Genomic DNA, 72089 nt, shown 5'->3' with positions numbered 1-72089 from the left:
TGTTAACAGGAGAAATAGTCCCTCTGTGATATACTTTCTTCAGGATTGTGGACAAGACAAATTACTGCACCATAAAAGTATCCCAGAGTACACATTTTCTGAATGTTTCTGAAAATATGCTATACTATATTAATTCTAAATAACAAGTCTTTTTATTATTGTGGGAAACTGAAATGGAAGATTATCAAGAGGCAAATCTTATTAAAAATGTCTCTAGTTTCTTATGGGTTTAGAAATGTGTTGCTGTCAAACCTAGTTGATAGGAAAATAAAATTTGTCTCATCAATCTAGGGAAATAACTACTCATTTTAGTAGCCCATCACACAGTCCAGAGAACTTGCATCTGCACACACAAAAGTTGTGTCTAATTTGTTGTTATCTCCTTATGCTGCCGTAATTCACTAGTTGGCTTTTAGTGTTGTGATACAATTAACTTTTCAAGTTTTTTTTTAAACAGAGACCACCAGCAATTAAGTTTATTGAGAAGAGTTCAGTCTTTGCAAATTTAAATTTAAAAAGAATGAGTTTCATAGAACTCTGGAACAAAATGTAGAAGAGAAATGTAGTTATCCTCAGTAGATTGGCTACTTGCATAATTTTCTACATAATGAACCATGGTGGCACAGTGATTAGAATGCAGTATCAAGTCAAGTAGAATTAAGTTATATATTAAGCTTAAAGGTCTAGTTTGAGTTTTTCTCTTTCTTCCTCTCTAATGATTTATTCTTGAGATCAGAAGAAAGCAAGGGCTTAGTATATTGACTTGTGCGCCATGGATTTTTATCCAATGTAAAATTTCTCAGTATTAAAAGGGATGGAGAAAAAGAAAGCAGCAGCTCTCTTATCACTCTGCCTTCTCTCGTTTTCTTGGCCAAATTGTTCATGATATGTGTTTCAATTTCAGTCCTTCTGTTAGAAAAGCAAAGTTAGTAACAAGGACAAAAATGACAGAGATTTGGAACAAATAAAATGATATGAAAGTAAACGGACAGGCACTAAAATTATATTTTCAATTGTTTTGGCTTGAGAAATGGGAAGTTAAGCAAGTCAGTCTCAGTTCATTGTGAATATATAGCAACAGCTGTGCAGGTTCCTGGAAGCAGTCCAGAAGTGGTTTGTGACTGCCTTTTTCATTATTATTTTTTTAGATAGTGTTCACTGCTGGAGTTCATTGAAAGCTTCACTTTCTAACCTTTGAGTAGACTTGGGTTTGTTTAGGCAAGGTGAATTAAGGGCTGCTATAGGCTAAATGGTAGGCACTGTTGTTATCCAATCAGTTGCATATCTTCATGGAATAGCTAAGGAATGGGACTATAAACCAGGAGATTGTGAATTCTAGTCCTGTCTGAGACATAAAAGCTGGCTAGGTGACTATGATTCAATCATGCTTTCTAGGCCAAAACCATCTCATAGGACCATTTTTATGGAGAAAATAGGAGACAGTATGTCTGCTGCTTTATTCGATCAAATAATCGTGCAATAAAAATTATAAATTAATAAATGTTATCTAGGATCTGGTGTAAAGAATCTGGTGGCTGAATGTTGCCATTTTTACATCTCATTTTTGTCATTTGTCATTAAATAAAACACATAGAGTTTATAGTTGTTGTAAAGCATACCAGTGAAAATGGTCAGGGGAGTTCAGTGGCAGTAATGGGAAGATTTTGGAAAGATGGAAGATGAGAAGGGCATCAAGAAGGCTGGTGAGAAGATGTTGTGAAGATTTGCTATGGATGGACAGATGGAAATAAATGGGGAACATTGGGAACTGGAAAACTATGGGAAGGCTCTGGATTGTTTGTAGCAATATTCCAATATCAACACTCATACCCAGTAAAAAATAAATAGGAAAGAAAAAAAAAGGTGAGCTACATCATGTGGAAACTCTTTGTAAAAGGAGTATTTCAAAATATGACAAAACAGACCAGGTTGATGTTTCAGTCTTATCAAGCAAAAATAAAAGAAAAAGCCCTTCAGTTAATCAGTTTGGGAAAAAGATGTTCAAACAATTAAGGGAGATACCAGCTTAACCACTAAAGAAAAAAGACTTGAGGTTTGTTTATTCACTTTCTAGCATTCTGTATCCTGGCATTAACCCTGGTTAATGAAAAGCCCATGTGATTTTTTTGTTCTTCTGTCAGGCCCTTCTGTTTAGGGACTTGAGTTTTATGGATTAATGCCATCACATCCATTCCTTACTTCTTCACCCATAGATTTCAGTCTTGAGAGATATCCATGCATCTCTGTTCAGATGTTCCTGATATACAACTCTCACACCTTCTGCCAAGTTTACCAGTAGAGAATTGCCATTCTCATTTTCATCTATTTTGTCATATTTAAAGGAATCCATTCATCTAACATATCATTCTTTGCAAGAATTGTGCCGTATGTGAAAAGAAGAATGTAATGTTCTAAAATTCTATTTTATGTATCAAGTATGCACTTATTAGAGAGGTAAATCATGCTATCTAACTTGTAGTTTCAGGCATTTATTCCTCCAACAGGTATATATTTGTTTGGAACTGCTAGAATATTATTCACAACATACTGAAAGCATGCCATAGATTTTGTAACTCATGTGATGGCTCTTTTTCACTGAAGAAGAGCTACAAAATGATAGCTATCATGCCTTTTTTTGTTCCCTATATATTTATATATATGGGTTCATTATCTATCTGGATCTCTCTCTTTTTTTCACTCTCTCGCTCTCTTGTATATAGATACATACACAAACAGCAAGCTGATTAATGCTACAGCAAATCTCATTAATAGCGCAGCAAATTATACTGATGATCCTTGTATTGTTCTAGAACTCAACTTGCTCCTGAACTCCCCAACTAAACTGGAAGGTTTTCAAGTTGGCTAGTAATACATTACTATAACATATACATTGAGTATAATTGAATATAGTATAATTTAAAAATGTCTCAGATCCTGTGAATTTTATTTCTGTAAGAGGTTTAAAATCTATTAGGAAACAAAATGTATAGGTTGGTTGGTGTGATTGATTTCCTATTTTTCTATAAGGCATATATTGTCATCCAAGTGTTTTCTCTCTTTTTTTTCTTACAGGTACATTTTGAACTAAGATTACAAAAGGTTCTCCAGTGAAGTTCCATAACTAAACCTAGAGATCTTACTTTAATATAACAACTATGTCACATAAAGAAACCATAGTTTTGATTGCGGTACTTGGATAGCAATAAGACACAAACCGAGTTCATCATGCAAAGCCATAATGTTATGCTTGATTTGAAATTAGAGCTTCAGATCAAACCCAGCCATTGTACTTTATAAACCATAGTTTATGATTTAGCAGTTTGTGCGAACCAAATAATTCATCAGTCCATCACACTCCTTATGCTGCCTTATTTGCTATTTGGCTTTTAGTGTTGTGATGCAATTAACTTTTCAAGTTTTTTTTAAAAACAATAATTAAGTTTATTGAAGCTAAAGATGATTAAAAATTTCAGTCTTTGCAAATTTCAATATAAAACTAATAGAATTCTGGAATGAAACGTAGAAGAGAAATGTAGTTATCTTCCCTTTAGGAAGAGTAGATTGGCTACTTGCATAAATTTTCACATAATGAGCCATGATAGTGTAGTGGTCAGAATGCAGTATTGCAGGGTAATTATGCCGACTGCCAGCAGTTTGATCCTCATTGGCTCTGGGTTGATTCAGCCTTCCGTCCTTCTAAGGTTGTTAAAAATGAGGACCCAGATTGTTGGGGGAAATATACTGACTCTGTAAACTGCTTAGAGCAGACTGTAAGAGCACTATGAAATGGTATATAAGTCTAAGTGCTATTGCTAGTCTGCCTTTCTGCATGATCTTGGAGTATTGGGAAGGATCTGAAATCCTATATGATCCTCACACAAACTGAACAAGGGGGCTATTGTGGGAACATGGGGGCTATTTCCAGAGCAAATAGATTCCTGTGGTTACTTGCCTATAGCCCACTTTAACAGCCCACTATTGTTCTGCCCAAAGCAGTCACATACACTGAGCCCCTTACCTTAATCCAACATTGTGTATATGAGTCTGCACAATATAACAAGGAAGATATCCAATTAGAAGTACTTAATAATTAATTGAACATCATTCCTCATTCAACATCTTTGTTCCAACTAACATTAGGTTTATTTTGTCCCCATTTTCCATCGGTATGCAAATTCTGAAGAGAGGAGAACCTTTTCCCACATGCACAACTCACACATATGCAAACAGCATAAATGTTTAAATGAATTTCTCTACATATTCTTCCCTGCCTCAATCTTTTAAATAGTTTTTCAAATTAAAAAAAAACCCTCTCTTTCGCTCCTACTTTTACCAAATGAATGCTTTTTGAGCACACTTTGTCTCAATATGAATTTTTAATAACATTTGTTGAAGTGTGAAGCCCATCATAAAAATTTAGAAAAGTCGTGATTTGAGCTCAATATTATATTCAGGTTCATTAATATGCTTCAGATATGCCAGTAGGGTCAGTTCACATTAAAAAAATAAACCAAATGAATTTCTCCTCTATTGTTAGATACTTTTGTGTCAGAATCTTTCCAGTTTTTAGTGTGCTTTTCACTGAATATTCAAAAATACAGTTTTCATGGGGAGGAGGGGGAATACTTGAATCCTAGAATGAAACATGAAAAATTTTCCAGGGATCTGTGAAAACTTTCAACTAACTAATAGAGGGAATCATAGGGAAATTCTTCAAGCATGGAATACAATTCCTCTACTAAGGGTATATGAGATGGGAAACTATAGAACTCAATCAATCAGTCAATCAAATAAATAAAAAATATAGATCACTATATATCTGGCCCATCTCAGAGCAACACATCATTTCAGCAAATGTTTCACTTTATATAATATTCACACTGACAAACACAAACACAATTTTGCACTTTTTTTAAAAAAAATTTATTGGTTTTTAAAAACAAGCATAAACAAACAAAACATAAAAACATCAAGCTATCTTCCATAGGTGTACATACAGTGTGCCGGTTGGTTTACAAATTGTTTTGTGCTTCCATTTCGTAGTCTTCAATTACAATTACATTACATATAATCTCATATTATCAATCAAAAATTAAATACCTTTGTATCATTATTAATCAATCATTTGACTATACTTTTATTCATTCATGTTTTACAAGATAACCATAATTAACTTAGTTTATTTTATAACAGTTCATATTATCATCCCAAATCTATCCTAAAATCATTTTGTAGATATAATAAGAAAGAAGTACATCTTTATATATTTATTATTTTCTAAAAGTCTACATATTTCATTACTGTACTTTATTGTCTAACCATTGATAGAAAAGATCCCAAATTTTATAAAATTGTTTATCCTCTTGTTCTCTAATTTCAAATGTCAATCTACTCATTTCAGCACATTCCAATATTTTCTTAATGATTTCCTCCTGTGATGGTATTTTCTCATTTTTCCAATTTTTAGCAAATACAATCCTAGCCGCTGTTAATACATTTACAATCAGGTATTTCAAATCTTTACTATATATTTCAGGTAAAATTCCCAATAAAAATATCTCTGGTTTCAAGTCTATATGTTTTTTTTTTTGTCATTTTTTCCAATCACATGTGCATTTTAGTCCAGTATTTTTTAGCATCCGCACAAGTCCACCACATATGGTAATATGAGCCAGGTGTCTGATGACATTTCCAACATTTTTCAGATTTATTCTTGAACGTTCTTGCTATTCTTGTCGGGGGGAAATGCCACCTGTAAAACATCTTATACAAAGATGTTTTCCCATTTTGCCAAATCTAGCGCTATCTGCTGTTTAAGTTTAATATAATTATTCTCTTTTAATGTACTACATCTTGCTGTCAAATATATCCCCAAGTACTTGATCTTATTCGTGACCTGAATTTTCAATAGATCTGCCAGTTCTTCCTTTTGTCTTAATAGCATATTCTTTGTCAAAATCATTGTCTTATCTTTATTTATTTTCAAACCAGCCACCTTTCCATATGTCTCTATCTTTTCTATCAATTTTGATACTGTTTCTAAAGGGTCTTCTAAAATGAAAACCAGATCATCCACAAATGCTTGCAGCTTAAATTCTTCCTTTTTGATTTTCATTCCTTTTATATTCTTTTCATCTCTAATATTTCTGTTTAACACTTCCAAAGTTAACACAAACAACAAAGGTGATAGTGGGCACCCTTGTCTTGTTCCTTTTCTTATATTAATAGAGTCTGTCAGTTCTCCCTCTATCATTACCTTTGCTATTTGCTTATAGTATATAGCTTCTATTGCTTGAATAAATTTTCTAGCAAAACCCATCTGTTCCAACAGTAATAACATGAATCGCCAATTCACATTATCAAATGCCTTCTGTGCATCTAGAAATATCAGAGCCATTTGTTTTTCAGGATGTGCCTCATAGTATTCCAAGGTGTCCAAGATTACTCTTATGTTGTCTTTAATTTGTCTCTTTGGCAAAAATCCATTTTGATCAGAATGGATAAAATTATTTAAATATTTTTTTAAGTCTTTCTGCCAATATTGAAGCAAAGATTTTGTAATCTGCATTTAGTAGAGAAATGGGTCTATAGTTCTTAATTTGTAATGGGTCGGCCTCTTCTTTTGGAATAAGTGTAATATAGGCTTCTGACCATGATTTAGGTATCTTCTTCTTTAACATAACTTCATTCATAACTTCTAGCAATGGAAGATTCAACGATTCTTGTAATGTTTTATAAAATTCTGCCGGAAGTCCATCTGGGCCTGGTGCCTTTCCATTATTTTGCTTCTTGAGTGCTTCAGTTAACTCCATCATCGTTATATTGCTTTCTAACATTTTTTCAGTCTCAGGTAAATTAGCATTCTGTAAGTACTGCCTAACTCTTTCTTCATCAATATTCTCTTGCATATATAATTTCCCATAGAAATCTCGAATGATTTCCTTCTTCTCTTTGCTACCATGGCAAACTTGGCCTTGGTCATCTATTAATTGCAATATTTTCCTTGATTCTTTCTCCTTTCTCAATTTGTATGCTAACCATCTACCTGGTTTGTTTGCGTCTTCAAAGTAGTTCTGTTTAGCACCTCTAATGTTCTGTGCTAATTCTTCTTTTTCTATTTGACCCATTTTGTGTTTAATTATATCCATTTTTAGCTTGATGTCCTTTTTCTGTGGCATTTTTTGTAGCTCTTTTTCAAGTCTTTTATGCTCATCCTCTAGGGCCTTAGAGGCTAGCCTTTTCATAGTATTCCTTTTCCTTGTATAGTCTATTATCAAGCCTCTAGCATATGCCTTCATTGTATCCCATACATTCTGAATTGAAGTATCTTCTTTTTTGTTTTCTCTAAAGAAAAAAGCCAATTCTTTCTCCATCCACTGTGTGAAGTCTTTTTCCTTTAAAATAGTACTATTTAACGTCCATCTAGGTCTTCTTTTTTGTCCTTTCCATTTAATTGTCATTGGATTGTGATCTGTCCAAGTACTTGTTTCAATATTTATTTCTTGAATGTTAGATATTAATTCTGTTGACATCCATATCATATCTATTCTGGACCATGATAAGTGTCTATTTGAATAGAAGGTGTATTGTTTAGTTTTAGCATTTCTTTCTCTCCATGTATCTTTTAAGTTTATTTCATCTACCATTTTAAAAAAAGATTTAGGGAGAGTCTGTTTTGGTTTATTGTTTTCTGTGCTGGATAGTCCAATTTATTGTCTACAATTCCATTAAAATCTCCCATCATAACTATATTAGCATAGTCCAGTTTAATTATTTTCATATGTAATTTTTTGTAGAATTCTTCTTGTTTGTCATTCGGAGCATAAATTGCAATCAGGAGTGTTTTCATATTATTGTCCATTATTTCCACCATTAGTATTCTTCCATCATCATCGGTATAGATCAATTTTAATATATAAAACCACTCCTCTTTTCTTACACTGGGTCAAGGAAGCAAATATTTTCCCTAATTTTGGCTGTACCAACAATTGTTCATATTGTTTTTTTAATATGTACTTCTTGTAGACAAATTATATCAAATTTTAATTTCTCTAATTTATGAAAGGTTTTCCTTCTTTTAACGGCTGAGTTAAGTCCATTTATATTAATTGTAATCAATTTTTTCTCTTCCATGGTTATATTTTATAGTTAGGTTTAGCAGCTCTCGTATATCTTAGTTCACGTTGTTCTTTGGCTTCCAAATTTCCACCTACTGCACCTTCGTCTTTTTCAGTCGCCATTTGGCAGTCCTCTTGGAATTCAATTAGTGAGATCTCTTTATCTGCCTCTTCCTCTTTCCTTCCAAAAAATTATGTATAAAATAATTCCACTTTCTCAGTTGAGTCAATTCTATGTCTCTGTTCTTGCCTTGTGAACATTAAACCTTCTGGAATCAGCCATCTATAATTCACCTCTTTTTTAAGTAGCATTTTAGTTAGGAATCGGTATTCTCTTCTCATCTCTCTCACTCTTCTGGGTATTTGTTTCAAGACCACAATCTCCTTGTCTTTGTAATTCAATGTTTTCTCTTTTGCCACTTGCAATATTTGTGTTTTAATGGCTTTCTTTGTAAATCTAATGTGAACTTCTCTTGGTAAGTTATTTCTCATCACATATCTTGTGAAAACTCGATAAACCTCATCTATTCCATCCATCATCTTCTCTTGAGTTATTTCCAAAGCTTCAGCCAGTATTTCTATCATTATCTCAGCTAGGTTTTGACCTTTTTCTTCCTCTACGTTTTGGAATCTAAGATAGAATTCTGATCTATCCATCTCCCATCGCAACATACCACTTTTGTCTTGTTCAAACACCATTAATCTATTATCAATATCTCCAATCTTCTTGTCTCTTTGTTTATCTTCTTCTTCAATTTTTTGGAATCTCTCATCATACTTCAACATCATTTGTTGGATGTTCTCCACTTTTTCATCGGTTTTCCCTGTTCTTTGGTCAATGTTCCCTGTTCTTTGTTCAATGTTCTCTGTTCTTTGTTCGATGTTCTCTATTCTCTTTTCAATATTCTCTGATCTTGCTTGAATATTTTGAATTCCTTGCATAATCATCTGCAGAGTCACTTTTTCTTTTTCTTTTTCTTGCTTTAACATTGTCTGTATTGAACATTGTACTCCAGATGGTGGAGAGGAAGAAGTAGAAGTTGAAGAACCAGGAGCTGTAAATTTCCTACTCATTTTAAGCAATTCAAAATCTTCAGGTTCTTCTAAACCTTAATCCAATTGTGAAGTAACCAATTATAGTTCAAAATAAAAATAGTAGAAAAAAGAAGCCCAATAATAATAATTAAAAAGGGGGTGAAAAGGGAGGACAAAATTTTCTTCAGGTTCTTGTATACCTTAATCCAATCAATAGTTAGATAAAGGAAAAGACTTAAGAAAAAAAGGAAAAAAAGGAAAAGGAAAAATTCTTCAGGTTCTTCAACACCTTAATCCAATTGAAAGGTCTCAAATAGAAAAAAGTGCATAAGAATAAACCAGAAAGGTAGATGAAAAAACAAAAATACCAGGAAAGGAAAAAAAAAGACTTTTAAGGCTTTCCCTTTAAAATAAAAAGCAAACGTAGAGATTGGACTTCCAAAAAAAAAAAAGAAAGAAAGAAAGAAAGAAAGAAAGAAAGAAAGAAAGAAAGAAAGAAAGAAAGAAAGAAAGAAAGAAAGAAAGAAAGAAAGAAAGAAAGAAAAAGAGAAACAAAGACAAGCTCCAACAAAGCCAAAAACCCAAATAGTTATTACAAAAAAAGATTTAAAAAAATACAATAAAGCTGGTGAGGAGGGATAGCACAACTTAGGAAAAGTAAAAAGGGCACGCTGCACTTTGTTTAATTATCCAAGGCTCTTATTATAACTCTCTTCTCCAAAAACTTATCACCTTTTACCCCCTACATTTCTACAGCAAACTCCAGCTGTTGATAGAAACCCAGAAGAGCACCTGCAATAATACTCTCCCATGCTCTTCCCTCTATCTTATCAAATAGCAATGTCCTTGAAAAAGAGTCTCAGTTCTTTCTTTCTCAGCTTTGTCTGGTCACAGGGAAATAGAATATTTTCAAGCCTCTAGTTGGCAGTGTTACAAAGTTTCTTTGCTCTCACTTTCCCCCTCCTTTTCTGAGCAGGATATAATAAGAATTAATAAAAAAAGAAAAAGATATTTAAAAAAATGAAATAACTAAAGGGAGCCTCTAGCCTAAAATATTACAAAATCAAAAAGGAGAAGAAAAAATAGATATAAACAAAAAAACCAGTCCAGTTTCAAAATACAAGATCACATATAGAAAATCCAGCAATGAGAAAAACAAAACAAAACATTACTTTGACATTCCTGTTTAAAATCGCTGCTTAATCACTTCTGTCAAAACTTTTACAGATTATTTCTTTTCCTTAGGGTGTCCTTTCAGATCTTAGAATAAAAAAAAAAAGTTCGCACACTCTCTCTTTCTGCTCTCTTCCATTTCGGAGCTGTCCCAACTTCAGCAGCTTTAATGGCTGCCTTTTTGCTGCTGGCAAGAAGAGCTTCTCCTGGATCTACCAGGGACTTTGCGGTATCCCTGGGATCGACAGGATGCGCTCTTCACTTTCACCATCTCTTCAGGACAGTTTAGATCTGATTGGACCATCCAGGAGCAAAGATATCGGCAGCGATCTCAGACCTCCAAGATCGCATGCCGTATCGTCATGACGCCAGCTCCGCCCTCCCACAATTTTGCACTTTTGATCATACATATATTATATATTCATTTGGTGCAAAATGATGGGAGGTTGTCTAGGGAACTTTGCTTGATCCCTACCTTCTTTTCCTTTAACAAAGCAGCCAAGATGCCTGCCTTTTACTAGTGAGGAATTGTCAATTCCCTTGGTCGGCCTTCAAAACTGTATTTGTTGCACTCTGCCTTTTGTTGATTGCTAGCCACCTCAAATTGAGTTGAAAGATGAGTGATACATAAATAATATATTTATGCAGCTTCATTATCTACTTAACAGGTTCTACTTCATTGTACACAACTCCAGGGAATATATGTTCTTTGCATACTACCTTGCCTAAAGTGTCTTTTATTCGATGATTACAACATAGTTTATTTGCAAGGTTTGAGATATTGTCTTGATTTGAATATTTATTGATTGTAATGTTTCACATTGATTTTTGAAAAGAAATGATGCATACATAATAAACATGGGTCCAAGTTATCTGAAGGACTGGTTTATCCCAATGGAATTAGCCTGCCTCAACCACACTAACAGAAAGGACATGTTGCAGACCCCATCAATCAAGGAATTTGGGCTGGCAGGATCCAGGAAAAGTGTCTTCTCTGCCATGTTGTCCACCATCTGGAATATCCTGCCCCTTGGGGTGAGATCCACACCTACCCTTCTGATCTTCCAAAAGGTCTTGAAGAAGAAGCTTCTTGAATGGGAAATGAAATGTCTTCAAGGAAAAGCAAAGTCCAGTTGCCTTTTGAAAAAGCACCTTTGGGCCAACCATGACTTGAATGACTGAGAATCTCCATAGATGTCTTGAAGTCCTGACTCTGCCAGCTGGCCTGGGGGGAAGGTCTTGGTTAATGGATGAGACTCCACCTCCTCCCCATGTGCACTTAGCTCAATTCCTTTCCATCATGGTTTATTTAATTTTATCTGAAAATTTAACTGTATAGTTCTTATTTATTGTTTTAATGTTTTATATGGTATTTTAATAGTTTGACTGTAAGCCATCTGGAGTCACCTTGATGAGATGGGTGACATTCTGGCCAGCTTGCATAGAAGAGAGAAGTTAAAACATCCACATAAAAATAAAATAACCTTTGAAATAGGACAAGAGGCAATGGATGGAAACTTATCAAGGATAGAAGCAACCCAGAAAGAAGAAAAAATTTCCTGACAGTTAGAACAATTAATCAGTGGAACAACTTGCTTCCAGAAGTTGTGGATACTTCAACAAGAAGAGATTTTAAGAAGGGATTGTACAACCATTTGTCTGAAATGGTGTAGAGTTACCTGTCTAAGCAGGGGGTTGGATTAGAAGACCTCCAAGGTCCCTTCCAAATCTGTTATTCTATTCTATTCTAACATAGAAGTCTAATAATAAATAAATAATAAAAATTACATATTATTTACATATATAACATACATTATTTTGTGTTTAGATATACAACATATATTATTACATATGCATAATATTATTTATAGGCATAAATAAACTTTCACAACTGTACATGGTTTGAAATAGAGCTTTGCCAAGAAAATGCTATTGTTTAAGAACTTTTTCACTTAATTGGAGAAGCCCAGTTCATCCTTTGCTGCTGCTGTCTGTTCCATTGTGTGCTCTGGCTATGGCAAAAAGACAGTTTTGTCTCAAAGTATGGCATTTTTCTTTCCTGTCACTGTCCCTGTCCTTCCTGACTGAAGTCCTTTTTGCACCTTTCACTCACCCTGCCTTTGACAGAATGCCTGCAAGTACATTCAAACTTCAAGTCCTGCCATTTGAAATAATAGAGAACAAGTCTGTGCAATCCTTTTGAATGACAGCCCTTCAGATATTTGATCACCATTTTCATCTCTCCTCTCAATCTCTTCTTTTCCAACCTTTCAACCATTCTTCAGAGTTTTTCCCCACCTCAGACTCATTTCTAAAACAATTTGCCCCTCTCTGGATATGTTCTATTGTAGTTTATCTTTTCTTATTATCAGTCAGGTCTGGTTGTTGCTTCATGGTTGTTGTTGTTGTTATCCAGAGGAGAGGTGGGTTCCCATCTTCTGGCCCTCAGAAAGAATGTTAAGATATGGCTCTGCAGTTGACATGGAGGTTGGAGAGTGTTAGAAAAAACAGAGGAAGTTGTGAGGATGTTCTCTCCACCTTTTTAACTTTCAATTTCGTTTCCAACTTCGTTCTTATTTATGCTTTTATATTAGGACTTCTTTTATTGTAAGCCTCTAAGAATCACTGAGGTGAGATGGGTGGGATAGGAGAAATATAATGAATAAATAAAATAACTGAATAGTGATGAAAGTTAAATATGATTTAACTTTAATTTAATAAAAAAGCCTCAAATGCAAGAGTGTATTATTTATTCTTGTGATTTAAGTTGCGCTTCTCTTTGGTAATGTTGTCAAAGAAAATACACTAAACAAGGCGTGGATTTAGGAATTCCTTCCCCCCCAGCCCCCTTTCATTTTCATTTTTCCCCCTTCGTACGTGATTTGGGGAAAGCATTCATCAAAATATAGGAAGCACTTACCAAATTATCTATTTATTGATTAGATTTTTATCATTTTTGTTTCCTATACAATTCAAGGCAGTGATTATACCAATATTCCTTCTTCCTCCTCTTTTCCCCAGAACAACAACCCTGTGAGGTGAACTGGGCTGAGTGACAGTGACAGGCCCAAAGCCACCCAGCTGCCATTCATGGCTAAAGGGGAACTAGGACTCACAATCTTCTCTCTGCAGAAAACTGGATCTCAAATAAACTTCAGGTATGGAGGCATCCATATCACCAGACGACTCTGCATCAGAATGCCATTGTTACATCTTGGAGGATTCCTCCCTCCCTGCCTTATCACAGTACTGAAAAAGAAGTGAAGAGGGAACACTTTGAATTGACAGTTTCAAAACATAACCTCTCTCACCCTGCCAAAGAATTGTCTTCACAGTGCTTTTTCAAAGAATAGTCACCAAGAACTAGTTTTCATCTCTTTGCAATCTCTCTCTAGATGAGATCTACCGCTTCACATTTAGTGTATTTTTACTTTGCAAATGTGAGAAGGACTCACTTGAGTTACAACATTACTCTTATCCTCTTTTTTGCTGAAGTTTTGCAAAAGTTGGCCCAGATATTTCTGTTATGTTGAATATCAGTAATCAGAGGATTTTGAATGGTGGAATAGTTTTACAAACATTTTAATTTCACTCCTATACAGTAGAATTTTATTTTTACATCATGGTTCCCTACGATGATGGAAATTCACCAAATTCTGATTAAATTAATTTTATTTTTATTTCTTCTAACGCTGCTACACGTTTCAAAAGTTTTTCTGCATGTTACACTACAAGACTACAATCCAAGGGATACATGAATCAAAAGCCCCATGAAGTGAAGTTTTTAGAGACCTATGAAAGATATCAGCTACATATTGGTTTTGTCATCTACATATTGGTCACCTGCACATCACCTAGGTAGTCTAGTGAAAACAAGGGATGACATGATAGCCGTGTTCTGATATTTGAGAGGCTGCCATAAAGAAGAGGGTGTCAACCTATTTTCCAAAGCACTAGCAAGCAAATCAAGAAACAATGGATGGAAACTAATCAAGGAGAGAAGCAATCTAGAACTAAAGGAGAAATTTCCTAACAGTGAGAATAAGTAACCAATGGAACAGCTTGCCTTCAGAAGGTGTAGGTGCTCCATCACTGGAGGCTTTTAAGAAGAGACTGGACAGCCACTTGTCTGGAATGGTATAAGGTCTCCTGCTTGGATGAAGACCTCCACGGTCCCTTCCCACTCTGTTATTTTGTTCTAGTACATATATATAAATATTAAATTGTTAAGTATTCAATTTAACATGTGCAGGTGAAGCTAGGCAGAATCACATCTGATACCTGTACAATTAGCACATACACACACCCCAAGGCTGTGTGCTTTCTCCACTTCTCTTCTCCCTATATACCAATGACTGCATCTCAAACGATCCATCTGTTAAAATACTGAAGTTTGCAAATGATACAACAGTGATTGGTCTCATTCGAGACAATGATGAATCCGCATACAGATATGAGGTTGCACAACTTGCCTCGTGGTGTAACTGGAACAATCTGGAACTGAACACACTCAAAACCATAGAAATGGTGGTAGACTTTAGAAGAAACAGTCCCATACCTCTTACAATACTAGATAACACAGTATCAGCAGTAGAGACCTTCAAATTTCTAGGTTCTATCATATCACAAGACCTAAAATGGACACCTAACATCAAAAAGGTCATCAAAAAAGCACAACAAAGAATGTTCTTTCTGTGCCAACTCAGAAAGCTCAAACTGCCCAAGGACCTGCTGATACAGTTCTACAGAGGGATTACTGAGTCTATTATCTGCACCTCTATAACTGTCTGGTTTGGTTCTACAACCCAACAAGACAGACACAGACTTCAGAGAGTAATTAGGACTGCAGAAAAAACAATTACTATCAATCTGCCTTCAACCTGTATACTGCACGAGTCAAAAAGAGGGCTGTGAAAATATTTACAGACCCCTCACATCCCGGACATAAACTGTTTCAACTCCTTCCCTCAGAAAAAACGCTATAGAGCAGTGCACACCAGAACAACTAGACACAAGGACAGTTTTTTCCCGATGCCATCACTCTGCTAAACAAATAATTCCCTCAATATTGTCCAACTATTTACAAAGTCTGCACTACTATTACTATTAATCTTCTCATCACTCCTTTTATCACCCATCCCCTCCCACTTGTGACTGTATGACTTGTATCCTTACAATTTATATTGACTGTTTCCTAGTATGATTTGATTGCTTATTGTAGCCTATGACTATTATTAAGTGTTGTACCTTATAATTCATGACTCTTGTTGAATGTATCTTTTCTTTTATGTACACTGAGAGCATTTGCACCAAGACAAATTCCTTATGTGTCCAATCACACTTGGCCAATAAAGAATTCAATTCCATTCCATTCTATTCTATTCTATTCTATTCTATTCTATTCTATTCTATTCTATTCTATTCCATGCATAAATTATCATTGGATATGTGTCTGAAGAGTGATTACTTTAATTAAGTTAAAGTCACATTTAATATTAATTGAATGTAATTGTATGTGCAATTAGAATTTTTTGCTACTTTTCGCATCCATTCCATTTTGGGTACCATTCAAAAGCTAAATGTGTAGAGAATTTCTAAACCAGGTATAATTTTGGAAAATGTGGTTCTTCACCACAAATTGGAATTACTCAAAAACCAACACATTCAATGATGCTGTACTGTAACACAAAGTATTGCGTTTTAAGGCATATGTAAGGAATTTTGGAGTAACTCAAACCCCTCTTAAATAATGAGGATGGGAGGTTTTTCCCCCCCAATATATTTTATCAGTGGGAGGGCAGATGAACTTCGTGTTAGATATTCAAGAGGGGACAAGAGTATTCCACTATTTTTAAAGGGGGGGTGGGAAATCCTCTTGTCTCCCTATTCTTAACTCCCTCTCTTCCTAGAAGACATTAGAGCAATATAGCATGGTACTCCCAAGCTATTCTGGTTTAGGTTTAGCACTTTTCAAATGAAATAATGTTTATAAATGTTTTTGGTGAGATACTATTCCAAGCTGACATCTCAGAAAGCTTATATGATCCTTCCATGAATGGCAAAAAAATAATAATAAGATTTTTGGTTAACTCCAAATTTGAAAATAGAATGATAAATAAAAAATAATGGGATCTCTGAATAAGATATGGGAAAATGTCCTTTTGATTTTTTTTAAACTCAAACACTGAATATGAAGTTGAAAGAAATAATTAGAATTGGATAAAGATTCTGAAAATGAAATTTACCAAATTTGTAGGCATAAGCCCCTCCTCTAGAAGGAATGAAATAGCCATATTTTTAGAAGGCTTGTTGTAACAGCTTCAAGCTCTATTTCTGGTTGTTTATAAAATGTATGTACATATAGGAGACAAGTATGTTGAGTCTGAGAGCAGAGTCAAATGCATCATCAGTTTGAAATCTCTACATCCCCATAAAAGACTTAAGTCCAGCCCCTTGAAGTCCATTGACCATTATCTGATGCTAATTCACCTTGACCATTAGTAGTTCAGATTCATGTATACTTGTATAAACTTGTTGTACATTTAAACTCATTCCTGGTTCCTGATTTCTTGCACCTGACAATTGCATACACAATTGATGGGTTAGTAGCATCAGTAGAAAGATAAGTATCTTATGGGAATGCTTTAAATTGAATTCCTGCACTGAGAAGGGAAGCCAAGAAAGTTGCCTCTATAATTCTATTATTTTATGAAATTATGTTACAAATAAGGGAATAAAGAAATGGTTTATTGATGGAACGTAAACTAGGCAACCTCCTGTTTTTTCTTTATGTAAAATGTACTTGGAGGGAAAAAATCTGTGGCTTATTAAACTTGATGAATCCTGTTAGCTTAATAAATTGTATATGCCTCATGTTAATTTTGAAAATAGCACTAAAGTAGATTTTTTGATACCCAGCTGTTATTTTTTCTACTCTATTATCAGAATCAATCTCTTGTCTTCCTTTTCCTTCAAAATTGTATTTAGGTTATCTTACCCAAGTAGAGAATACTTAGAGAAGAAATTGACTATCCTGTGCTTGGAGTAAATTATGTAATAACATTTATAAGAGTAACTGAGTATAAGGAAAGACAATGTAATAAAATAAAGTAATCCATAATATGAATTTAAATAAGTGTATAAAATGCTTATAGTTAAAAAGTTGTTAAAATATTTATTTTATTTTTTAATATGAATATATATTATCTAAACTCCACAAATACTAGTTAGTTTCAATTTCAGCATAAATCCTTTTCTGTTTCTATAAAAGATTTTTTTATTTTTATAAAAAAATACTTTGTCTTTCATAAGAGTTTTCCCTTTATACAATAATGTTAATTTCTTAAAGAATGTAAAAAGTGCAGAACAATAACAATTCCCAATCCATTCTTCCTTCTATTGTTGATTCTTAACTTACACTGCTTCTTATTTTCTTTGGTGAAAATCTTAGATGGCATCCATTTTACACTCTTTGTGTAGATATTGTTGGATATCGATATTGATACATGTTTCTCAGCAACTGATAGGGCTCATGAATAGACTGTTTATGAAGACTACAAATGTTAGAGAAAAGGGAACCAAGCCTCTGAAGATTGGATTTATTGCTTAGCACAATTTCTGAAGGAAAAATAAGGGGAGAAGCTTTGAAACATGAAATAGGGATTGAATTGGGCCTTCAAAATTTGATTGTCCATAGATTTAGTTAGAAACCTTTAGATTATTTGTAATGGAATGTGCCTCACAAAGCTAATGAAGTTGATAAGACAAACAGACAGATAAAAATCACATTAGAGTAGAATCAAAGCTGCTTTTTCAAGAGGTAACTGCACTTATCTCATCATACTTGAGATAACTGCATTAAATGCACACACATGCACACACACACACACACACACACACACACACACACACACAAAACCTTCTTTTATCTGCTTGAAGCTATAATAGATTTTATGTAGATATTTTCAGCCAGTTTTTTAAAAACTGTAAGTAATTCCTCTGGCTCTTTGGCTTGAGTCCTCAGTCTCCCCCTGGCAACCCAATGACTTGAATGACAAAAAAAAAAGGATGTTGACCTTCACTGTTCATCACTGTTGACTGAGATTGTGCCTTTCAAAACAGAGTGTTCTTCTCCAAAAGATTATCCAGAAAAGAACATGGACTTCAGCAGAAAAAAGAAAGAAATTGCCTCACAATTATTCTACAAGAACAGCTTGATTTAACATTATTTAATGTTACTAGAGATATTTCCTCACCTCATTTAATGATTATTAAAATTCTTCTCTCAGATTTTTACTGGTGCGTTCTATGCAGAGAACATGCTTGTTGTGTAGACTAGATTATGTTGTAGACAACATAATCAAAATTCCTTGCCATCTCCATGTATCCATGTTGTGAGTGGGTGACCGCTGCCACCTTCTGTATCCTTTGACTTCCAAGTCTAGTCTATGCCCTGGGATTTCTGGCTGTCCCTATCTAGCAACTGATCATCTCACTCTTCTAGCTTTTTAGAATCAATCAAGGCTAGATAGATATTACCATTTGATCTCTATTTTACATTATTAACATATATGGAGAAAACATCAGCCATTGGGGTCAAAGCTGTCATATGTTCAGAACTAAACAAAGTATTGAATCAGAGGCATCCACCAGGAGATTAAAAAATAACTGGGCTCCTAAAATCTCAGTGATCACATGATCACTTTCTACAGTGCCCCCACAATGCACTCCAAAGAAAACCCTTGAATAAATCTTTTAGTCAAGGAATAGCAGAATCTGCTATTTCTTCTATGTATTATTTTAAACATGCAACCATTTTATTGTTTAAAGTATAGTGACAACCTCACATAAGTTTAAGAGTCTTAAACTTTCAGTTTGGAGGGGGAAATTGTTCCTCTTCTGTTTGGACACAGAAAATTAAAATTAACACAATCAATTGTATGTGACAAAGTTAACACATCTGCTTTGATCCTAATTCCACAGATTTCAGTCTTTTAAGATACAGTGGATTGCATTTTTCAGATATGGGAGATGCTTGGAATTGCCACATTTTCATCCTAATTAATAAAAACCAAAGCTAGGACAACGATTTCTTGATAAAGTTAAGAATTTAAAACTTTTTGAAATTATGCTGAAAAAGTAATTAACTATTGTAAAAAATAAATTAAATATAGGAAAACAAGCTTCTTTTATATCTGGCAGTAGACAATATTGTTCAGGATGATTACCAAATGGTTTGAAAAACTGAAAGAGTTGATGATGAGAGTGTAGCTTGATCTTAAAAATATCAGGGGCAAGACAGAATTAAGTAAAAATATTTGTGAGTGAACCATTTCATTGATAAATTGATTGATGCACACATAATCCTGGCATAGAAGGAATGCATAGAAATAAACAAGGCAAGGAGAAAAGAATAGAACCTGAATATTATTAAACTGATTTGCGGTGATTTTTCAGACTTAATACTCTGTGGTACATTATTTCACATAATGCAGTCCCATAATTGAAAATCATGAACCTTGCATTAGCTGGATAATTGGAATGCCTGAGACATATACATTGTACTTATTCTGTTCTTTGCTTGGGACATGTGATACAACTTTCCTTTTAATTTTTGTATTGATGGAATAAAGAATATCATCACAATTTTATACCCATTGAACAAGTGTTGTGTTTATTGGATAATATACAGTATGTTTGAAATTTTTGGTCTTTTTTAAAATGACCTTCTAAACCTCTCTGTTTTCTGCTTTTCTGCTTTATACATCAGTTCTAAGGTTTTGTTTCAGTAAATTACTAAACCTATTTTTAAAACTACCTTGACACCTTTACATACTCCAACAGCTATGTTTTTGCCAATGAAAACATAAATTTGCAGTTAAATAATTGGGTATTATGAAAATATATGTTCTCTTTGGCTTTAAAACCCAATTAGGGTCCTCAGACTAGGTATAAATTATTACCCTTTAATATTTAATGCAAAGTAATAAAAATCCAAAGACATTTTTAATTGGTTTTTTCAGATGACTTGGTTAAAAGTCTATATTGTAATAGATTTGGAAAGGATTAAAGCTATCAAATCATACTGATAAATAGGTCCATAATTCTCAGCCAAGATGTGAGCCATCTAATTCTGTCACTTACTGCGTCATCACCATGGTGGCAAAGACAGGAAAGTTCAGTCACTATTAAACACAAATTTAGTCCAAAGGAAACATTTTCATACTTAACTTCTGGAGTTGACTGCTGTGGTCATGATTATTACCAATTTGCTGCTTTGGCTGGTTTCTCCACTGCAGTTATTCTTGGCTGAAGAATCTGAATCTGTTTGACTAACCTCTAGCCTGGATTACAATGGTCAATTTATCAGATGTTCTCTTTAAACATAACATAGGAACATACTTTATGGATGCTGTAGCATGCTTCACTTTGGTAAGATCCTATCTATATGGGAGGAACAATAAAGAAATCAGCTTGGAAGAATTTCTATGTGTCTTTCTTGGTTTTTGGAACCTGACATCAATCTTGCCAAACTAAAAGCATGCTACCACCCCATAAACAGTTCCCATACTCTGGGAACTGTTAGCGAGGAGTTGTCTTCTCCCTCTTTCTCTCACACAAATTATCTGAATTGAGTTGTCTCTTGTTTCTCTGGAACGCCCTCCCTCCCTCTTGGGAACCTGGACAACATTCCATCACGCTGCAATTCAAGTGAAACCAACCGGTAGAACATAACATAGGATAACATTTTCAGTAATTTTTGAGCTAGAAGATTCTACCTATACATGTACAGAGAGCTGAAATGCTACTTTTAACTAGAAAAGTTAAAATAACACCACTTTACCTACTAGGGAAGTGGCTATCTTTCATTTAGTATAATAGGAATGTGTTGATTTAAAAGAGCAAACCTATGTTTTGTTTAAAAAAAGAATTTTTGATATACACTTTATATCATTCTTGGCTTTACAATGTTTGGTAAGTCATATTTTATAGCAAACAAGAAATTTAAGTTATTATTAATATCTTCAGATGAGGAGAATAGAAGTGACCATTTGTATGAAATATCCCTTTCCTACATTAAATTAGCTGCTTGGATAAATAACAAAACACAGACACACATGAACAAATAATAAACTTTATTGATGTCAACATGTTTTTAAACAAGCTAACATTCATGTTCCTGAGCACAGCTTTTATCTCTGCAGCAGATGACAATATTTTCTTATCTCACTAGCTGTGGAATGCATTTAGCAAGAAAATTATTTTGTTTGCTCAAAGCTAAATAAGTAATACTTAGCAAGGGTAAGACTGGAATTCAAGTACCTTAGATCATCTCAGGTCACAGGACAAAGGGCAACATAATTTTTTAAGAAGTGTGGTATTTATGAGATATATTAAAAAGTTGTTATCAAGAGTCCATCTGCTGCTCTCTTAATCGTCTTGGAAAATATTTTATGCATGTTTATTCTGCATCCCAAAATTGGGGCCTGAAGAGCATTTGAATTTTCTGAAAATTTCCTTCCCCTGTGATAAAGATGCATTTTATGGTGCTTTAAAGTTCCTTTTCAACACCTTTTGATTAACCTTTTAGTGAAATGGCCAAGGGTATGACTGTTTTCAATTACACATCTGTCCATCATTCTACAGGTTGCCTTCTACCTGATTTAAAAGAAACCCACTGGATTTAACTGAGAAATGGAAAATCTTTCAGACTTGGTCAAAAAGGTGCCAGGCTTTGAACTGCCCTGTCAACCATGGACAATCCTGAACAGGATTTGCACCTCACTTGGCATCCATCAGGACTCTCTGTATAAATCAGTGGTGGGATTCAAAAATTTGTTACTACCGGTTCTGTGGGCATGCTTGGTGGGCATGGTGTGGCTTGGTGGGTGTGACAGGGGAAGGATACTGCAAAATCTCCATTCCCACCCCACTCCAGGGGAAGGTTACTGCAAAATCCCCATTCCTTCCCCACCCCACTAACCTCGATTTCATTGAGAGCTACATCAGGATTGTGTTTGACCTTGGGTTAGGGTTGGGCTCCATTTTCACTGGCAGAAGCCTTGCAGATTGGTCCTTCGCTGTTTCCAGGGCAGCCCCATGGGCCAGGTCTAAGCACCCTTCAGGCTGGATCTGGCCCGTGGGTCTTGAGTTTGACACCCCTGCTCTAAAATAATGATATCCCCAAAGTAGTTGGAATGTTCTCAGGAACAACTCAATCTTTCGCATCCTCCTAAGTGCAGTTAGGTATGATGCTAACTAAATGTTCACTAGGCCTCTGTCTCCAGGTAACTCTTGTTCTGACAGAGAAGCAGTGGTGGTATTTTTTATTTATTTATTTAATTTATATTGCCACCTATTCGCCCATGGCAACTTGAGGCGGCTTACACAATGTAAAACCATATTTAAAACAAAAAATAAAAATAAAAAACAATAAAAACTAACAAAAAGAATAAATAAATTAGTAAAGTACAATAGAACAAAATTTGGGAAAACAAAAAACAAAACAAAAAAACCCTCCCACCCCCCCACCCCGACGAAAGCAGATCACACTAGCCATTTGATGGGCTCTATCCTTCTCTGGATTCCCCAGGCCCACTGGCAAAACCAGGTCTTCAGCGCTTTTTGGAAGAGTGCTAGAGTGGGGGACATTCTAATCTCTGGGGGAATTATATTCCAGAGAGAGGGAGCCACCACGAAGAAGGCCCTTCTTCTGGGTCCTACCAGGTGTATCTCCCTCAGAGGTGGGACCTGCAATATTCCCTGTCTCCTCACTCTAATGGGTCAGGTAGATATGACTGGCAAGAGATGTTCCCTCAGATAACCCAGACCCAAGCCATGAAGGGCTTTAAAGGTGACAACCAACACCTTGAATTGCAACCAATGCAGCTCCTGCAGGAGAAGTGACACATGTGCACACCGGGATCTGCACAAAACCATGCGGGCCGCTGCATTTTGCACCAACTGGAGCTTCCAGATGCTCTTCAAGGGCAGCCCCTTGTAGAGTGCATTGCAATAGTCAAGATGGGAAGTGACCAAGGCATGAGTGACTGTGAGTAGGGAATGTTGATCCAGGAAAGGGTAAAACTGGTGCAGAACCCACAGTTGCGCAAAGGCCCTCCTGGCCATGACTACCACCTGCTCTTCGAACAGGAGTCGTGAGTCCAGGAAAACCCCTAGATTACTCACAGGGTCTGCTTGGGATAGTGCCACCCCATCCAAGACTAAAGGTAGTAATTCTTCCTGAGCCAATGAACCCCAAGCCCAGAGCCACTCAGTCTTGCAAGGGTTTAGTTTCAATCCATTGCTCCTCATCCAGCCCCTAACAGCCTCCAGGCACTGTGAGAAGGAAGACACAGCAACAATTAACTCACTGTGGGCTGAGACATACAGCTGAATATCATCAGCATATTGGTGTCCTCAGTCCATGGTGATGGATAATGTCACCCAGTGGCCTCATATAAATGTTGAACAGGAGTGGAGAGAGTACCAAGCCCTGCAGAATCCCATAAAGCAGTGGCCGAGGGCTGGATCTCTTCCCTCCTATCAACACTGACTGAGAGTGGCCGCAGAGGAAGGAAGTGAACCAAGACAGCACAAGGCCTCCCACTCCCGTCCCCTGAAGCCGCCCTAGGAGAATCTTATGGTCAATGGTATCAAAAGCCGCAGAGAGGTCAAGTAGAGCAAGGATGGATGCACTATCCCCATCTGCTCCTGCCAGAGGTCATCCAAAAGTGTGACCAATGCTGTTTCTGTCCCAAATCCAGCCCTGAATCCTGACTGGTAAGGGTCAAGATAATCCACTTCATCCAGAAACCTCTGGAGCTGTTGAGTGACCACCTTCTCAACAACCTTCTCCAAAAAGGGAAGATTGGAGACAGGTCAGAAATTGTCCAACCGGGTGGAGTCCAGCAATGGTTTCTTAAGAAGAGGGTGGACCACAGCCTCCTTAAAGTACTGGGGCACCATCTCCTCCTGTAGAGAAACATTAATCACTACCAGAGTCCACCTGCCTGTCACCCCCTGGGAAGCTTTCACAAGCCAGGAGGAATATGGATCTAAAATACAGGTGCTTGCATGCATACTCCCTAGGATCCTGTTCACTTCCTCAGGAGCAACAGGGTCAAACCGTTCCCAGTTGATTTACCGGTTCGGCCTGGTTCGGCTGAACCGGGAGCTCCGAGGATCATCTGATGAGAGAACCAGTTGCTCCGACAATCAGCTGCTGGGCCCACCCACCCAACCTGGCTCTATTCTGACCTTCATATCCTGGTTTTGAAGCTCAGCTGCTTTGCGCAGCACAGCGGATTGCCGCATGTCAGCTGTTTAACACACAGGTAGAGTGCAGGATTACAAGAGAAGGTCAATAGCAAACCCTCTGTGCATGCAAGCCATACCCACATACCCAGTGGCAAAATATTTGAATCCTACCACTGCAGAGAAGCACTGAAATGTGTTTCTTAAACTCATGAAGACCATGTAAAGAATGAGGCTGCCAGATTGGGACTGGAAATATCTGGAGGACCACTAGGTGGCAGAAATTCATTTTAGCTACCATCTTGTTTTGGTCTGGATTTTGGCAACTTGAATCTAATAGCATTAGGATATAATTAAGTTAGTTCCCGACTTGCACCTGCTGGATCTTCCCTACCATTTCATTCATAAATAAATAAGACACTGATTTTCCTGCCAACAAGCTTTCCCTTTTATCTTAGAAGACTTGAACCACTTGTACACACCTATTTTTTTTTAATTCTTCCACACATTAAAAACAAAACAAAAACAACAGCCCAGAATGTAGGAATCCAGCTCACAAGGTGGGGTTATTTAGACTTTGCATATCCATGTAGTGATAGAAAACTGAGGTCCTAGCACTGATTTTGGGACTTCTGGGCCAGTAGACTCTGACTAGTTTTCCATTTGCTCCTGAGAAGATACTCCAGGTATCTTTAGTTTAAGGTAAGTCATGAAAATTTCTTCATTGCTGTCCCAATAATCTACTTCTAAGATCTAGCTGGCCTTCACTTAGTCATCTTCCATAAAGCTATTAAAATATGGCTGTTCTGACAAGCTTTGGGAGAGTAGTATCTTTGCTTGCCCACATCATGCGGGTAGGATGCTATCCAAAAAGTAGACACTGGAGATTTTTTTTCTTCTCTAGAGTGATTGCTTCTGTGTGGAGCAGGCAGCCCTATACGTAAGGATGAAAATTCTACATTTCTCTTGAAAACCTTTCAAATTGGAAATTCTATAGTCAGAATAGCTTTTCTTATGGATGAATCCGGTAAAATAATTAGAAAACCAATTTAAGTATAATTTAATCATACATTGCAATGTCCTACCTGTCAATGAATACTTCAGCTTCAACCATAACAACAATAGAGCAAACAATAGATACAAACTCAAGGTTAATTGCACCAAACTTGATTGCAGGAAATACGACTTCAGCAACAGAGTGGTCAATGTCTGGAATACTCTACCTGACTCTGTGGTTTCTTCCCCAAACCCCAAAAACTTTAACCTTAGACTGTCTACTATTGACCTCACCCCTTTCCTAAGAGGGGGTGTGCATAAGCTCACCAACGTGCCTACCGTCCCTGTCCTATTGTTTCTTTTATATATTTTTTTATTTTTCTTATATATATCCATGTATTCACAACTATGTTTTTACTTATACATATTATCTTGTAAGCAATTGACAAATAAAAATAAATAAATAAATAAAATAAATAATATACATTTATTTCACAGTAATTATAATGAACACAATTAAATTCATTCCCATGTATAATAGGCAAACAATTAAGCTATACATTAGTCTCTCATTTGAAAAAAAATTAAAATATTAGTTGGAAAGGATTAATCATCTTATTTTTCTATTCTCACAATTCTAACACAATAAAGTCCTGATTTTTTTTTTGAGGGATGAGGGAGAGAAAGAGAGACAGAGAGAGAAGAAATATTTGCAGGCTTTGTTTGTTTTGGAAACAAATGAATCCTATTTCTATTTTCAATGTAGTTATAAAAAAATAATGGAACTGAAGACAAATTGTATATTGCTATTACATTTGAGCTTATCCATGTTCACTCATCCGGTCTATGAATCTACATAAGAAATGGGAAAAAAGTACAGGAGGAACATAGGAATGAAGCACATAGAGCAGAAAACTGCTAGATTGGAAAACAATGACATGTGCCTGCATGCTCATGCCTGCCCACATTTTAGCATAATCTCCAGGAATGTCTGGAGACAGCAAGTGAAGGAAATATATATAAACAATTCTATATTTAAATAAGTCAGTAGAAATCTCTAAAAATGGGCCATGTGCTTGCCTTTGATGCAAGTTCTCTTTATTTTGGGGCAAACAGGCAAACTTTTTGGTTGCTGATTAATATTGGACCGTTGCTTTATTTCTTTATTCTGACACATTCCTACATCTTAAGACATCTCCCAATCTACCTTCTCAGTTACTTATCTGTTGTAGCATTAATTTGTTCATTTGATTATCTATTCTGAAGACCTACTAAAATATAGAAATAGATAAGGTTAATCATTTTCACCATCATGATCGTCATCATCATTATCGTCATCACCACCACCGCCATTTTTTAATGACCCCATAATCCCTCACAAGGTAGAGTCTGGGCAATTGAATGGAGCTAGCACTGTTTTAATGACCGGATGCCCTTCTTGTCACCAATGCTGAGGTTTGTTCAGCAGATATATTTTCAGTGTGCCCAAGGAGAGAAATATCTGCCTCTATCTAGAATATATATAAGGTTTAATGACCTGGGTAAAATCTGAAAATTACAAATGAAAGAGCAGCTTGGTTTACCAATGGTTAAAAGAAATTTTTAAAATCTCTATTCGAGCATTTAGGGCAGTATACAGGACTCCCAATATGTAGACACATTTTTTTTGTTGTTCAGCTACTAAGTCATGTCTGACTCTTCACAACCCCATGGACCATAGCACAGCAGGGACTTCAGGCACACATTGCAATGAATAATTTATCCCCTCACCTCTTCCACACTTCACGTCAACACATTAAAAGGGAGATTTGGGCAGGTGTTGGCATTTGTGTGTGCATGGCTATATGCTAGCTTCATTTCAAATCTCTCTGGGTCTATATACCCCAGCTCTGCCTCCTGCCTTCAGTAGTGGCTCAATAGTTATGTTGTACCACATATCTTCCAGGGAGATTTCTTTACCTAGGATCCTAGCAATGATATCAAGTGTGTAAAAGAATTAGGAACTCCCCAGCTTATCTGTTTGACACATAAAATAAAAAATAAAATGTTAGAATAACAGAGTTGGAGGGGACCTTGGAGGTCTTCTAATTCACCCCCCTGCTCAAGCTGGAGACCCTACACCACTTTAGACAAATGGTTGTTCAATCTCTTCTTAAATAGCTCCAGTTTTGGAGCATCCCCAACTTCTGGAGGCAACTTGTTCCACTAATCAATCATTCTAACTGTCAGGAAGTGTCTCCTTAGTTCTAGGTTACTTCTCTCCTTGATTAGTTTCCATCCATTGCTTCTTGTCCTGCCTTTGGGTGCTTTGGAGAATAATACCACCTCTTAACTCTATGCATTATGATTAGGAAAATCATCCCCACTCCTTTTCTTTGGGACATATCTCACAAGATGTAAATAAAGTCAAATTTTTTAAAACATGAAAAGGATAAGATGCATTTTCAGTAGGCACATGTAAAATGATCAGCATGAGATAAAAGTAGAAAAATGCCAAAATCACAGACAGAAGCTTAAAAGAATCTTTCATGCAAAACTACAGAATAAAAAAAAAAATGGTTTAAGGTCCTGAGTATATTACAAGCTCATAGATCTGCTACCAATATAAAAATAACACTGATGTAGGATGTTGTGTTACATAAAGCACAGAATTTACTGAGTATTTGAAGAGAACATAAATTTTAGAGACAGTAATAACCAAAAACAATAAAATATGTTTAAACACCTATCTTAACAGAAATTAATGCATGCTTTCTAGCTAGACATACTGTATTATTTATTTGTTTAGGATGTACATTTGCTTGAAACTGACATTTCGGTTTGGTATCTTGAATTTCTCCCAACTTCTTGCTGATTTTCTTTTTCATCTAAGGCTGAAGTCTCTCTCTCCTCTTCCCACATCATTCCTGCTGTTTCCTTCCCAGAGTTCAAAATGCCGTTTTCCAACCTGTGGTGGCAATGCAGAAAACATTGCATTTCAAGGAGCTTAGTGACATATTTTGATTTCTCCTTCATATTAAGAAAAAGTTAAAAGTTTAGAGCTCCTTCTGAGCTGACATTCAGTTTGTTTTAACTTTTATTTGCTGAATAAAGGAGGAGGGAATTTTCACATAGCTACAAAGCTTTTCTTATCAGTGAAAGTCTCAGGTCTTCAGTTCTCTCTCAGAATAATGTGCCATCCAATCAGTGGTGGGATTCAAAAAATTTTACTACCAGTTTTGGCTTGGTGGGCATGGCAGGGAAAGGATATTACAAAATCTCCATTCCCTCCCCACTCCTGGGGGAAGGTTACTGCAAAATCCCATTCTCTCCCCATCCCACTAACTTCCAGCTCTGTTCTCCTGTGTAGGACCCAGCCGATCAGCTGGGACTCGGGAGGCAGAGAATAGATGGGGGAGGGGCCAGTCAGAGGTGGGATTTGCCAGTTCTCTGAACTACTCAAAATTTCTGCTACTGGTTCTCCAGAACTGGTCAGAACCTGCTGAATACCATCTCTGCACCCAGTCAAAATCAGGCCTTTTGGTCTCATGACTATAGAAGGAAGCCATGGTACCAATTTTAACAAAACCCTATTACTGGCTTTTAAACTGGGTGCACTACTGCACAGACCTAGCACTGGGTACTGGGTTCTGTGAAAATTGACTGCCCTTGGAGTATCTCCATTGTCATTATTAAAGAGTTCCTAACAGCTTGTAAGAAACATGAGTATCTTTTTGCTTGGTGTACATGCTTTTTATATTATGCTTTAAACTCTTTTTGTTTAAGTTGATAATAAACCTTAAAATTTCTTTATTCATTGGTGTGCTCATTATGTCTGGATCCAAAGGAACCAATTGCAAAGCACAACCCCAAAGTGAGAATTTGGGTACAACCTGTTTTTGCATTGTACTGAACTTCATGCCTAAGAGAAGATTGATTTGAATGCCTGAGCCATCGATGAATGTTGATAGAGAGGATTTGCCTGCCCTTTTATCATACAAAGTCAGTTAAAGATATAGCAGATGCATTCACATAACATGATGTTTATATATTATATATTATATCTGTTTATATATTAGTCTTAGCTCATTTTTGTCCTGAATTTTGGATCATGATGGCAGTCTTACTTTGCTTTTGTGTGTGTGTGTGTGGCTTAGCCCATTGCATGAACTCTGCTTGTTTGGTTTCTGATTTTTGGGAAAGTCCAAAAATGAAGCAACTTGTGTTTATACAATCCATCACTAGTATTCTTTATATGATCAGAGATCCTGCATTCATATATTCTACCAAACATGAATAGGGCTTAAAATATAAGATTTTTTTTAAAAAATTCTAAAATAGGAACACTTTGGAAAACTATAAAAAGTGTGACAAAGTCTCAAAAGCTTAGCAAGATATCTGCAAATGTTGTGCTGTTATAAGCAGAAAGTAATGAGCTATCCCTCTTTTTGAAATCACTTGCAACTAAAAACAGCATGTAAGGAAACAAATTTACCTTTCTCCAAATCCAAAATAAAACCAGTAGAATTCTAGCAAATTAGTAACGAAATGAATGAAATTTGCAAGAGCAAACATTTTACATGGATGTATTCAACTACATGCATATAGTATATAGGAATGAATTTGGGAGATAGGGAGAAGAGCCACAACCAGGAGAACAATCTGATAAGAGGCTGTAAAAGGCATGCTTTCAGTCTCTTCTCAGGACACTAGGGCAGAGGTCTCCAACCTTGGCAACTTTAAGACTTGTGGACTTCAACTCCCAGAATTCTCCAGCCAGCAGAGCTGGCTGGAGAATTCTGGGAGTTGAAGTCCACAAGTCTTAAAGTTGCCAAGGTTGGAGACCTCTGCACTAGGGTGGTGGTGGTGGTGGAGGAGGAGGAGGAGGAGGAAGGAGGAGGAGGAGGAGGAGGAGGAGGAGGAGGAGGAGGAGGTGGTAGTGGTTATCACTGGCATCTCTGGGAAAGATAGGGAAGCGAGTCCAGGAGTTGTTGGAGATGCAGGCCTGGGAACAGAGAGTTCCAGCTCAATGGAGCAACTACAGCCAGAACTATCAGATGACCAGCCAAATGAGCTTGAGGAGAGGGAGTCACAGCTGCCACAAGCTAGCTTGGAGGTTCCAGGCAGAGAGTGAGAGCAGCTGCCAGCAGTCAGAGAGGATGAGGAGGTGGAGTCAATCCCTCTCCCTGAACCAAGGTTGTGAAGGGCTGAGAGGCAACCGGAACAGCGATCAGCCAGGTTACTCATGAGGAGGCAACCTCACTCATCATAAGGGGCTGTACCAGTGTTAACTCTTTAAGCTTGGCCAAAGAGAAAAATGTTGCTGGAACAACATGTTTGGATGTCTTGCATCTTGCTCCCTGTGTTTCTTGGCTTGACTTGTGTTTGGACCTTGGACTGATGCCTTGCCATGTGGATTCCTTTTAGCCTTGGACTCTTGCCTCTGCCTAAGTTTGGTAATTTAACCCACTCTTCTTATCGGCTTCTCTGAGCCTCTGGTGGAACTAGAAGAGGACATAGGTTTTGGCTCTTCTAGAACTGCTGGAGGACTGAATAATTGAGCATGGGTATCTCAATAAAGATTTTGAATTCACTACATGTGTGAGAGGAGCAGCATACAGGCTGGTGAACCTGCAGTAGGAATGCAAGCATGGCAAATCTGACAAGGAACCCTCTCTACCATCTTGAGCTGTAAAGGCAGTGGGGAAGAACTTTTCTTTGAGTTGCAAGGTTCTGTTGCTGTAACCTTACAATAAAATAAACTCAGTTCACCTACATGTGCTTCCTGCCTGGACTGCCATGCAAGACTGACATCAATCTTGCAAGTCTGAAAGCACATTACATTTTCAACCCAGGAAACTAGGGAGGGTCCCTTCTGAGACATTTGCCACACCCACCTTCCTGTTGTAGGCTAAGCTGTCTCTTATCCAATTGTTACCCTGGTTGTAGTCCTTCCTCCTGTCTCTCAAGGTCATTCTCACAAACAATTAATATACCTGCAAAGCTTCATCCCAGAAGGAGAAATAAAGCTTTTTTTTTTTTTTTTAACAACCAAGTTTTTAAGGCCACAGATTCCCTGATGTATCATCAATAGCATTTGGTACACAAGCATTCTTGTTTTGTTCACTTCTCTGGTATTTTTCGCCACACACAGATATGTTTGCATTGGAGACCGCATTTATCTTCTTTGTCACCCAATGGATGCACATAGTGTCAAAAATTTTCCCACTTCTTTCATGAAAAATGAAAGGAATTGAAATTCAAAGGATTAGATATGCTCCTGAGCAGCTCACCAGAGGTTAATACTGCTGTCACTAGACCTCTGCTGGCCTCTGGAAAAGACAGCTATCTCTCCCTTGTGCCTCCACTATGAAAACAACTTGCATTTTCTTTTGTCTGTTAAAAGTACTGGAATCAAGTTGTCATTTTATTTGTGTAAATAATCATGGGAGGTAAAAATAAATAAATATGTTGATTTATTTATGTCTTTACTTCAAGTGGTAAACTGATGAACAACTAAGATACAAAATAAAGTTTTGTAATTTAAAAGGATATGAGCTTCATCTGGAAGAAAAGAGAAAAGGACAACCAACAGCAAGGTGGGTGGGCTCAGTTACAGGTTGACTCAGGTGTTTGTGGAGGTTCACATTCCTCCAGTCATGGTTATATCCCAAAAATTCTTTTATTTTAAGGCAATTGGACTTTCTGATTTTTCTTTAAGATGTTTCACTTCTCACCCAAGAAGTTTTTTCAGTTCTGGACTCAGGTGGATTAAGTTTACCATTGTAAGACCTAAAAAAATCTTGTTATGGATAGATTGTCAAGAAAAAAATGTATCTGTGTGGTCACTAGGAGTTGAAAACAACTTGATGGCATACAATCCATCTATCAACAATGGTACATGAACTGCAGCTAGAGAGCAATCTTAATTCCCACATAGATAATCATATGATCTTTAATTCATAGCTCTACGGGCAAGGAGTAGCTGAAGGGTGCAGTGAAACAGTCAAGATGGCAGTCACAACAATGCAATTGAAACTCCACCTTTTTTGGTGTGTGTCACGCATATGGAGCTTTGATCACACTGTCCTGGTCACCATTTCGACTTTTATAACTTTACTGAGCAAACACTATGAACCTATGAGCAAACACTATGAACCTATGAACAAAAAGTGTGATCCTACCTTCTCTTAGCTTCTCGTTAATTAGTTAAGAAAGTTTCTATCAACTGAAAAATTACCCTGTGCTGAAACTTGAGATCTGAACTTCAGTCTGACCTCAATGTATTTTTTCCCCTTTTTCTCTGTGTTTCACAGCCTTTAAAGACAAATCTCAGCATAAAGCTGTCCTGGATAACTCATCAATAAATAGCCTGCTGATCATTTCTTCTACAAGGCTCTAATAAGGTAATCATTCCAATTTACTATCAGTTTGTGGTTGTTGAGTGGCCTTTTCTAACCCGATGCCCTATAAATCTATTTCATTATTCAAAATTCCTCACCCATTTGACTAGAATATAGAGGACCAGGTTTTAGAAAACTAGTGTAGAGTACTAAATAGGAAATCCTATTTGAATATTTTAGCTGTAAATAAATACAAGATTATTGAAAAAGGAGAAATCTTAACCCAACTTGGCACCCCAACATAGCCATCTGTGTGCTCCTACCTTAGTTCTATTTCTGTGACTGTCTATGTCTATGATTTCACTAAAGTTTGTGTGAAAGATGCAGAGAGCTCATCTCATTCCAAAAAACGAAGAGCAAATTACTTCTGTCTCAAGTCTGTCCAAGATTAGAAATCCAATTATGAATATGGAAAACCACTGAGCAGATCTTTTTAAGAGATATTGTTTACTGTTAGCACTGCTCACGGTGAGAGATTTTGCTTCCTGTGTGTTCCACTCACAGTAGCTTTATGTCAAGGTGACATGCAACAGAGTTTCAGTTCTCCAGAAAGTTAGATATTCATATTTTCTGGAAATTACTTTCAGCTATACTCTGGTATTATTTTGATATAGAGAAAGAAAATTAGTGTAAGAACTAGTTTGGAATATATCCATCATCAAGCTGTGTTACCATATTATCAGCTTGGCTGGTTTCAAAAAAGGGTTGAATCGATTTGTAGAACTCATTGAGATAATGGCTACAGGTAGTCCTTAGCTTATGACCACAACTGAGACTAGAACTTTCACTGCTAAGTCATTAAGTGAGCTGTACCTGATTTTTTTTGTCACAGCTGTGGAGTCACATGGTTATTAAGTGAATCCATCTTCCCCCATTGACTTTGTTTCTCAGAAGCCATCTGGGAAGATGACAAATAATTGTGTGGCCCCCTGCATGCTGCAACTGTCTTAAATATATGGCAGTTGTCAAGCAGCCATGATCATGGGGACATTGGGACAACGGTAAGCATAAGCACTGGCCCAAAATCACTTTTTTTCCATGCTGTCATAATTTTGAATGGTTGTAAGTTGAGGATCATCTGTATCATCCTTGATGGCAGAGTGACTACTACTGAAAGCCATCCAGTAGGAGACCAGTGGCTTCCTTGCACAATTGATTGGCAACTGTGACAACAGACTGCTGAATTAGATGGGGTCCCATCCAGCAGCTATTGCTTATATTTTTAAACAGATGTTCTTAGCTGTAGCAAATGAGAAGAGTGGCTTGAACTGTTTTGTGTGATCTTATTTTAATCAGGTGAAATTTACAAGATTTTTGCCTCTTTCTCATTGTACTTTTCCTTGATGAATTTTTTTCCACCTTTCTTTTATGTTGTACTGCTCTGGGACAGGTAAAGAAGAAGGAGAGTCCTCCAGTCAGAATACTAAACAAGCTAGACCAGGGATGTCAAACTCAAGGCCCAGGGGCTGGTTCTGGACTGCAGAGTGCTTAGATCTGGCCCATGGGGCTGCCCTGAAAACAGTGAAGGTCTGACCCACAGTGCCTCTGCCAGTGAAAATGGAGCTTGGGAGAGCTGTAGACAGCCCTCCTGAGTTCCACTTTTGCTGGCAGAGGGTTAGAACGAGCTTGGGAGCCCATTTTCGCTGGCAGAGTGCTCGGGCCACCACAGGTGCCTCCAACATGAGTGATGTTAAACTGGCCACGCCCAGCCTGGCACCCTGATGCAGCCATCAATGAAATCAAGTTTCACACCCATGAGCTAGACCAATATTTCCTAACCTTGGGAATTTTAAACTGGCTGGGGAATTCTGGAAATTTAAGTCCTTAAAGTTCCCGAACTTGAGAAACACTAATCATAAAGAACATGAAGAAAGATCATGGCTAAAGAAAGGGATGTGGATGAAATATGGAAAGAAATAGCTTCATATCGAGCTGATTTGTGTACATGAAACGTAATATTGAAGCAAAAAAACTCACCTCCAACAGTCACCTTTAAGAGCTTTACACTACATATCTGATGGCAAAACAAGATCAATACCTAAATATAAACAATATATTTTGTGGAGCTTCTGAAATACAGAGATGCTACAACAGTAAATTGCCTTTTGGGAATGGGGAAGCAGTAAGCAGGGATTCCAACATGCTTTTATTGTGATTTAATTAATTCAGAACTCTAGATAGTCTTTGTATATAAAACAATTTTGAGGGTCTTTCATGCTCTAGCTTGAAACATAATTGGGATTTTAATACAATAAATTATATTGATACAACAGCAAAACTCAGTGTATTTGGGAATTGATTTGTTCTTATGTGAAACTAGAAAACTGCATCAAAGCTTTCAGATGGCCTTGAATAGCTTCCTCCTAATTAGTCTTTAATCGTTCAAAATAAAATAGAAAACTGCATGAGAGTGCCACAGCATTTTGCACTGCAGAATTTGAGAATTAGAAAAGGGAATCCAAATCACAAATGTAAGAGGTATAAACTAAATCCTTGAGTGGTTTTCATACCTTCTCTGTGAGATTTCCATACCTTCTCTGGAAACAGGGATAAAAATATGGCTTGGTATCCAACAATTATATGTGGCAACAGCCTGCCAAGTCCAAAATAATTATGCTTGAGAAAATTTGGCCAGAATTCATTGCAATATTGAACACAGTTAAGCCTATTGGTTTGACTCATGTTTAAATGTGGTTAAATCTGGGTTGGATAGCAGCCATCAGTGTTATCATGAACCAAAAAACCCCAACAGCCCACAAATGGAGTGGCAGCCTTAGTTGTTTTCTTCCTTCAAAATCTTGGCTGCAAACTTTATTCTTGTAAAACCTAGGCTGTCATCTATGCTAATCTGGGTCCAAATAGCAGTGCTCACATAACCAAAACAGTGTCATTCAGAAAACCCAAAGTGGTATTAGCAAAATCCAGAGAATCCAGGCTGGCTTTTTTTTAAAAAGTGCTTATGTTAATTCATTCTATATCCACCCAGCCCTGACTATCAATTCCACCACATCCAAGAAGGGTTATATTCATGATGATGAAGTTATCCATTTAATCATGTCTGACACTTGGTGATTCTATGATCCAGGTTTGTCCAGATTTTCAGATTTTGCACTGCTTCTTCGAGTTTTTCTATGCTCTGGCTGGGGTCAGCTTTGATGGTGTCCAGCCATTGTGTTCTTTGGCAACCTGGTTTCCATTTACCACTAACTCTTCCCAACATAATTGTTTCCTCCAGTGAATTCTCCAGCATGACATGGCCAAAATAAGTATGGTGCAATTTTGTGAGTTTGTACTTCATATTTTATGAGTACTGCTGCTCTTCTCAGCTTGACATCTGAGGTTCTTTCTTCTTTCTTTCTTTCTTTTCTTTCTTTCTTTCTTTCTTTCTTTCTTTCTTTCTTTCTTTCTTTCTTTCTTTCTTTCTTTCTTTCTTTCTTTCTTTCTTTCTTTCTTTCTTTCCTTCCTTCCTTCCTTCCTTCCTTCCTTCCTTCCTTCCTTCCTTCCTTCTTTCTTTCTTTCTTTCTTTCTTTCTTTCTTTCTTTCTTTCTTTCTTTCTTTCTTTCTTCTTTTTACAGTACTATCTATCTCACATTCATGATTCAGGGTGCCTTACAATTAAAACATAGACAATACAAAAAATAATAAAAAATTAAAGCAGCCATATAGTCAATGCAGATGTTTAAAAAAATCAACTATTTTTAATGCTGTACAGTGCAATCACTGGGAGACTATAGTCATTCAACATTACAGCCATTTAGAACTATTTTATTAATGGCTAGAGAAAAAATATGAAAGCTAGAAATAGCTAACAGATTAGTGAAACATAGAAAATATGTTAATAGAATTAAATATGTTAAGAGGAGTGTTATAGTGATAGAGATATTATGTATATGAATAAGATAAGAATAAAATAAGGATAGAGAATTAATACCAAAGTAATGAATATGCCTGTAAATTTTAACTGTTATTGCACAAGATATTTGTACCCAGGTAACACACCATTAAATGGAAGATGAATTGTTTGTATTTAAAATAAAATAAAATAAAACTTTAAAAAAAACATTACTGCCATTGTATGGGCTCCATACCACTCTCTGATCCCTAGGCCAGATTGCAAACTAAATTATCAGACCTTTCCAGAAGCCCATCAAGGTTCAAAGCCACCAGACTTTGAGAATCATATTCCATAGGGTGGGTAAAACAGGGAAAAGGCCCTCCTCCTGGGACCCTTGAAATGTCAATCTTTAGTAAATGCAACCCACCAGAAGCTTCTTCTGCTGGATTTGATGGGATAGGTAGATGTCATTGGGGAGAGGCGGATTGTCAGATAATCCCTATTTCACCATTATTTTTCTCTCAAATAATTTTTATTTCTCCATTAGGCTAGCTGTTTGGGTTACCAAAGACTTCATTTTTCTTCATCTAGGGTCCATGTGCAGAAAGTTCACTGAAAATTTCCATAAGAAGGATTACTTATATCTGTCACATGCTAATTAGTCCATTAACCATGAAACGGAACGGCTTACCTCCAGAAGTTGTGGCTGCTCCATCGCTGGAGGCTTTTAAGAAGAGATTGAACAGTTATGTGTCTGAAATGGTACAGGGTCTCTTGCTTGAGCTAGAAGACCTCTAAGGTCCCTTCCAATGCTGTTACTCTGTTATTCTGCTAAAGGAAATTTAGTCTTGGCACATGCACAGCTGTGAAAATGATATTGCCACATAACATGCACACGGACCATTCTGTCTGAGATGTATCAAGTTTAGAGCGTTTTACGTCAACCTTCAAAGCTGCTTTTGCAAACTATGCAGCACCCCTTGCTTATAAAGGAAAAGATAAAGTATTGCTTCATTTCACATCACTTTTATTGCCTCCTTTTGACACCTTCAGTAACGGGAAAAGGCTTCTATTCATACAAGATGAATTGCAGCAGCCTCACACAAGTCTATTATCTATGCAGCTTATACATGAACTGATGTATAAAGTTGGTACTACTTATTACTGTGCCTGTTTTGAAAATGATTCAAAAGAAGCGCTGCTGACTGCTTATGAGCACAGCATCCCACTGCTATTTGTTAAAGCAGCCAGACTTCCTACAGGCTTCTGCGTGAAAGATGCTACCGCTTTAAGAACCTCACCAATGGCAAAGCACGGCTTTACTCCCAAGTCTGAAACACTTCTTCTGGATCTTTTCTGAAGTCCATGCAGCCCTTGCTCCGACACTGTGAAAGTCAAGCCGAAGAAGTCCAGCTTTTGTCCAGTAGAGGCCACCATCCCTTGCCATATAAGGGAGCCATATAAGGGACAAAAACATAGGCTTTAAGGCTGGGGGGATCAGGAACCTGAAGGAAACAGAGCTTTCTGATGTTAGCACTGAAGGCTAAATCACCTTTGGTTCTAAGCAAAGATAGTGGTCCTCTGACAGATCTGAAGGTCCTCAGTCTGGACTTCAAGCAATGGTTCTTCAAAGAAGATTTACCAAAGTTCTTGTAAGTGCAAAAGGCAATATGTTCAAAGGAATATCATATTTTTAAAGAATGCACTGTTAGCCTATCTCTGTGCAGAGGCATGTATCTACAGTTTGACATTTCAACTAAACGTTGGAGGTCCTGCTGTATTCTTATCAATCCTTCAGAGCTGGCACACAAGAGTACCTGCATTCTTAATCCTTCTTTTCATATGCCAAGAAGAAAAGAAACTTTAAAACACAAGGTACTGTCTTCTTAAAGAACTCGTATCCATGTTGTTATATGCCTAAAACCAAGTAGTAGAGTTATAAATGAGACTCTTTGTTGCCTACCATATATACTAGGTAATTCTGCATGCAGCACATCAAAGCTAGGGTGCCTCTCCTGCAAACATTACATTTAAAAATAGAATCTCTCACATATATTGTTCTTCTTATTCCTTCATAAGAGTTAAATATTCTGTCAACTCGCTTAGAGTAGGATGTGAACGATAGAAAATTAATGATCCACTTTAACATTGTGTGTTAAAATATTTTATTTTCCCTAACAAAATATTAAGCTATTCAACTGATCCAAACCGATCTCATCATCATCTTCACCATCATAAAGGCAGCTTATGAACATAATAGAAGGTATTGGTTGTTAAACAATCATGATGAAATGCAGCATAAGAACGTCATTGGCAGATTAAAGGTTTCCATTCCATTGTGTAGTTATAGAATCAGAATGTTCCCTTGTCTCAGTCCTCTGGAACTTATCATAACGTTTTGAAGCAAACATTATACTCTTTGGTGTATTACACAGAATCCTGGGAAAATTTGCTGGGCTGCTTATCAAATCTTTTTTGCTTATTTCAAGATTCAATTTATTGTTAAGAATAGCAATTGGATGTCATAGCTGAAAAACCTCCAAGTTTGATTCAAAAGGTGAAACCTGCTAGCCACATGGAAACACTGTATGCAAATCCCTCCTGGTAATCTTTTTTTTATTATTCTTAAAGATTGCTTAATTTTCTCATTATTTGGAGCTCAAGTTTCTTAAATAGGATGCATCAAATTAGGTAGGAGGGAAGAAGTGGAAATATATCCTTGGAATTGGTGTTGATTTTTGTAATCTTAGAATGTGTACTTTTTGTTGTTGCTGAATTCATTATTATATTTGCTGATTCTCCAAGCAATCACACCTTAGTTGTTAACAGAGCAGACTGTTTTGCACATAAGCATCATGCTGAAGCAAAGAGAAGGGAGAAGGCACCAATGGCAAGGGAAGAAACGAGGAGACTTCCTTTCCTCCAAAGTTAAAATAGAAACCCGATTGAAATATGCATTTGGCTCTGTTAAATATGTGTGTAATATGTATGTATGTATGTATGTATGTGTGTGTGTATGTAATTTGTTTGCTGCCCATCTTGCTATGAGGCAACTCTGGGAAGCCTCCGATCTTCCTCTTGTTAAATGACAGCATCTCTACCTCTTCTGGCAGGTGGCGCAGGAGCTCAGCTTTTAAGACCCTGGGCTTGTTGGAAAGCTGACAGCCCAGGTTCAAGACCCAAGTGTTGCGTGATGGGGTCAGCTCCCATCCTGACCCTAACTCCTGCCAACCTATCAGTTTGAAAGCATGCAAATGTGAGTAGATAAATAGGTACCACTTCAATGGGAAGGTAACAGTGCCCTATGACATCATGATAGCCACATGACAAAAAGACTATTTGGCAGTGCTGGCTCAATGACCCTTGTAACAGAGATGAGCACACTCCCTTTAGTTAGCAATAATTAGCAGAGTAAAATCCACAGGGACTCTTTTGCCATTACCTACCCCTATCTCTTTCCCAGTATGCTGTTGGATTATAATTCAAAATCTGAATGTGTAATATTTATTTTCACTATAGGCTAAAGTCTCCTTCAGTGTCAAGCTTAGAATCCAAGGACTTCAGGGACATATTACTTGTGTCCTAATCACCTCACAGCTTGACTACTGTGATGCTGCCTACATGGGACTGACCTTGAAGACTACCTGGAAGCTTCAACTGTTCCAGAATGTGGCAGTGTGAGCCTCAGCGGAAATTCCTTAGTATGCAAATTTAACTGAGTAGCTTTGTGAACCTCACTGATTGCTGGCTTACTTCTGGGTGTAATTGTGGGGGCAGATTGCTACCTACAAAGTCCTACATGGCATAGGCTCTGATTACTTGAGAGGCTCCTTGTTTTTCCTAGTATCTGCCCAGCCAATTTAATCTTACAGGGTTGGCATGCTCCATGTATTCTATGTACTCCATGTACTCCATGTATTCACTTAGAATACTGCATCCAGTTTTGGTCACCACACTATAAAAAAGATGTTGAGACTCTAGAAAGAGTGCAGAGAAGAGCAACCAGGATGATTAGGGGACTGGAGGCTAAAACATATAAAGAACGGTTACAGAAACTGGGCATGGCTAGTCTAGTGAAGAGAAGGATCAGGGGAGATATGACAGCAGTGTTCCAATATTTGAGGGGCTGCCACAGAGAGGAAGGGGTCAAGCTATTTTCTAAAGCATCTGAAGGCCAGACAAGGAATAATGGATGGAAACTGAACAAGGAGAGATTTAACCTGGAAATAAGGAGAAATTTTCTGACAGTGAGAGCAATCAACCACTGGAACAGCTTTCCTTCAGAAGTTGTGGGAGCTTCATCACTGTAAGCTTTCAAGAAGAGATTGGACTGATATTTGTCAGAAATTGTGTAGTGTCTCCTGCTTGGGCAGGAGGTTGGACTAGATGACCTAAAAGGTCCCTTCCAACTCTGTTACTCTGTAGGTAAATGTCTCTTTGGTTAAACAATACCATCTTTTGAGACCTTGGAAATGCACCTTCTCTGTAGCAGCACCCACCCTCTGAAATGAGGATGTCCCCTGAGATCCAGATGGCCCATACCCTACTGGTATTTAGAAGAGGTATGAAAATCTGACTCTTCACCCAGGTATAGAGTAAGGGAGAGTAAGATTCCTCACTTCATCATGTTTGCCATCATCCTGCACCTCCCATTTTACTAATTTTAATGGCCCCTACAGATGCTACTGACCAAAGCCAAGAGCAATTCTACTCTGAATTCTACTCTGCTTCCCTTGGAAACCATTTATAAGTGACAGTTGAATGCAATGACATGAGCAGTTCTAAGAAAAGGCTATGGCATTCTTCCTTATCTCTTTCTCTCTGATTTTTCTCATAGCCAAACAGAGTATTACTGTTATAGATTCACCCAGATATTTTTATCACTACATCAATGAATGTTTTTTTTAAGAATCATATCTTTACAACTAGTATTTAACACACACATATACACACTCAGCACTTTAAACACAGTCTCTAAACAAGCCTTATGACATTCAGCTGTACTTAAACTTCTTTCTTTTAACATTTCTGGAGTTTTATTCATATGACAAATTAAAGCTATTCATCAAAAATAGTGATCTAAATGGAGAAGTATTTTCTCTATGTTCTGAGTAGAGATGTGTCAATGAACAGTATCTGTAGTTCCTCCAAACTTAATAAAAATTCTTTAAGAAATGACTGGGCTATATTGAGCTTAGTCAGCTACAAACTGTGCAGCTCTGGATTAGATCTTAATTAGAGATGTTCACTTTGTAGTCTGCTATGGAATTAAGTGTGTTCTACTCTGGTTTCCTAGCCTAGAAAGAATGTGGCAAGGAATGCTTTGCTGTGAGCTTTCTCACACAAATTTGTGCTGCCGTTAAAAATGTGGAGTAGGAAGGAGGATGTTTTGGCTACAGTCACATATTTAGTAGTAACAAAGATGACATTTGCCTCCTGGAGATAGACTATAAGAAGGATGCACCTTCTTTATTTTTCTTTTTGTTTTGGATAGAGACTGCTGGCAACATGCCGTTGTCTTTTATCACACCTAAGAACAGCAAGGTAGTTTAGAAAATCCAAAAGAATCTACACAGAATCAACATGTTAATAACCAGTCCACAAATCCTAAATTGCTTTATACACAATAACTCTTACCTATGGGCCATGGATTGTGAACACCATGGGTCCCTCAGCCTCTTTCATCCTTTCAAAGCAAACTTGCAGCAAAAGTGCTTTTAACAAAAGGCAACTGGACTTTCTTGGGTTTTTTGTTTGTTTGTTTGCAAAGAGAAAGAACAAAAACACATCAAGGAAGTCCTCAGAACTTGTGGCTAGCCTAACTGGGCCTTCATCAAATCTACAAAAAAATCCAGCAGGAGTTCCTTCATAACATCACTTGAGACTTTCAAGAAGAGATTGGACTGCCATTTGTCAGAAATGGTGTTGGTAGGATCTCCCACTTGGGCGGAGGGTTGGACCAGATGACCTATAAGGTCCCTTCCAACTCTGATTATCTGTTAACAGACAAAGAAGAGAACAACAAATGGAGCAGTGTTATTCATTCCATACATTGCAGGAATATCTGAAAAGGTCAGGAGGGTTGTCAACCAATACAACATACATGTACAATATAAACCCAGAAATACATCAAGACAGAAGCTTTTCCATCCAAAGGACAAAACACCAAGACACAAGCAGAGCAATGTGATAAGTATAAGTGCATACATAGTTGTGAATACATGAAATGGGTACATATAAGAAAAATAAAAAGAATAAGAGAAACAATAGGACAGGGACGGTAGGCACGTTGGTGCGCTTTATGCACGCCCTACAGACCTCTTAGGAAAGGGGTGAGGTCAATAGTAGACAGTCTAAGGTTAAAGTTTTTGGGGTTTGGGGAAGAGACTACAGAGTCGGGTAGAGTATTCCAGACATTGACCACTCTATTGCTGAAGTCGTATTTCCTGCAATCAAGTTTGGTGCGGTTTACTTTGAGTTTGTATCTATTGTGTGCTCTTGTGTTGTTATGGTTGAAGCTGAAGTATTCATTGACAGGTAGGACATTGCAATGTATGATTTTATATACCATGCTTAAGTCAGACCGAAGACAGCATAATTCAAGGTTTTCTAGTGCTAGAATTTCAAGTCTGGTGGCATAAGGTATTCTACAACGAGTAGAAGAGTGGAGAACTCTTCTTGTGAAATATTTCTGGACTTTCTCAATTGTGTTAATATCAGATACGTAATGAGGGTTCCAGACTGATGAACTTTATTCGAGTATTGGTCTAGCAAATGTTTTGTATGCTCTGGTTAGTAGTGTGATATTACCAGAGAAAAAGCTACGTAGGATTAGGTTAACAACTCTTAATGCCTTTTTGGCTATGTAGTTGCAGTGGGCTCTAGCACTTAGATCATTAGAGGTGAGTATTCCAAGGTCCTTTACAGAGCTTGGGTCATCAACAAGATCTTGGCTATTCAGCTTGTATTTTATTTTCTGATTTTTTTTGCCAATATGTAGGACAGAGCATTTATTTGTTGAGATTTGAAGTTGCCATTTGTTTGACCATTCAGATACATAGTCAAGATCTTTTTGTAGGGTAGCAGTATTGTCTGTGGTATTGAACCGCTTTACATCATCAGCGAAGAGAACGCAACTGCTCTTAATAAGATCACAGAGGTCATTTATGTAGAGTATGAAGAGAGTTGGTCCTAGAACACTGCCCTGGGGGACACCGCTATTGACAGGTACTGGATTTGATAGGACGCTCCCGATTTTGACCATTTGTTGTCTGTTTGACAGGAATGCTTCTTCAGTTGTCCAGAGATACCATAGGATTTTATTTTTAGGAGTAGTTTGTCGTGTACCACTGAATCAAAGGCTTTACAGAAGTCTATGTAGATTGCGTCTATTGCTTTGCCTTGGTCGAGTTGTGTCGTCCATATGTTTTTGCAGTGTAAGAGTTGCAGATTACAGGATAGTTTTTTTCTGAAACCAAATTGTTTATTGGAGAGTAGGTTGTTTGTCTCTAAGTGGAGGATGATGGATTGGTTAATAATTGATTCCATGACTTTACAGGTGATGCAGCATAAGGAGATTGGCCTGTAATTTTCAACTAGGCTTGGGTCTCCCTTTTTGAAGATGGGGATGACTGTGGCTTGTGACCATAGGTTAGGCAAGGAGCTGGTCCTGAAAGATTTTTCAAAGATTATGCTTAGAGGTTTGGCTATGGCAGTGGATAGCTTTCTTAAGAAGTAGGCACATATTCCATCCGGTCCAATAGATAGAGATGGTTTTAGATTGCGTAGTGATTTTTTAACATTGTCTTCTGTGAAATCGATATGTATTAGATCATTGTTGTTATCTGTCGTACGGCTAGGAAATACTGGGCATGATCCATTGCTGTTTACAAATACTGAGCCGAAGAATGTGTTAAAGATGTTGGCTTTAATGGTGTCGTCGATATATGCAGTGCAATGTAACAAGGCATGAGAGATCCGTACACTGGGGAAACTAAACAACCACTTCTCAAATGCATGGCACAACAAAGGAGAACAAACAGGATTCAGTAGTCCATCTACATCTGAAAGACAAATGTTCACTCTTTTGATAACCATAAAGCTCATATTGTAGACAGTTAGAATTGAAGAAGCTTCTTGAATAAGAAATGAAACATTTTCAAGCAAAAATCCAAGAAAAGTCCAGTTGCCTTTTCCAAAAGGCACCTTTGGGACAACTGTGATCAGGATGATTGAGAATCTCTACAGATCTTATGGCAACTCCAAAGTGGGAAGGGCCATTTCTTCACATTTGAAGATGTGGGATTAAGATACACAAATATCTGAGTTCTTTGAGCCTTATAGTTTAACTCATTTGGGGGGAACCTTCTAAACCTCCTAAAATTCAAGGTGATTCTTCTACTTTGGATGGAGGTATAAGGGCAAAATTGGATCTTAAACCTTCTGTAAGGCTCATGGTACATTTTGGTCTTGCTGTTCCAGTGGCATTATGAGGTCACTGATCACCACTAGAAGCTGAGTAGATTTTTATTTCTGGTGTGTGTGTGTGTGTGTGTGTTGAATATGCACCCCCACCTACCCCTTCTCAGTTGCAAACAAGTCCACTTAGGTAAGGCTTGTCCTAAAAAAGAGTTTGTGGCTTCTTGTTTTAGAATGCATAATTTAAGCTTAAATTTCTACATTTATTACCGTTGAAATAGTACACTAATGGTACACTAGCCTACCATTTAATTTTATCCTTCATGCTTCATTTCAGCCACAAACTAGCTTAGGGGTTATATTTTAATTTAAAGACAAACACGGGAATTTGGAAATAAAAAAAAATATTTATGCAGAAGTAACCAATTAGGAGACAGAAAGGGATATTAATGCTCCAGTAATACACTGGGTATGAGATTTGTCATTAAGTCAAGTTATTTTCCCCAAGGTATCTTTTAAAAAGGGAAACTGGGAAAGCATTTAAAAATAATCTTTTTTTTCCAATCAGATGAACCTCCAGAAAGAAAGAATTAGGAAAGAACACTCAACACCTGGGTGAATTTGCACTTCAACATCCAGTATAACTTTTTCATACCATCATATAGAGAAATAAAGAGTCTCAGGAACATAACACATTTCAAGACAGTTTCTGTTCAATTCTCCTGGTAAAATTTACTCTGCTGGAAAGGTTGTGAGTTACAAAGGTTTATTTGGGTCATCATTCACAATAGCAGGGATTGAACAGGCTTATCCATTCCTTTCAATTTAAAGAGTGGAAGTCTCTAAATTGCAATACTAGTCCATAGATCGCATTACAATGTACACTGGCAAGGATTTCAAAAGGTGGGAGGCAGTTGTTTCAAAATTTACATTAAAAGGAAATGGATTATACTGCCAAGATAACCTTTGCAACTCAACAATTCATTATGAGATGCTGAGAATAACCATAACACTCATAAAAGGTCTGGTTATAGGGATATGTGTATTCAGCATATCTGCGAAGAGGTTTTGAATTTAGATTTAAACTTGTTCTCTTTTCCCTTTATGTGCTTAAGAATGCATGCATATTCCTGGATTATTTTTAAATTCCTGAAAATTACATATTTACAAATTAAATGGCTTAGCATATTTGAAGAATCCTTGGTGTTCTCTGAGCTTGCTTGTTTTCTTGCAGATGTTTCGTTACCCTAACTAACATCATCAGTGCTAATAAGCGTTGTTTGCTGCCAGTTTATATTCTGTGACTTGCCTGTCAGTCTAGGTCAGGGGTTGCCAAACAGCGGGCCGGGGACCACTGGTGGTCCATGAAAAAATTTGGGTGGTTTGCAGAGAAATGTCACCCCCGAAGCAATTAATCCAGCCTGCACGGGAACACAAGTCTGCACCACCCACATGGCCCGCAGGAACACAAGGCTTGCATCGTTTGGATTGCGAACAACACAAGGTAGTGAGGGGAGGGGAGAAAGGGCGGAGGGGGGGCTTGCCCTACTCACCCCATGTGCCTTGCCTGGCCACTGGGCTACATCTTTCTGCTTCTTTCTTCTGCTTTTGGCTGCACGCAAGGAAAGCAGCAAAAGTCTTTCTTTCTCTCCCCCAAACTCCACCAGAAATGAGTCTTTGGGACCCTGCAAGGCATCCTGCTCCAAGAAGCTGTGCCGGCATGACAAGTCTCACAAAGACTCGTTTTTGGTGGAGTTTGGGGTAGAGAAAGCCATTTTGCTGCTTCTGCTGCTTTCCTTGCATGAAGCCAAAAGTCTCTCCCTCTCTCTCTCTCTCTCTCTCTCTCTCTCTCTCTCTCTCTCTCACACACACACACACACGCACGCACGCACGCACGCACGCACACACTCACTCACTCACTCACTCTCCCCTGAGAACAGAACTGGAGATGGTATCCTGCAATCCCAAATAAAGAATGGTTGATCAGTTGGAAAACGGGGTGCGGAATTTTCCTGCACACTTTTTGGGGGGATTTTCCCAGGGTCTCTGGTCCATGGGATTTAAAATGATGAGTTTGGTGGTCCCTGAGGTCCAAAAGGCTGGTGACTCCTGGTCTAGGTGTCTTAGATATTCTTGGTTGTGCCATTTACTGATGTCTCTTTGGCAGTTTCTTGATTGGGGTATTGTTTACTTGATTGTTGGTCTGAAGTTAACCTTCGACTTAGTCTATGCTGATCTGGGTGCTGATGACTGGTGGAGAGGTGTTTGTGTCTTTTTGTTCTCTTCTGGGCTGGGTGATAGTCTCTTTTGTATAGTGTATATATGTTGTTAATTATGAGTTGTGTGCAGGGGTGGGATTCAACCAGTGTTACTACCGGTTCGGTACTTACATTCTGATGAGGAATTGAAATAGGTATTGTGGAAATTCTATAGGCAATTTAGCATCTCCAGATGCTTCCATTGTAAACGTAATGACCAGGTTCAGGACTTCTGAGATCAAATCTGGTGTTAGAAGAAGTTGTTCTAGATATGGAATGCCAGCCTTAAGAAGGCAAAGTCAGAAAGCCACATGAGGCTGATCAAATACAGGTACCATTTGAGCAATGGGAAAAGTCAGAGGAGGATTACATAAGACTTCTCAGACCAAATACCAGGTAAGTAGAGAGGAAAACAGAACAGCAAAGGTCTATTATGTTCTTTACTAAACAAAGAAGTAGATTTTCTGATTATATATCTATATATATATAAGCGAAATACCACTCATGCATCATCACAAAATCTCCAGAACTGCAAAGCCTACAAACTTGAAATTTGGCACGTATGTTCCTCTTGGCTTCTAGGTGATCACTACAAAAGGATTTTTCTAAATGACCATCAGAACATTACTATTTTGTATATTATTATTAATGCTCTGATGCTAAGGAGTTCTCCCCCTCCCCACCTGAAAAGAAATCTGTTCCAAATGCAAAATACAAGCAGAGGAGAGGAGTTTCAGTTTTAGTTTCACAGCACCAAGCAGCTTTAGTACAGAACAGTTGAGCTAAGCCACACCCAGGCTCCTTATTGTCTCCCCCTTGCCCACACAGAAAATACTGTTTCAGTTTCCAAACAGCCCTCAACTCTCTCACACACTGACAGGAAGCTAGCCAGATGAATACCAATGGATGCTGGTAGGCAGAGGCAGAATTTTTCCCTTTATTTTCCACCCCAAAAACTAAGCCCAACCATATAGTTTCGTAGTGAAGCACGGGTATCGAGCTAGTTAGAAATAAACAGAGGTGGGCTTCACATAATTTAACAACCAGTTCACCTAGTGCAGAACTGAACATTTGAGTGTGCAGCTTCAAACATACAGCAATTTCATGTGTGCGGCTTCCAGTACACCTTGTCAGGTAGCCACGGTGAATAGAGCAAGCGAGGTGTGGAAATCAGCTGGGCTCTGTGGGTGGGGCAAGCAAGCCAGAGAGTGAGATATATAGGACAGGATAGCACCAGGGTGGATTGGCAAGCCCAGCCAGTGGTTGGAACTACCGGTACATGCGAACCGGTCTGAACCGGCAGCAGCCCACCTCTGGAAATAAATAATTCTGACTGTGCTGCCTTTACTGGAAACAGCTGATACTGAGCTTGTTTGTGTGTGTCTAACCGAGAACCTCTGAATCTTGAACTCCTAAAAACCTTGCTCTGGCTCTTTGAAACTTGGATTGACTTTGGTTGATTCCTTTCCATGCTCCTATTTCAAAACAAACTTTAAAAGTAAGGCTTTTTTATGGTTATATTCTGTTTTGTATGTGCCACTGAAACCTGAAGCAGGACACTAAGACTGGCCTTTGCACTTTCTTCGACAGGAAAAAAATGTGGCTGCATTCATTAAACATTCTTATTCTAGTACTAAATTACCCTTTTGACCACGCGCTGAATCATTAATTGCCATGAGGTTTGCTAAAAGTGATCCAGCTGCACATCTCTTTACAATTTAATGAAATGGTGTTCTACTTAAGAAACATGTTTATTTAATGAAGAGAAGCATGACCAGGCAACACAACTATGTTGGATGGGCATGTATATCCTGTCTTCAAACATTATCATGACAAAATACTTAGCTCTTCCTTGAAATGAAGTAAATAAAACATAGAACCCTAGGGTTGGAAGGGACCTCAGAGATCTTCTATTCCAACCCTAAGGATAGAACAGGAGAACTTAAGTTTAGTATTTATTTGATCTGTCAATTGCTTACAAGATACAGGTATAAGAATAAATATAGTTTTGAATACATGAGATAGATACTTATAAGAAAAATAAAAAACAATAGGACAGGGACGGTAGGCACGATGGGTGCACTTATGCATGCCCCCTACAGGCCTCTTAGAAAGGGGGTGAGGTCAATAGTAGACAGTCTAAGGTTAAAGTTTTTGGGGTTTGGGGAAGAAACCACAGAGTCAGGTAGAGTATTCCAGACATTGACCACTCTGTTGCTGAAGTCGTATTTCCTGCAATCAAGTTTGGTGCGGTTAACTTTGAGTTTGTATCTATTGTGTGCTCTTGTGTTGTTATGGTTGAAGCTGAAGTATTCATTGACAGGTAGGACGTTGCAATGTATAATTTTATATACCATGCTTAAATCAGACCGAAGACGGCGTAATTCAAGGTTTTCTAGTTCTAGAATTTCAAGTCTGGTGGCATAAGGTATTCTACAACGAGTAGAGGAGTGGAGAACTCTTCTTGTGAAATATTTCTGGACTTTTTCAATTGTGTTACTATCAGATACATGATATGGGTTCCAGACTGATGAGCTGTATTTAAGTATAGGTCTAGCAAATGTTTTGCATGCTCTAGTTAGTAGTGTGATATTACCAGAGAAGAAGCTACGTAGGATTAGATTAACAACTCTTAATGCTTTTTTGGCTATGTAGTTACAGTGGGCTCTAGCACTTTGATCATTTGAGATAAGTACTCCAAGGTCCTTGACAAAGTTTAGATCCTCAACAAGGTCTTGACTATTCAGCTTATATTTTATTTTCTGATTTTTTTTCTGCCAATATGTAAGACACAGCATTTATTTGTTGAGATTTGAAGTTGCCATTTGATTGACCATTCTGATACATAGTCAAGGTCTTTTTGGAGGGTAGTAGTATTGTCTGTGGTGTTGAATTACTTCATCAGCGAAGAGAATGCAGTTGCTCTTAATATGATCACAGAGGTCATTTATGTAGAGTATGTAGAGAGTTTATCCTAAAACACTGCCTTGGGGGACACCACCATTGACAGGTACAGAATTTGATAGGAAGCTCCCAATTTTGACCATTTGTTGTCTGTTTGACAGGAATGCTTCTATCCAGTTATGTAGGTGTCCAGAGATACCATATGATTTTAGTTTTAGGAGTAGTTTGTCGTGTACCACTGAATCAAAGGCTTTACAGAAGTCTATGTAGATTGCGTCTATTGCTTTGCCCTGGTCGAGTTGTGTCGTCCATATATTTTTGCAGTGTAAGAGTTGCAGATTACAGGATAGTTTTTTTTCTGAAACTAAATTGTTTATTGGAGAGTAGGTTGTTTGTCTCTAAGTGGAGGATGATGGGTTGGTTAATAATTGATTCCATGACTTTACAGGTGACGCAGCATAAGGAGATTGGTCTGTAATTTTCAACTAGGCTTGGGTCTCCCTTTTTAAAGATGGGGATGGAGCCTTGTGACCATAGGTTAGGCAAGGAGCTGGTCCTGAAAGATTTTTCAAAGATTATGCTTAGAGGTTCCACTATGGCAGTGGATAGCTTTTTAAAGAAGTAGGCACATATTCCGTCCGGTCCAATAGATAGATAGGGGTGGTTTTAGATTGTGCAGTGTTTTTTCAACAATGTCTTCTGTAAAATTGTTATGTTTTAGATCATTGTAGTTGTCTGTGGTTCGACTAGGAAGTACTGGGCTTGATCCATTGCTGTGTACAAATACTGAGCCAAAGAATGGGTTAAAGAGGTTTGCTTTGATGGTGTCGTCATTGCAGTCTTTGCCATTAGGTCCTTTCAGAGGTGGGATGGACCTTGAGTCTTTTAGTTTGTTGTTTACAAAATTGTAGAAAGAATGGATGGAATTGGTGCACAGAAGGTTTTCCTCTTGTTTAATGTGATAATTGGTGCATTCGGTCTTTATCTGGTGGCATAAATTTTTTTATCGGCTTTTGAAGTTGGCAACGTGACCAGATTTGTTTTTTTGCGAAAGTGGTCTCTTTTTGGATTGAAGCTTCCTTATTGTTATGGGTAATCTGTTTTTCCTGGTTTTGGGAGCTGTTGTTGGTACATATAGTTTGATGGCTCTTTTGATTTCTAGTAAGAATATGTTGTGATGGTCTTCAACAGTATTGCATCCAGTGAATAGAAATTGCCAATCAAGGGAAGAGAGTTCATTGATTATAAGATCATAGCTGCCTTTTTTGGAGTTATAATTGGGAATTTTGTCATTGTGATGATTTTTGTGTGAATGTATGTTGAGACAAAAGTCAATCATGTTGTGGTCACTGTTGGAAAAGGGTTCTTTAATTTGTATTCCATAAATTGAATTCAAACTATTGCAGAAGATGAGATCGAAGCAGTTGTTAAGCCTAGTATTGTTGGTTACTAGTTGCATGTGTGGGTTCAGTTGTACATTCGTTAAGGGTCCAGTTAATATGAGGTAGATTGAAGTCACCAAGAAAGATAAAAGCGTGTGGGCAGGATGCTGCCCATGTTAGTAGTTTATTTAGCTTGTTTATGTGTTCTATGTCATAATCAAATGCTCTGTAACATAGTAAGAACTGAAATGTGATATTTAAGGTCAGTTCATAGATAATGGTCTCAGGAAGAGCAAGCTCTTGGGTAACTTGGATGTTTTTTAGATGTAAGGACTTTTTATAGAAGATAGCAACACCACCTCCTCTACGGATTTCACAATCAGATTGGTAAACACGATAGTCTCTTACTGAGGTAATGGAGTCAGGGAGAGATGCGTTGAGCCATGTTTCACAGAAAATATGATGTCGAATTTAGCTGTATTTAGTAAGAGGAGAAATTCAGGTATTTTATTTACAAGTCTTCTTCCATTGAGTAGCTTGCATTTAAGGCCAGTTGTAGTTTGAATTGAGGTAGTTGGGGGCATGCGTGCCTAGTCTTGGGTGATGATGGATTGGTTGAAGAAGATTTGGATGCTGAGCTGTGGGTTGTGTGACTTTCTTTTGATACAGTCAGCATGGTAGTCAATGTACAGGTCCTTCTCTCCATTGTCTATATGATTTTTTGAGTTCTGTGCATAGTATACGGCAGTGGACATGTTGCTGTAAGGTTAGGACAGGATGAGATTGGAGGTTTTTATGGTTGGTGTTGTTTCTGGTGAGTGAATTTATAATATAAATGAATTTACGTTTGCTTAATTCATTTTTGCAAATAACTCTGCAGAAGCATGGGGCCACAGAGCCATCTCTGTTTTTGAGCTCTCGGCCAACGTGAGAAACGTCAAGTATTTCATCAGGGGAGATGGTTGATGCTTGATAGTCACTGATGATGTTGCGGACAATGTGATATCATCATTGTTATTGATGTCCTCTAGACCAAATAAGATGGCGTTAGGACGCTTTCGTTCACGCTTGACAGCTTCTCTGACAAGGATTGGGATATCATTATTTGTTGGATTTATGGTGTTTTGTGGCTTAGGTTGCAGTTGTTGGTTTGTAGCTATTGGATTAGGTTGCAGTTGTTGGTTTGTAGCTATTGGATGTTCAGGTTTTTGTGTTGTGTGTTCTTCTTTTTCCTCAAGTTAGTTAATCTTTCATTTAAAGTGTCCAGGGATGCTACTATGGTGTCAAGGGATGATATGCGCATTTCTATAGAGTCAACTCTTTCAAACAGGGCTATATGTTTGTCTAGTTTGGGTTTGCATGGTGGGCAGAAAAATGGAAATGCATAATTTGATGTTTCTAGGAATTAAGTCATTTGCTTGGGTAATTCCAGGCAGTCATGATGAGTGTATTTTTCACATAGAGAACATTTGTTGGAATTTTCATTAACCTTTAGAGTTACAGTTAAATTTATTATAAATAAATTAAATTTATTAAATTTATTTAGAGTTAAATACCATCCTGGTCAAATGGTTGTCCAATCTATGACTGAAAACCTTCAGTGATGGAGCATCCTCAACTCCAGGATTATTTGTTGATTAATTGTTGATTGATTACTTGTTCCCACTGTCAGAAAATTTCTCCTTACTTCTAGGTTGGATCTCTCTTTTATAAATATATACATTTATAAATACATTTATAAAGCTATGGGAAAGTTTTGGCTTCATTGGGAGGTACAAACAATCATATTTTACTTTAGAAAATCAACTTTGTTGATCACTTCTGGCTTGGGTCTATAATGAAGGTCAAATGAAAACAGAAAAATTAATATAGTATAGTACATTAATATTGCACAGAATAACCGATGATATATTTTAGTTAAGATTTTTTTCTCTTTTTAAAAAGGTGTTTAGTTACAGATACTGACTATAAAACTGAGTCTAACTATGAATATGAATATATCAAATTGGCTAAATATATGCCAGGTTATTTTTTCTGTTTCTTCATTGGCAATAATCTCCCAATTATTTCTCCATTTCCTTTATTTTTTTAATCAGCTACTATCCATAAATAATTTCAGTCTTAATATTTAGAAGCCAGCTCAATTTAAAATTGCTCATGTAAGGGAATGATCACTTTTAATAGATTACAAAAGAAATGCAGATCTTTATTTTTTCAATTATTAGTGTAATTAATATAAATGTTTTACATATTAGTTCTTCACCTCATAAAAATATTGTGTGACTTTGCATTTTATATAGCAATGCAGGTTTGAGATGAATAATTAATGATTAATGGGGAATTCAATAGACAATTAAAATAATGCTAGGTTTTCAATATCCATAGGTGGTGTATATCCAATTGTAATTGATAATAAAACAGAAGATTCATATTTAATTACATAAATCATGTCTTCCAATAAATAATGTTTACATTTAAATAGTACTTATTTTAGTTAAAATGTGATTTGATTTCAGGCCAAACGGGGGAAAATATGGACAAATTATTCTGACTTTCCTTTTTTTTGCTTCCTTGCTTCCTTGCTTGCTTCCTTCCTTCCTTCCTTCCTTCCATAGAGTTGACTTCTGGTGACCTTCTAGAGAGGTACCTTGGTAAAATTTGAGAAGTGGTTTGTCATTTTCTCTTTCCCGGAGCTAAGAGAGAATGTCTAGCATGGTCACCCAGTCTAAATTGATATCAGAATTTACTGTTTCCTTATTTCTAGCCTGATTATAGATAATAGATAATCAGAGTTGGAAGGGACCTTATGTAGTGGTTCTTCAACCAATACATCAAATTAGGTTTCTCCTCCTTACAAATGCTTATATATGACTCAAGTGAAATTCTATGAGTTATTAGTGGTAAGATCAGTGGTGGGATTCAACATTTCTTACTACCACTTCTGTGGGTGTGGCTTGGTGGGTGTGGCAGGGGAAGGATACTGTAAAATCTCCATTCTCTCCCCACCCCACTAACCTGCTTTCCAGCTCCGTTCTCCTGTGCAGGGCAACAAAAGAAGACCCAGCTAATCAGCTGGGACTTGGGAGGCAGAGAATAGATGGAGATGGGGCCAGTCAGAGGTGGTATTTGCTGGTTCTCCGAACTACACAAAATTTCCGCTACTGGCTCTCCAGAACTGGTCAGAACCTGCTGGATACCACCTCTGCAGTGGTGGTATTCAGCCAGTTAGCACAGGTTCAGGCAAACCGGTAGCAAGGATTTGGCATGGGTCGGCAAACTGATAGTAAGTTTTGGTTGGCCACGCCCCCAAGCCGGTCTCCCAGTTGCCGCCGGTTCACTTGCCCCACCCACCCAATGCTCGTGAGCCCCACCTTCCTGACGCTGGCTCCTTAAGATATTTCTTTTTCCCCCTCCCGACAATCATCTGTTCATATGATCAACTGTGCTGGGATTCCCCTAGCCTGTCTTACTGCTTTACCAAGGAGGGTTCTCTGAGGCCCAAGAAGGCAAAAAATGGAGAGGGGGCACAGACCCCCCTCTCCATTTTTTTTCTTCCTAAGCCCCAGGGGAGCGTTCTGGGAGCAAAAACACTGCCCCCAGGTGGCTTCCCTGAGGCTCAGAAGGTCCCAAAACAGAGCGAAGGGGTGCTGTGCTCCCACCCCCCCAGGCTCTGTTTTTTTTCTTCCTGAGGCCCAGGAGAGCTTCCTGGGAGCAAAAGTGCCCCCCCTCCCCAGGATGCTTGCCTGAGGCCCAGAAGGCCCCAAAAATGGGTGGGAGTGGCTGCAAAATAGCAAAAGAAGAAAGAAAAATCCATGCCCATCCAGTCACATGACCATGCCCACCAAGCCACGCCCACAGAACCAGTAGTAAAAAGGTTTGAATCCCATCACTGCACCTCTGAGTAAGATCTTAACATAATATTAATGTATTAGTATTCACATAGATAGATTTTCTCCTTGCCAATCTGTTCCTAGCCTGGTCCTTCAGGTCTTCCAACAATGCACCCATTGTTATTGTAGCTGAAACCATCTATTCTGCTACTCTCTGGCCTCTTCTCTTTCCTTCCACTTTTAAGGCAAAAATAAATCAACTTAATAAAATATTTTCTACATAAATTAAAACCAAATAAAAGTACTTCCATCACTAGCAGCACTGTCTTACATATTGGCAAAAAAAAATCAGAAAATAAAATACAAGCTGAATAGTCAAGATCTTGTTGATGACCCAAGCTCTGTAAAGGACCTTGGAATACTCACCTCTAATGATCTAAGTGCTAGAGCCCACTGCAACTACATAGCCAAAAAGGCATTAAGAGTTGTTAACCTAATCCTACGTAGCTTTTTCTCTGGTAATATCACACTACTAACCAGAGCATACAAAACATTTGCTAGACCAATACTCAAATACAGTTCATCAGTCTGGAACCCACATTACATATCTGATATTAGCACAATTGAGAAAGTCCAGAAATATTTCACAAGAAGAGTTCTCCACTCCTCTACTCGTTGTAGAATACCTTATGCCACCAGACTTGAAATTCTAGAACTAGAAAACCTTGAATTACGCCGTCTTCGGTCTGATTTAAGCATGGTATATAAAATCATACATTGCAATGATTTACCTGTCAATGAATACTTCAGCTTCAACCATAACAACACAAGAGCACACAATAGATACAAACTCAATGTTAACCGCACCAAACTTGATTGCAGGAAATATGACTTCAGCAATAGAGTGGTCAATGTCTGGAATACTCTACCCGACTCTGTAGTTTTTTCCCCAAACCCCAAAAACTTTAACCTTAGACTGTCTACTATTGACCTCACCCCTTTCCTAAGAGGTCTGTAGGGGGTGTGCATAAGCGCACCAACGTGCCTACCGTCCCTGTCCTATTGTTTCTCTTATTCTTCTTTTATTTTTCTTATATGTACCCATTTCATGTATTCACAACTATGTATACACTTATACTTATTATCTTGTAAACAATTGGCAAATCAAATAAATAAATAAATAAATAAAATATATAATGACAAAAAAGGAACATAAATACTTAGAATTAAGCAAGTAGTATTAGAAATATATATCATTATTATTATGCGTTATGATACACACACATACACACACACACACACACATGTTACATACATATATACAGAGAGAGAAGGAGAGAGAGAAAGAGAGAGAGAGATTATCATTTCTAAATGATCCAGTTCAATCATTATCTCTTTTACCCCATGAGCCATTTTGCCCTCTTCACTCCTGTTCATCATATTTTTAAAAAATCTATGAGTGGAGGTGATAATGATTGTAGTTGATTAAAGAAAGTTTAATAATCACCTCTAGTATTTATTTCCCTTTCTCTCTAAAAAAGCAAATAATCACATTCAAATGAAATTCCTTGTAAAACAGTGCACTATAAAAGTCATGATGCTTGTGGTTATTTCCTTACCGAAGATAAGAATGGTTGGACAGGTTAATCCTTAACTGTGACATTGCTAGGAAGTCTCAGGCTGTAAACTAGTTTGAAACTCTAGAAAGCGTGTAGAAAAGAGCAACAAAGATGATTAAGGGACTGGAGGCTAAAACATATGAAGAATGGTTGTAGGCATTGGATATGTCTATTTTAATGAAAAGGAGGACTATGAGTGATATGACAGCAGTGTTCCAATGTCTAAGGGGTTGCCATGAAGAAAGGGGATTAACCTATTCTCCAAAGCACTTGAAGGCAGGACAAGAAGCAATGGATGGAAACTAATTAAGGAGAGAAGCAACCTAGAACTAAGGAGAAATTTCTTAGCAGTGAGAACAATTAATCAGTGGAATGAATTGCCTCCAGAAATTTTGGCTGCTCCAACACTGGAAGTTTTGAAGAAGATATTGGACAACCATTTGTCTGAAATGTTATAGGGTCTCCTGCTTGAGCAGGGATCTGGGCTAGAAGATCTCTAAGGTCCCTTTAGAGTTATTCTGACAAGATGAAGAAAAAAATCTGGAAGCAAACAGTAGCAAAATACATCTGTCTTGTTGACAAGGAAACTACTTGGACATGTCTATTTAGTCACTAAGAATCAAATTTGATTTGAAGGGAATTTTACATATCAAAATGTTACTGCAATAAATATATGTTTTCCCCCTTTCCTGCTGCAATTTATGAGTGATCTGAGGCTATCCCATGTACAATGTAGGTACTTGATCTATCTGGTTTCTAGCAGAAAATGTACTATCATTTGTAGGTAGATAGAACTGTATATCATTTTGCATTGGCAGAAATACTTTCATACAAATAGAGACTCTTCTTAAGATTGAACAGCATCCTGTGATTCATCTTAAGAAGGGAAGGTGCAGTCATAACCAGAATATATTAAATACACCTTTCCACTGAAGACTATTATTTCTTCTAGAATCCTACCTCAAAATAAACATTTTCACCAAGAATGTTTCTTTATGTACCTAGTCCCTTGGAGTTTAGGGAGAGTTTGCAAAAAACTTATGGATTTATTTTTTTTCCATGGAGAGTAGACAATACAGTCTATTTCAATCTTTTTTTCCAGCTGAGTGCCTTTGAGATGATAACTCACAGAATACCCATGTAGTTTGAGAATCCTTGGACTTTCAGTTCAAATACATAAGGGAAACATCGAGTTGGGAACAGCAGTCCTCTCTAAGAGGCACAACTTTGTGATGGCATACATAGAAAGCTGAAATTAATAATAATGGCAATGTTTAGTGTTCAGTATCTTGATAATATATAATTGATGAAGAATTCTGAGTCTGTGCACTTTTTTGTATTATTTCTTTTGGTGCTACATGAAGGAGGCCTTTTGGGAGGGATGTTAGACAGATGGAAGTGGAATATTGACTTGTGAGCCACCCAAATTCATTTGCTGAGATGGACGGCTATAGAAATCAAATTAAATCAAATCATATCAAATAATCAATCAATCATCTAGTATGTTACCCTTCAGGTAGTCCTCACAGCCACAGTTGGGACCAGCAAATTCATCATTAAATGATGTGGTTATTAAGTGAGGCATCATGTGATCTCACCTTATTTTGCAGCCTTTTTCCAAGTCACTATGCAAAGCATTACATGATCACAATTTTCTTCCCCTTTGACCTTGCTGGTTGGAAGCCAGCTTGGGAAGGTAGCAAATGGAAGTCATGTGTCCCTAGGATTCTGCAACTATCCTAAATACATGCCAATGGTTAAGTGCTCAAATTGTGAATCACATCACTTACAGGGATGAAATGGCAGTTATTAAGTGTGTGGACCAGTCATGAGTCACTTCTTATGTAACTTTGAATGGTAGATAAACAAATAATAATAAGTCAAAGGCTACCTGTATCTTCTTTGTATGTAGTATTATGTAGTATGTACTATGTATAAGAGCAAACACAACAAATTAATATATATCATGGCTATCACCCAAGATTATAAAGGCTCATCTATATATTGTCTTTTTAAACAGGTACATAATTGCATGATATTTCTTGGTTCTTATTTTGGCATTAATTATGTCCCAAGTTATCCCAAACCCAGCTGGTTAGAAAAATGTATATTACTCTCCCTTCAATTCAGGACTGATAGAAATACTTCTGTTGCAAAATTATTATATTATACACAAGAGGAAGATTTCACAAGATGGACTGCTTTCAATAGCTGAATACTCTGCAAAATAAAAATCTTATTTTTTTTTTTAATTCTTGGTCTGAAAGTCTTTTGTATTTGAAAAGCCATTCATATACTTAAAATCTGAAAACAGTGAGAAGTCAGGAAAAGCCTTGGGTTAATAGGCCGTGTGAAATAGATAGTGCACAGATTATGCCAATCTACCCTTCCTTTTTATAGCCAGGTATATCTTCAGATAGAATATCAGGTCAATTGGTCAGAGCATTGCATGGAAGCCCTGGGCATTTGAAGTGTGATTAGACTTTCCTTTGAAAATCAGATATGATGAGATAAGAAAAGGGAAAACTGAGTCAGCCCTTCTATAGGACTCTAGATACATTGTTTTGCTTTATATTCAGCACAACTGGGTATCAAACCTATGACTGTCAACCTTGAAGCTGATCTGATTGAAGCCATTTTGCCGTTTCAGTGTTGCCACACTAGAGTTGAGGGATAGGGAGGGGGGGAATAGAGACAGCTGGGATTTTGTAGCCAAAACAAAATATTTTCCCTTGGGAACCAGGGACATTTTGTTGCCCAGATGGCACCTCAATTGGACCATATGACTGATTGTTTGGGGAAATGATTTTTTTTTTACTTTTAATTAGGTGAAAACTGTGGGAAACTTCAGAGTCAGTTTTCACCAGATCTGTGCCAATATGATATATCCAATAAAGCTATTCTTTGAGGAATCTACCTGCCTCAGAGTTTTGCTTGCTATGAGTCTATTACTTGGAACCCTGACAATAACTTTTATAAGACTCTGAAGAGCTGGCTGTTCCCCTTGTATTTGGCTGTGGATGGACTCTGTTGATGATGTGGATTTTGATGTGGATTGTTTTGTTTTATCCGGGTCATTGTGGGTTGCATAGTGTTATGGGGTTTTTAATGTTTATATGCCACCCATAGTCACTGATGTGAAAACAGCTTTATAAATTCTTTAAATAATCAAGAAAGCTATGAAGGTTGTTCTGGAAAGCACTGGCATAAAAGACATTCTGTCTCCTGGCCCTATATTTCATTCTCAAGTAACACTCTAGAGATCATGGCTCTCCATTTTGAAAAATGTTGATCTAATGATGCCTAACAAAAAAGATGTTTTATAGATTTTTCTAAACACTGAGCATGTGGAGGATAAACACAGCTCTGAAGAGGGCATACTTTTCTGCCTAGGGATGTCAAAGAAAGCATCCTCCCATATGCCAAAAGGACAGACTTCTTACAGTGTGTGAGGAAGTTTGGATAATGGGCCTTTTGTGCACAACTTAACAGGAAAGGCAGCCTATTAAATAGTCATATCTTAAGAGCCATGGTGGCACATTGGTTAAAATGCAGTTTTGCAGGTTACTTCTGCTGACTGCCAGCAGTTCAGCAGTTTGATTTTCACTGGCTCAAGGTTGACTCAGCCTTCCATCCTTCTGAGATCGGTAAAATGAGGACCCAGATTGTTGGGGGCAATAGGCTGACTTTGGAAACCACTTAGAGAGGGCTGTGAAGTGGTATATAAGTCTAAGTGCTATTGCTATTAAGGTCTTTAAAAGTCAATATCAATATAATACCTTAGAGCCTAGTAAACAATAACAAACATGGCAGTTTTTTCATTGCTGATACAATATGTTGACAATATGCTGCTGCAATTGGTGGGAAATCCCTTAATGGCAAATTGTAGACACTTTTTCAGGGTATCTCTACATAGAGTGCATTGTAATCAACAACACAAAAGGCATGATGTATCCAAGGCATGGGTAATAATTGCCTAATCTGAAAGGGATGCAGACCAGATATTATTTTGCAAAACTGTTTTTTTCCCCACAACTATCATCTGAGAATGACAACTGGAGTGACAACTGGAAAATCAGGAAACACTCCCCTCTTGGAGAAAGTGGAATACTATTCAAAGCTGGAGGAATCTCACCCCTCTGCATCACACTTTCTATTTACCAAATAGCATGTCATATTTGGAAGAATATCAACTTATTCCCTTTCAACCGAGCCAGAACTTAGATAACATTAAACAATCAAGTTCACGTGAAGTATTAGTACCACTTTAAAGTGGTACTAATACTTAATTTGTTTCATTTGTTTCCTAGCATGATTTGATTGCTTATTGGTAACCTATGACTATCACTAAGTGTTGTATCTTATGATTCTTGATGAATGTAATTTTTTTCCTTCATGTACACTGAGACCATATGCACCAAAGATAAATTCCTTGTGTGTCCAATCACACTTGGCCAATAAAGAATTCTATTCTATAATGCCTTGGTAAGACCACAATTGGAATATTGCATCCATATTTGGTTTCCACAATATATATAAAAAGTTGAGACTCTAGAAAGAATCCAGAAAAGAGTACTAAAGGAGACTAGAAGATCAAAGAATGGTTGCAGGAATTGAGTTTGTTTAGTTTAATGAAAAGAATGAAAAGAAGGACTAGGGGTGACATGATATTACTGTTACAATACCTAAAGGGCTTTCACAAAGAAGAGGGGGTAACTATTCTCCAAAGCACCTGAAGGCAGTGTTATTCTGTGAAATAGACCAACTGCTTTTTAGAATTAGAGAAGTAAAAATAGAACAATAGCACTGTGTGACATCACACTCCAAATTCCAGATGACCTTCTTAAATGGTTTTATATTGATGCTGAGCAACTTTAGGGATAAGATGGAACCAGAGGGGGTATTCAATAGGTTCTGACCAGTTCTGGAGAACCAGTAGCGGAAATTTTGAGGAGTTCGAAGAACCGGCAAATCCCACCTCTGACTGGAGATTTTACAGTATCCTTCCCCTGCCACGCCTACCAAGCCACGGTAGTAAAAAGTTTTTACTACCATAGAACCGGTAGTAAAAAGTTTTGAACCCCACCACTGGATGGAACATTATGAGATACTATATGTCAACAAGCCTAGTTGTCAAAGAGTTGTTCCCTGGTACCCTTCTTGCATACAATTTGATGGGATGAAGAAGAACCACAAACACATCTGTTTCTCATGCAGTAGAGCAGGGGTGTCAAACTCATGTCATCACAGTGGCATCATGTGACATGGCAATGGCATGGCAAGCATGTGACACATCCAGCCCATGTGTTGGGAGTTTGACAGCCCTATAGTAGAGTAAGAATTCAACAGCCCCTAAAATTTGGCCTTACTCTTTGCTCAATGGGACCCATCCTTAGAAAGCTTATTTGACTTTACAAGAAAAAAGCAAGCATGTGGCATCAACCATCTTTTTTTTTTTTTCACATTCTGGTGCAGGGTTTTTCAAACTTTGAGTTCTGTGAGAACTTTATGGGTTCTATGAAAAATTGGGGGGGGGATCATTCACACACTACCTTTTTTTTTGAAATTCACCGGAGCTTTGTTTCTTGTTGAAGAGTTTGGGGATTAAAAAAAAAAAGAGAGATTTGAAAATTTTGAAATCCTTGTTTTACAGATTAGCAAAGGCATTGACAGTATCCTAGTCAAACAGTATGGAACATTTCATAAATACATTCAGGAAACCATCCAGATTCAGCAGGCACCTGGATGGGATCATTTTAACTGGTACTCCATTACTGAAAACACTGATCAGCACACAATCTGCCTGTAATTGCCGAACTGAAGGTTCTTTACCTTCAGATCACCAGCTGCATTTAGACAGAAAAGCAAATCTAATGAACAATTTTTTGCCTCATATCTGTCCAGATACAAGCTTAGAGAGATAGGTGATTATAGTAGAAGTCTAATCTATTCCTGAAGGCTACTAAAGGAATGGATAGTAGTTCTTTTACGAACAACTGAACTGGCATTAAAAAGTAGAACATTCGGATTGGAGCAGAAGTGGTATTTAGAAGGTTCTGTCCAGTTCTGGAGAAGCGGTAGCGGAAATTTTGAGAGGTTCAGAGAACTGGCAAATACCACCTCTGACTGGCCCTGCCCCCATCTGTTCTCTGCCTCCTGACTCCCAGCTGATCTGCTGGGTCTTCTTTTGTTGCCCTGCACAGGAGAATGGAGCTGGAAAGCAGGTTAGTGGGGTGGGCAGGGAATGGGATTTTGCAGTAACTTCCCCCTGGAGTGGAGAGGGAATGGAGATTTTACAGTATCCTTCCTCTGCTACACCCACCAAGCCATGCCCCCCAACCACACACCCCAAGTCATACCACACACCCGCAAGCCATGCCCACAGAACCGTTAGTAAAAAAAAATGGAATCCCACCACTGGATTGGAGGTGCAAATCCCTTTCTCATCTTCATTTTTCAATCAATCATAATAGAGCTGGAAGGGATCTTGGAGGTCTTCTAATACTATCCCCTGCTCAAGCAGGACACCCTATACCATTTCAGGTAGGTGGTTGTCCAGCCCTTTCTTAAAAACCTTCAGTGATGAAGCGCCTACAACTTATGTTCCATTGATTAATTATCCTCGCTGTTAGGAAATTTCTCCTTCATTCCAGCTTGCTTCTCACCTTGATTAGTTTCCATCCATTGTTTCTTGTGTTGCCTCCTGGTGCTTTGGAAAATAAGTTGATCCCCTCTTCTTTGTGGCAGCCCCTAAAATACTGAAATACTGCTTTCTTAGTATTTTTCTAGTATTTCCTTAGTTAAGCTGCAAGAAAGCCAGCCATCAGCCTGATTGCTTTCCCTGGCAATGCCAAATGTACAATCATATCTACCTCTGACAGTGATTGCTTCAAGGTTCATTCCCAAATATCATGGATATCACCCATCAATTTGTCTACCTGGCTTTCTTGCTTGCTAACAGTAACTAAGTTTTCTGCAGCATTACTTTTCCTTGCATTTCAATAAATTTCAATTATTAGCACTGGCAATGTTGCCTCTTCTGGGGATGAAACCTGTGAAATGAACATCTAGTGACACTTCTAATAAATTTTGCAAAACTAATTACTAGAATGGCAGAGTTTCTTTAGCTTTATTATTAATGTACTTTAATGATAGTAAGGAATATTCACTTTGGGTTAGATTTTCCACACACACACATATTGGAGAATGAATTCCAGATTTTTTTATGGAGTAGCAACTTTGAAGGACATTTAAAAAATTATATAACAAGAAAATAAGAGGAGCTTTGCATTCCAAGTAGTCCTTGACCTATGACCACAATTGAGCCCAACATTTATGTTGCCGAGACAGTTGTTAAGTGAATTTTACCTCATTTTATGACCTTTCCTGCCACAAATGTTAAATGAGTCACAGTTGTTAAATTAGAAACTCGGTTGTTAAGTGAATCTGGCTTCCCCATTGACTGTGTTCATTAGAAGGTTGCAAAAGATGATCACATGAAACCGGGTCTCTGCAACTGCCATAAATATGAACCAGTTGCCAAGTATTGAAATTTTGGTCACATGACCATGGAGATGCTACATATGTTTAGTGTTTAGTGATGTTATAACTTCAAATGGTCACTAAATGAACTCTGATAAGCTGAAGTCTACTTTTATTCAATTTGATTTAAAAAATGGGCTTTAGAAAAGTGAAATGATTTTGAATAAAGGTTCATGGATGGATCATCATATTTTTATTGTGTTACAAGTTGGCTAAAGTTCCCATCCTTCAGAGCATCAATCTTTCCAGGGTCTGCAGCATCTCTGGCCTGTTACACTTCACTTGTCCTTTAAAAGGCATCATCTGGAAGCATCTCCCATGAGGCTTCTATAGGAGTAGGGCTATTTCCAGCTCTTGAGAAATGGTTGGAAAAATGTCATTTTCTCCCTGGGGGACTTCAGGGAAATCATCCGCCCAATTTCTTTTCCCATAAATTTGGTGGAGAATTTCAAAAGGCCATTTGGCTTCAACTCCAACATTCTATTTATATATATTGTTTATAAGCCTCCCAACATACAGAAGATCTCATGGCAGATTACAGTATATTAAGAAGCAGGTAAAACAAAAGCAAGTAAAAGATATGAATTTAAAGCAAGAGACATAAACAAGGAGACATTCAAGAAACAAAAAATCATGATCAGATTCTAAATGTTAAGTTCCCAATATAGAGTAAAAATCTGGGTCTTCATTAACTGACAAAGATACTATCAGTACAACTTCACCTCTAGATAAATCAAAGTTTGTGTGATGACCCAGAGTGTAACACAAGTGTAACAAAATCCAAAACATAAATAAATGTCCTTTAATGCCTCCAACTTGGCCCCACTGTTCAATAATTCTCAGTTGGAGATAAAACATACTCAAAAATAGTCTTCAAAATAAAGCAATACGAACTTAATGAGCAGATAGAGGTGAAATAAAAAACCAAACAAACTACAATGATGAAATTTCCACAATGGACCAGGATAAGTAATTACTAAATTCAAGGAGATAACAAGGCATGGTCTGTTGGAAGGATGCCAACCAAGATAACTTCAGCCCAAAATAACACACGCTTTGCTTCTGGCAACGCTGTGTTTTAACTGTCTTTCTTATATACTATTCTCCCCAGCTGCAACCAATGAGGAGGATCATGGTCACTTCCTCTCTCGTAAGCCAAGTTGCTGCCTTCTCCATTCCTCCCTGCGTGTCCTAGGATGCAGAGGGAATGGGCCTGGTTCTTCCTCTGACTGCCCAGCCGGCCTCTGCCCTTCCCCAGCCACCTCTACAACCTCCAGAGCCACACCTCCACTCCCTGTCAGGTGTTCCTCCTCTCCCTCAGAGTCCGACTCTATCAAGAGCATGACAGTTTGGAAGATACTTTGGAGAACATCTAGACTAGCACTTTCAAACTCCCAGCCCATGGGCTGGATGCATCATGCACTGGCCATGTCTATGACTCATTTAGTGAAGGGGGAAAAAGTCCCTATACGTCACATGATGCTGCCATGACAACGTGAGTTTGACACCCCTGACCTAGACCTACCCATTACATTTCTATTGTGGTCATTAAGTGATTCATGCAGTTGCTTAGTGAAAAACAAAGTTGAATCAGGGTTCTTCAATTGGCTTTGTTTATTTGAAGCTGGCTGGGAAGATCAGGAATTGTAATCATGTGACTGCAAGATTCCAAAACTTGGCCAGTTACCAAGTTTTCCATTTGAGATCACATGACTGTGGGGATGGCCTGACAGTCATAACTTCAAGACAGGTCATAAGTCATATTTTTCCAAAGCCATGGTAACTTTGAACCATTGTTAAACAAACAACTGTTCCTTTTCTTTGTGCAGTTGTTCTATTTTTACTCTTGCTTCTTTCCTGTTGTCAGGGTTCCTCAAATAACAGATTATTGGATATATCATATGAGCACAAACTGGTGAAAGCCAACTCTGAGGTTTCCTGTGGCTTTCGCCTAATTAAAAAGTAAAGGTTTTCCCTTTCTCCCCCTCCCCCTCCCCCAAGTCACTAGTCATGCTGTCCAATCCAGGTGCTGGCCGGTTGCTGGGTTACTGGCTCCTCCTCTGGACAGCCACTTGTGAGAATGTCCTTGGTTCCCACAGGTAAACTTTATTGTTATGGCTACAAAACCCCATCTAACTATTTTTCCCCTCCCACTGCAGTAATGGCAACGCTGAAGACTCCAAGATGGCTTCAGCCAGGCTCACTTCTGGGTTGACACCTGAATGTTGACACCTTCTCTTCCATTCTATTTTCCTCCCAGAAGCCATCCTTGACTAACTTAGGCTTTCTCCTCTTCTAGATGCAGAACTTTCATCCTACTTGAATAGTTCATTAATGTCCACTTTTTCATCATCGATACATAAAATAGGAATAGATTGGTAACAGTGACTTATTATGCCACTGTGAATATCATAATACAAAAGCTAGAGATGTATTTTTCAGAAGCTGTCTAATTTTCTGAATAAATGTGATCTATTGGGGTGGCAGGAATCAGGAGTGGGATTCTACCAGTTCTGTCCAGTTCTATAAAACCTCTTGTTAACTTCCTAAGCAGTTCAGAGAACCAGTAGTTAGAAGCAATCTCCTTTTGTTTTTTTCCACCTTTATTACATTCTTGCCAGTACACCTAGACTTCCTGTCTCTGGAACTTCTGAGGCTTGACTTTCTTAAAGGGGAAGGGTTGTTTTAAGATTTTTACATTGCTGTTGGGAGGAAATACTTCCCTGGACAATCAGCATTTTGAAGAAACAATTGAATAATGAAGCAAAGCTTTTAGTGACAGGGAACCAAGATGAGTGACATTCAGCAAGACTTCTTGGCTAGCTAGAACAATTAACATTCAAACGTGAGTTTACATACCTCTTCTGAGTTTTGGTCTAAAACTGGTTTTTGGTGAAGCTTAATTCTGTGCTTGGTGATGTTTAATCCTATGTTTATTGATAATTTTCCCTATTCAGTTTCAACAAGTAACAGCTACTGTTGTGATTTAAGTATTTGTATTGTGTTTGAATTTTTTCCTGCCTCATGGTTTCTTTTTCTATCTGGGGAGGGGGTCTTCCTTCACTGCTTTAGTACTATCTGGCACTGTCCTTTTGGGGTATACTTCCAAGAGGCAGGATGTAAGCTTGGCACTGATTTTTTTTAATTGCCTTTCTAGAGGGCATGTGACCTTTCCTTAAATCTGGATGATTTCCTTAGGATATTTTGTGAGGCAAGTGAGACCAGCTGGTATCTTTAAGTGGTGCAAATGGATCTAAGGATTGCTTTTCCTGAGTGTGCTTTTTCTGGAGAGCTTAAATGACCTCTCTGCTGAAGGGTTTCACTTTATGAGCAAGAGATGGCTGCTTCATAGTTATCTCTGCATTTTAACTATTTTCATTCCTCAAGGTGCTCTGGCACCCTTCCTGATTTGTAACTCTGGCTTGCAGGTATTTTTAATCTAATGATTGGTATTTAGGGCAGCTTTTTGCAAGCAAAGAAGCTTTTTGTATTTTTGTACAGGTAATCCTTGACTTACAACTGTTCATTTAGTGACCATTCAAAGTTACAATGGCACTGAAAAAAGTGACTTATGACCATTTTTCACACTTATGACCATTGTAGCATCCCCACTGTCATGAGAGGCCAGGCGAGGAGAAACTCCTCTTGACATGAGTGATGTTGAGTTGGCCACGCCCACCCAGTCACATGACCACCAAGCCACACCCACCAAATAAGCCATGCCCACAGAAACAGTTGTTAAAAAACCCGAATCCCACCTCTGGCAGGAATACGCTATTAAGCAGAAAGGGACAACTTGCCATGGCCAACTTGCTATGGCCAATTTGCAAAGACCAACTTACCACAAGAAAACTGGCTGCAGGACAAGTCAACAATTCAATTGAATTATTTAATATAATTTTAATTTTAATTTATTTTATGTCATTCACATTTTATTTTGTCCCTCCATTTGCATTCTTTTTTAATGATTCTATTCCACCATTTTTTTTTTGATATTAATGGAACTCTTGTCCTGTGACAAGTTGCCCTGTGGTGAGTTGGCCTTGGCAAGTTGGCTGTGCCAAGTTGGCTGTAGTAAGTTGGTTATAACAAGTTAGCCATGGTAAAACAAGTCAAGAAACAGATTCCAGAAATTGTACTTTATTGTTCTAGGACTTAACAAAATCTTGAAAGCTCATCCAAAATTATTTCTGTCTCATATTAAATTGAAGCAAGATTGTTTTTCTTTCTTTCTCGTGTTTCCTTGAGTCCCTTGACTGAATAATCCTTGACAAAATTCTTCTTTGACAGCTCACTCATACCTTGCCCAGTGCTGTAAATTGGGGGCAACTGAATGAGAATCATGTCTATTGGTTGAGGATGCTTGGAAAATGAACCATTTATTTCAACAATAAGTTTGCACACACACACACACACACACACACACACACACACACACACACAGAGAGAGAGAGAGAGAGAGAGAGAGAGAGAGAGAGAGAGAAATAACGTTATTCCAAGAATACAATTGATCTGGTTGGTTGTGGTGAAAAATTGACAGTTTATAAAGAGTGCAAAGGTGAAACACATACACACATATACATGTTTTAAGTTCTTCCAGTTGTAGACAAGTTCAGCTTTGCCTCTAGATAAAATAAATAGCTTATACACCATTTCATTAGCATTGAAATGAAAAGAATACCAGTAAGGGATTGGCAGGAAGAGGCTGAGGAGAAATTCCTCACAACGTTAACTACCGTAATGAAAAACATGAAATGTAATACAGGTCCATGTTTAATTAACCCAGTAATTAAATTATTCCTTTGCTTTTTCTTTATTCAATTAGTTTAGCACTTTCACCCCTTCATGCTGTTAGTCATGCATTCTAATATCCATACACATCCTTTTTCTATTCCTTAGGATAAACTGATTCACTAAAGAAAGGTGTACGTGACCAGCTTTGCATTGGCTTTTACTTCCTTCTATAACAATTGTAGTGGTATTCAGCCTCTGCATATTTCTTCCCCACACTTAGCACAATCTCAGAGCATACTGTAGAAGATTGGGAATAAGTTCTGACTGAAAAATAATATGTCAGTGAAATCATATGACAAGAAATCATGTGAGAAATTCTCCAGACTTTCTCAAAAAAAAAAAAAAAAAAAAAAAATCTGGAGAAATTCTCTAGAAAAAAATAAAAAATCACTTCAATTCTACTTTGGAATATCCATTTGTCTTAGGGTTTTTAGTTCTTTGATGAGATGACTGAAGTGCTTTGTAATGAAGTGGATGCTCTCACAGCAACAGATGTCAGTGTTCCAAGTAATGCACCCATAGAAACAAAACTCCAAGGCAGGCAAGTTCCTCAAAGAACAGTTTCTTGGATATTTCATAATGGCACAACTGGTGAAAGCTGACTTTAAAGTTTTCCGCGGCTTCAACCTAATTAAAAATAAAAGTTTTCCCCTTCCCCTCAAGTCACTGGTCATGCTGTCCAATCCAGGTGCTGGCTGGTTACCTGGTTACTTGCTCCTCCTCTGGCCATCCACCTGTGCAAATGTCCTTGGTTCCCACAGGAAAACTTTATTGCTTTGGCTACAAAACCTCATCTGACTATTTTCCCCCTCCCACCATTGTGGTCCAGGTTCACTTCAGGGTTGACACCAATTTTTTGGGAATCTGATGGATTACTAAAATACTTATGCAATCTGGAACTTAAAAAGTGAAATTATAATTAACAATCAAGAAATACAATTTATCAAGTAATATTGTCAACTCATAAAATATTAATTAATTGGGGTAACTGCCAGAATCCTGACAAATATTTGAGGTTCATAGTGCACAAGACAATTAAATTACAAATCTTCTTTCTTCTTCTCTTCCTTTTTTACCACTTTAGGTGTCAAGGGAGATACAAAATTTTGGCTCTTGCTCTTCTGTGGCCTCAACCATTGATTAAATAATAAGTGGTTAACAATATATAGGAAACTTAGCACATTGTTAAATTCAATGAAAGAAAGACAAAATGTTCCAAGAAATAGCATATTCAGTTTCATGGAAGAAAACTAAAGCAGGATTCCCAAGGGGTCAAGGAAATGGACATTCAATAAGTTTTTTGTTTTACACAGCATTCACCTACAGAAGGGGAAGACAAAAGAGAAAGATAGAAACTCCTGCAATACCACAGAAATCCATATTTTTCAGGCTTTTTGCCATAGCAAAAAGGGAAATAAATTTACAATCTGTAGGATTCACCCCACACACACCTCTACACATGTGCCAAATAGGGATATTTTTTTTTACACTGGATCTGCTTTGTATTGGGATAAGAATTAAATAGAGAGAACATTTTGGAAACAAAGAAGGAGTGGAGCAGAGAGACAGAAAAAGAATATATCTCCTCTGCAATGTTTGGCTGCATAAACACACCATTCTTGCCCTCAAAGATTGGTACTAGATAGATCTTCTGACAGTTGGAAGGGAAAGTGGCTTATGAGTATCTGCTTGCCAGTGGTGCCTGGCCTAATTACTTGATCAACTTCTTGGCTTCCTAATGTCAGAATTCTCCAGGAACTGGGGTTTCAGATCAATTCATAGGATAAGGCCCTTGTTATACCACTTTTTTTGCCTGATTCTGGAGCCAGCTATCAAGATGAAATTAGCTGGCTCTTTCAGGCCTAATGTCAACTCATAAAATACTTCTATGCTGGTTTTAGAGTTGCCATGAAAAGTGGGGTGGGGGATTTGAAGGAGCAGTGTGGCAGTTTAAAACCAAAACAGCATTCCATTCTTATCTTGCAAAGATTGTAACTAAGGTACTGGAATTTCTGCCATGAAAATCCCTAATTGGAGAATGTGATTGATGACTCTCAGCTATGAATGTATTTGTTGGAGAATATGAATTATGATACACCCAGAGGGGTGGGGGGAAAGCAGGGTCATAGGTGATAATATATTACGTATTTCAGAATCAGCTTCATACAGGTCATGCCGACATATTTGCTCCTAATAAATCCTTTGAAGTTTTTGAAGCTTGGCTCGAGGTTCATGATTTAATTAGGGCAACTGCCAGAATGCTGACTCCAACACAGAGAGCCTATTTTGAGAACATGGGAAGACTCTGCTTCTGAAATATAAGAAGGCAATCAATCAGAGGACCTAAATTCAGTTTCTGTAAGCCCCAGACATTTCCTAGATGCTATTACACCAAGTGAAGGACTATAATAGGCCTCTGTGCATTTGGCGTTCACCCAGGCTGGACTCAAAGATTTTCCAAACTCCTTTGGATTAATAAAAGAGGTTCCAAGAAGAGCCTATAAATCAGGGGTGGGATCCAACTGGTGTAACTACCGGTTCAATTTGC

The sequence above is a fragment of the Notechis scutatus genome, chromosome 3, assembly GCF_049901735.1.
Source record: "Notechis scutatus isolate UNSWTSFEM ecotype Mainland chromosome 3, rNotScu1.2, whole genome shotgun sequence".
NCBI lineage: Eukaryota > Metazoa > Chordata > Lepidosauria > Squamata > Elapidae > Notechis > Notechis scutatus.
Note: the sequence above shows the minus strand (reverse complement) of the source record.